General features: G+C 36.2%; 2 protein-coding genes across 9 annotated transcripts; one reads left to right on the forward strand and one right to left on the reverse strand.

Annotated features, from left to right (window-relative positions):
- Nucleotides 1–25,942: 25,942 nt before the first annotated feature.
- On the forward strand, nt 25,943–40,153 carry ENPP4 (ectonucleotide pyrophosphatase/phosphodiesterase 4). 7 transcript variants are annotated; one of them, XM_074237087.1, is made up of 6 exons: nt 25,943–26,157; nt 28,831–29,005; nt 32,082–32,219; nt 32,352–33,213; nt 34,774–34,941; nt 36,827–40,153. In XM_074237087.1, the coding sequence occupies exons 4-6, from the start codon at nt 32,376–32,378 to the stop codon at nt 37,192–37,194; spliced, it is 1,374 nt and encodes a 457-aa protein (XP_074093188.1). In that variant the 5' UTR covers nt 25,943–26,157; nt 28,831–29,005; nt 32,082–32,219; nt 32,352–32,375; the 3' UTR covers nt 37,195–40,153. The 7 variants fall into 7 exon arrangements, with proteins under 7 accessions (XP_074093188.1, XP_074093189.1, XP_074093190.1 ...); XM_074237088.1 differs by having other exon boundaries at nt 28,932–29,005; XM_074237089.1 differs by lacking the exon at nt 32,082–32,219.
- A 4,903-nt stretch (nt 40,154–45,056) lies between these two features.
- On the reverse strand, nt 45,057–58,658 carry ENPP5 (ectonucleotide pyrophosphatase/phosphodiesterase family member 5). 2 transcript variants are annotated; one of them, XM_074237093.1, is made up of 4 exons: nt 58,503–58,658; nt 52,605–53,444; nt 50,425–50,601; nt 45,057–48,436 (listed from the first exon to the last, which is right to left on the reverse strand). In XM_074237093.1, the coding sequence occupies exons 2-4, from the start codon at nt 53,428–53,430 to the stop codon at nt 48,018–48,020; spliced, it is 1,422 nt and encodes a 473-aa protein (XP_074093194.1). In that variant the 5' UTR covers nt 53,431–53,444; nt 58,503–58,658; the 3' UTR covers nt 45,057–48,017. The 2 variants fall into 2 exon arrangements, with proteins under 2 accessions (XP_074093194.1, XP_074093195.1); XM_074237094.1 differs by lacking the exon at nt 58,503–58,658 and adding an exon at nt 58,110–58,286.
- Between the last annotated feature and the right edge of the window lie 4,692 nt (nt 58,659–63,350).

The following is a 63,350-nucleotide window of genomic DNA, read 5'->3' on the forward strand; positions in this document are numbered from 1 at the left end:
TCCTCAAACAGTTTAGCTACAAAAGGAAGAGGAGATATGGGTTGATAGCTAGTGGGGAATAGATGCATCAAGTGAGGGATTTTTCCAGATGACAGAGATATGGGCATGTTTGTAGGCAGTAGGAAATAGCTTTATATAATGCCAAGCTCCAAAAGTACAATGACAAAAAAATTAAGGTTAAAAAGTTCTAGAAACACATCTAAGCCTAGAATCCTGATTCCCCAGGAGCCAGCAAAGAATTTTGAGAAGAAAATTCAAAAAGTAGGAGAATCAGAAGAATGTAGTGTCTCTGAAGCCACAAAAAACAAACAAATAAAAAAACAGCACCAGAAGCTGGGAGGGTATACTGTTCTATGCTAAAGTGAGATCAGAGGATAAAAACTGATAAAAAGGCATTAGATTTAGTGAGTTTTAGAAGAGCAGTTTTTATCAGTATAGCCAGATCAAAAAAGTTTGCACTGAATTCAAAACAAGGAAAATGTCTTACATAACATTTAAAGAGGAGAGTTAATAATAATTCCTCAATCTGCATATTCGTTTCCACTTTTTAACAGCACAGAAAAGACTCTATGAAGAGTATTATGACAGATATTGCATTTTATAGAACAGCAAAATCAGGCAAAGAAATAAAAAATGATTAAGCTCAAACAAGTAAGTAGTGGTAAAACCTAGAACTAAACTAAATGTTGGTCCCAAATTCTTCAGAATCTTCCCAACTTAACTGCAGAAGTAGGGAACTGTGAAATATTGCATATTCTGTTAGAATCAATTGCTGTGTTAATTAGCCATGTTAACTGTCTTTTTCCTTCTTCTTCACAAGAAAGGCTCTGTGAATCGAGGAAGAAGAGATGTATTTGGAAATGAAAGTGATATAAAAACAAAAGAAATCAACATATACAGGAGATGGTTTAAGAGGAAGAAGATTCATGGAATCGTATAGCAAAAAAGAAAAGAAGAAAAGAGAATTATTGAATTATCGTTTATTTCTTAAAATAAAACTGTAGGGAAGAGAACAGAAATAAGACCAAAAAGAGACACAGATAAGCTGAACAGCTTCAAAAGCTACAAGCAGAATTCATACTTAAAAAGAAAAGCAAGTTATATTCAGGAGAAGTTCAGCTTTGTATAAAATTTTCTTTTTTTGTTCTACCATGTATATAGAAATACCCATTTCAATGGAGTGTTTGTTAAATTCTGTTAAAAATAAAATTAAAAAATTTTTTTAAAAGCTATATTTCCTTGTTAGCTAAGATTTTTGTTTTCCTTAAAGTTGGGTCTAAATCAACAGATGATATTTATCGTTTTGCTACCCTATTGATTGATACTCCTTTGGTTCCAAGATTTTTTCTTTTATTCTTTTTTAATTTGGGACTCAACTTGGAAGATATTTCAGTGCCCGATCCACATCAGAAAGGAAAGTCCCATTATATAACAAAATTGAAAAATGAGCTTACAGTTTTAAATGACTCAAGGAGAGGGAACCCATCCTGATGAGACAGCTCATTCCACTTTAGGACGAACTTTATTGTTGGGACTTTTCAACCCTGGGCAAGGGAGGCTAAAGCCCTTTGCCTGAGGGTCCCAGTATCCTGGTTTGGTGTCAAGTCATGAGAGAACATATGTACAAACAAAGGACATCCTAAAGCCACATTTTAATTATTTTCTAGTGTTAAGATCAGGAATGATGTTAGGCAGTCACCACAGGTCAAGTTGAAAGTCTGCTTTAGGGAGAACAAGATGAGCTTTAAGTAGAAGACTTTGACCCTTGTTGTTCTTGCATGGATGGATGCTAGGATCTTCAATCTGCTGCTTTCCCAGGGGCAAAGGTGGGGAGAGGGAATATGTTGTAGGTGAGACCAAAGGAGAGAAGACAATTCTCATCTAGAAGCTAGTCTGGGAATGAGGGAGGAACTTAAAGAAAGGCATCTTCAATTATGCACAGTCAGATGGAAAAGTTGTCTTTCTCAGGCATACTGTATTACAAGGTCAAATGAGTAGGAAGGAATTTTCTCAGGTCTGTGTCTTAGACAAAGAATTTTTCCCAGTTATCTGTTTCTATATCTCAAGGTTTCTCTCAGGCATAAACTCCAATACCCCATCATCTTCATTAGAAAGTGTTTTTCTCACTTCAAGTCCAAACTGGCTTCTTTGCAATCTCCAGCTCATTGTCTTCGATTCTGACCTCTGAGATCAAATAGAACAATCAATGCCCATTGTTCTAGTCTAATCTGATCCTTTTTGGATTTGTTTGGTTTTGTTATCCTGTATGTAAACTCTCAGTTTAAAGTAATCTGAAAGCAAATTTGAGGAGTATGCTGTCTCTGCCTTCATCCAAGTCATTGGCAGAGATGCTAAACAGAACAGGGTCTAGGATGTTGACAGTGAGCCATTAATGATTAGATTTAAGCCATTCCAACCAATTTGGAACCAATCTAATTATACTATCAACTAGTCCACATCTCTCCATCTTTTTGATAATAATAGTAGACACTTTGATAAGTGCTTTACTATATAATATTTCCCTTATTTACCAGTTTAATGACATTATCAGAAAATAAGAATAGTCTAAGATGACTGAACTTAATGAAGCTATGTAATTATAATGGATCTTTTTAGTTTTACTCACCATTTCTTTAATGATTCAATCTAGATTTATTTCAAAAGTCAAACTCATTGACCCGCATTAAGTAGATTTTCTTATCCCGTTAAAAAAAAAATTGTCCTCTAATATTGATGTATACTGCCTTTTCAAACAATTTTACAAATATTACTGATAATGGTTCAGTATTTCCACCTGTCCATTCTTTCAGTATCCATGCAAATAGCTCATCTTGTTGAGGTGACTTAAATTCAGCAAGGGCAACTAGGTAGTCTTACTCTTTTACTATATATTTATTTATCTTGGGAATCCATTCCCAGTTAACCATGTTATTTTCTAATTTTTAGTGAAAAACTAATTCTACTTATCAGAGAAAATAAAAGAAGAACCAGGATTGCCTAGTAGCTCCACCTTCTATTTGTGGTCATTTACCATCCCATTCTCCATGACTTTCTAAAAGTTCAATCCCTTCTTTGATCCTTTTTGCCCCAATATGACTTTTTTTTGTTTTTGTAAGGCAATGGGGTTAAGTGACTTGCCCAAGGTCACACAGCTAAATAAGCATTAAGTGTCTGAGATCAAATCTGAACTCAGGTCCTCTGTCTCCAGGGCTCTATCCATTGTAACTCCCCCTCCCCATATGACTTTTTAAAAAACTACTTTTTCAAATTCTGTCTTATAGAACTGTAACATATCTTTATATTCAATGTCTCTCACCTGGCTTCATTTCTATCTTCTGTTTGTTTCTTTTATAAAATCCTAAATTGGGTGACTTAGTTTCTCATGCATGCATCCATGGTGGTCTCTTTGGACAAATTCTATTTTTTCTCCTTAATAGAATTATTTCCTTTCTTGACTTCAGAGTTTCTTTTTTGTAGCATCTTCCATTCTTTCTGAGCCAATTTCTCCTATAGAAGCTTAATTCATGATATCCTTCTTATTGTTCCTTTGAATACAATGGAATCTGCTCTCCCCAAATATAGGGTACAACTGTGGACTATAGAGAGGTTTTTTTCTATCACAAACTAGGTGATAGTGCAACTATTTTCCAGAGTTACTTCAGTAACCAGTTACTTTCTGATAGTATTTGATCCAGAATTGGATATTTTCATAAGCAATGTTAGTTTTTGTACCCTTAGAAAGCACTAAAATGTTGTTCTAAAGTGGCTCATAATAATATTTAGTCCAGAGTGATTAAAATAGTTTTTATTAATGAACTTCTCTGCAGAAAAGGGCCATTTCTCCTAGTGCAAAAGGCAGAGAATTCCAACAATGTCCAGTCTTATATGCATTTTGAAAGGCTTGTTCCTCTCCTTCATTGGTTAGGGTTACAATCTAATCAATACACTCTGTAATACCATTTTCTAATGATGTTTCCCCCACCCTGGTCTTTATACTAAAGAGCACAGGGGAGTGTAGTAATATGTCATTTGTATAAGGACTCTAGATCAATCTGGGACCAAATGGGGAAGGTCTGATCTAATCTCAGGTCTGATCAGATTGGGGTCAATTCTTTTGTCTTACATTCACATACCTGTGCATATGCACCAACAGCCACAGGCAGGCCTCAGTCTTTGTAATATCTCTATCTCTATCTCTATCTCTATCTCTATCTCTATCTCTATCTCTATCTCTATCTCTATCTATATATATAAACTAACATTCTCCTCTGTGGAAGTAAAACACCCTACATTCCTCACAAATATAACTCTAATGGGGCAGGAGGTTGATCAGGGTACACCTAATTAATTGACTCAGATCACTTAAGATTGCAGAACAAAAGAGGAAGCTAACAGAGAGAATGATGCATTAAGGTTTTTACCCTTTTCAAACTTGAAGGCCATGGCCCTTTCAAACTTGAACCCCTGACAAACTTACAGAATATTTCCTTTTAGATTTAGACAAAGTACCAAGTACAACTTTGTAAATGGTATGAGACCTCTATCAGCTCACACCCTGAGGAATCAATTTGTAAATTATTAAAGGATGTAAAACTGGGACCCATTCACAGCTTGTAAAGTCTTTAAATATAGCATATGTTCTTATCTAAATTTGATAGTTTGTGTGATCTTGCCAAAGATGTGAGCAAATTAGAGGACTTTTTAAAGCCACTACTATTACTGTCTCACCTGGATCTTCCCTCTATTTAAATTTAGATAATAAATGGACAATTAAACACTAATTGTGCTCATTTATGATACCTAGGATTATATTTAAAGATCAGAATTTATTGGAATGTTTAAAGGAATGGAAATCCAAATCTCCAGCATTTTATTTGTAATCTAAGCAAGGGTGATTTTTAATCTGTGAACAGGAATTGTTTTTCCTCAGGCAGGGTGTGGCTTTGCTTTGAAATTTTTTTTTTCTCCTGTCAAAGTCCTCCTACTTCTGACCTCAATAGCAGAATATTGTTTACTATAGATTAGATAATGGTAAGAAAAAGAACAACAAAAAAAATCTTATTGAACATTTTAAAAATTCTTATCCCTGTTCCTCCACATTATGTTCTTTTCTGACAGTAGTATATCATGAGACATGGAACAAAAGAAGTCCTACCTCTGATTGTTTATACCTGTAGAAGTGTAAATAATCATTTATCCTCAGTTTCTTCACCTGGTTCAATATGGATGATAAAGCCTATATTACTAATTTCACAGAGTTGTTAAGAGGATCAAAAGAGATAATGAATGAGTGAATAAATCAATGAATCAATGAAAAAGAATTTATTAATTATTAACTAAAACTGATTTCAAGAGTTCCTGCTGTGTAGGAGCTCACATTCACATTTGAGAAACAAGGAATATAAAACAACAAAGCTGTAAGGTAGATGGAAAGACTTGGAAGTCCTGAGGGTTCAGAGCCAGTTCAAATGGCAAGACCCAAGGGTCCTCAGAGTACACTAATGAGTTAAAAGTTAGAATTGAGTCAGGAGGTCATAGTGGCAAGCAGATGGGCTATGGATATTACATCATACCAGAAATATTGTGGTTGATTTCTTTCTCATCCAATTTATGTGAGCCATCATTAATCTCCAATGAATGGAGATTAATGGGAAAACTGAGCCTAGAGTTCAAGTAAAATGCTCTACTCTCCTACTGGAGAAAGAATCAGAGGAGATTGGGTAACCAAGAGGAGGAAAGGTGAAAGGAAATGACAGGAACATAGAGAAGGGAACCTGTTTCCTTTGCTCCATCAGACCTTCCAGTGCCCTAGGGTAACCTGGGATAGGGAAGGAAAAGAGGAAACTTCCTTTGGTGCTTCATAATCATGTGATGTATGTCAGCTGTTAACATTTTAAATGATTATAATAATTGCTGACAAAGTATTTTAAAGTTTGCAAAATAGACTATTATTTGATTTTTTTCTAAGCTAGGTACATTATTTTCCTCATTTTACAGATTAGGAAATTAAAACTCAGAGACTTTAGATGGTCTGCTCAGTATCATACTGTGGCCAATTTTCCTCTGTGAAGAATCACTCTCTGACCTGGGAATGCACGTGTAAAAAGAAAATAGAGATTTATTATTTTTTTTAGGTTTTTTGCAAGGCAATGGGGTTAAGTGACTTGCCCAAGGCCACACAGCTAGGTAATCATTAAGTGTCTGAGGCGGATTTGAACTCAGGTACTCCTGACTCCAGGGCTGGTGCTCTATCCACTGCACCACTAACTGCCCCCAAAATAGAGATTTATTAAAAGAAATTATAACACAAAAGAGAATGATAAGAGTTTAAGGAAAAGCCACATGGATTGTTACTTAATCTTGGAAGGCTAAGCTGCCAGGCTCAGCAGAAGTCTGGAAAGGAAGAAAGCTGAGCCACTCCAGAAATCTCCTTAAATTCCCCTTCAGTGTCCATGGGAAGAGGTGGTGATCTGGGAATGACCCAAATCCCTCATTGAAGAGTTTGCCTTTTGGGGAGGGGTGGAAGGGTCTCTTATGGGTGGTCTCAGATGTTGTTTCCAGTGCCTGCACAACCTAACTGCCCCAACCAAAAGAGGATGAAGTCTAGATTAAGTTGAAGGTCAGGCCATGGCCTACGTTAGATTGAAGGGATATTTTAACAGAAGGATAAAGGAAGAAGGAAGTTTTCCTTAACACTACAACCAAAAGAGCTATAAAATTTGTCGCCAACTGACCTCCACACTCCCTTATGCCCATGGTTCTCTGCATCAATACAGCTAATGAACATCTGAAACCAGATCTTTATGAACCTGTAGTTCAGCAGGCTATTCACTAGGTAGCCTGTTTTTCACCAATAGAATGCAACCTTGTAGCTCTCACTAGACTGGAAAAGCAGGCACATTGGTCATAACATGATCAGCTGAACTCATTTTGAAAGGACCCATCACCTGAAAGTTGGCAACCAAAGAAAAGATGATGCCTTTCATTTTTTTTAAACCACACCTAATAATAATAATTGTCTCATCAGAAATGGAGGGGGACCTCCAATGTAGAAATCAGGGAATGCTTGAATTGAGCTATCAGTCACAGTCAAGGAGTAATGATTTTAAAGAAAGATCCCTCTCAACTCTTGCCTTGGAGCATGAGATTCCCAAAACTATATTTCTTCCTAAACAAGGGGGGTGGGGTGGGGAATGTCAAGTATGAATGAAAGATAAAAGTATATAGAAGTCCCTACCATTTTCCTAATACTATACTAAGCCTTGGGGATACAAACACAAATATAGAAAGAACAGTTCTTAGCCTCAATGAATTTACATTCTATTGGAGATAGGGGGAAGAAAACACTCTTGGGGTAGTGGTATCAAGGAGTATCAGTCCCTTGTGTCTTTGGGGTAATGAGTAGAGTCTTGGGCAATTGAATGTCTTGCTTTTTCCAAAAGCAACTGTAGTATTGATAAGATCACCATCTCCAGAGATGAAGGGAAGGACTAAAAGGAAGCTGAAAGGTTAAAGTCAAGATACATAGAAGAGACATGGATCGAATCTGTAGCATGCTTTAGGACTAACCATAATGAATGAACTTTCTAAATGAGTGAATTTATATTTTACTCATCAATTAGGAGAGAAACACTGAAAAAACAGAGAGCGTGTACATGAGATCTAGGCAGTAGGCCAGAAGGGAGAAGGGAGGAGAAAAGATTTGAGTAATAATGGATTATGAGGTCATATCGAATTTGAGACCTTCAGAATTTAACTATTGAAGTATAAGTGGTATGTGGCCCACTTTTTAAAAAACTCTTTACATAGAACCAGAGACCGGAGTGGCAATGAGTATTTTTGTTTGAATATTTATTAATAAAAAAAATTCTCTAAATTGAAAGCCAGTATGGAGAGTGCATAGACAGCTGGCCTCATAGCTATGAAGTCTTGGTATTAAGTTACAACTCTAACACATACTGGCTATCTGATCCTGGTCAAATTTCTAACCTCACAGTGCCCTAGATAATTCTCTAAGGCAGCAGCTCTTGATTCAGAGACAGCTTGGTATCTCTGGGATCCTTTCAGGGGGGTGCATAAGGTGAAGACTATTTCCATAACAATACTAAAGCTTTTAAATTTTGAATATGGAAAGAATCAATAGATATAACACACATAAACCCACTGAGAGATTCTCAATTTTTTAAGAATGTAAAGGGTTCAGAAGACCCAGAAATTTGAAAATCACAGATCTAAAAGCAGTGAATAAGTATACAATAGTCATCAATCTGCGTTGCTAGGGGCAGTTTCCACATTATGGAGTTTCTTGCACAAATGTAATCACATTTCTGAACCGAATTAATTATTTAATATCTCTCTTTCTAGTTCATATCCTAACCTTAGTTATCTCATGGTGGTGGTGGGGGGGGACAGGACAGACAGGCAACAGAATCTGGGTGGTTTTAGCTCTCCCCAAATAAGTATTAAATTTATTTACTGCAAATAGCTCAATGATTAGATTTATTTGAACATAGATTACTCAGGAAAATAACAAATAATACATTTACTTCAATATCAGAAAAAGAACAACTTTACAGGCTGTAGAAGGGGCTAGTATTGCTCTCTGTACCTTGTGTCTACAAGAAAGATTAGTTACTGCAGAGAGCACACTCGGATTTCCTATAATAAGTTACCAAACAATTAGATCAGGGGTTATTAACTTTTTTTGTGTAAGCTATGGATTTCTTTGATAGGTTTGATTAAACCTGTGGACTCCTCAGAATAATGCTTTTAAATATTGAAGGAAATAAAAAATTTCAGTTAGAAGTTAGTGAAAATAAAAATGTATTACTCCTCAAAAGTTCATGGACCCATTGAAATTTATCTCAGGTCAAGAATCCATGAAACAGAATTCTCCCAAAGTGCAGTCTCAAGTAGTGAGTTTTCCAATCACTGGAGATAACTAAAGGGAAGCCAAATAACTTATTATTAGACATGTTATAGAGGGTAGGAGATCAAGTGCCTTTCCCACAGAGAGTTTAAATGCCATTTGGGGGAAATAAACTGTATATATCTTTATCTATATATCTTTCTTTTTATATCCTACATCTATATCTTTCTCTTTATATCTACATCTATATCTAGATAGATGTAGATATAGAAATAGATATAAAATATATACAAAGTAGATATGAGGTAATTTTGGTGGGGGAAGAGCTATCAGAAAAAAAAAAAAACGAGCAAGAAAGTTAGAAATGGAGGTCAGAGATCCAGTATGAAAAAAAATTTAAGGACAAACAGCGAAGTTTGTATTTGATCTTCGAGCCATGAGAGAGCCACTGGAGCTTCTTTAGCAAGGGAGTGACAGTCAGACAGCACTTTAGGAATATCAGTACGATAGGGGTCAGAGAAGGTATTAGAGAAAGAAGAGACTGGAAGCAGGCAGACCAGTTAGAAGGCTGTTGCAATAAGGCAAGTGGAAAATGATGGGAGCACAAATGACTGTTATATGAGGGGAGATGGGGAGATGCTGTGGACATAGAATTGATAAAACTTGCTAACTGACTAGAAATATAGAGTGATGGAAAGAAAAGAATGGACAATGACTCCAAGCCTGAATGATTAGGATAGTGATACTTTTGAGAGAAATGTGGGAGTCACACTATCTGGGATTAATTTCAAAGTGAGCTAATGAAAGGAGTTGGATTAGAGCATCTCTAGACTCCCTTATATCTTTAAATAACTATAATTAGACCCATCAATCTACAAATTGCAATAGGCTTAAAAATTATTAGCTAGAAGAGGCAGCAAAGTGGTACGATGGATAGAGAGCTGAGCCTAGAGTCAGGAGGACCAGGACATGAATCTAGTCTCAGAGAATAATTAGTTGTGTGACTCTGTAGAAATCGCTTAATTACTATCTGCCTCAATTACCTTATCTGTACAATGGAGATAATAATAGCAACTATCACTATGGATTGATGTAAGGATCAAATGAGATCATATCCCTAAAGTGCTTAACATAAGGCCAGGCACATAATAAATAACCAATAATTGCTTCCTTCCTTCCTTCTTTTATCTACTGAGAGGGGAAAGTTGAAGCCCTCCACAAGTACAATGCTATTGTCTGTTTCTTTCTGTAACTCATTTAATTTTTCTTTAGAATTCAGATGCCATATCACATGATACATGTATATTCAGTATGGATATGACTTCATTTTCTATGGTATCTTTTAGCATGATGTATTTTCCTTCATCATCTCTTTTAATTAGATCTATTTTGGCTTTTACTTTGTCTGAGATCATATTTCCTCCCTCTGTTTTCTTTCCTTTTTTTTTAACTTCAATCCTGCCTCAAGTGTGTTTCTTGTAAACAAATTCTAGTTTTCAATTCACTTTACTGTCTGCTTCTGTCTTATGGATGTGTTTATCTCATTTGAATTCACAGTTGTGACTCTATTTTTCCTCCCACTTATCTCTCTCCTTTCACCCTTTTCCTTTTCACCAGTTTTTTCAGACCACTGCCTCCTCCAATCTAACCTCTTTTCTCCTTTTCTTAACCTTCTGGCCTCCTACATCCAGTAGCTAGATTTCAATTAACCAATTGATTGTGTATGTGATTTCAGTTTTCATCTAATTCCAAAGAATGTAAAGTTCATGCAATTCCTACTGCTCCCCCCCACCTCATTTTTCTCTTCATTATAATAGATCGTTTGGGCCTCTTCATATAAGATAATTTACTTCATTATACCTTTCCTGTTCTTCTCTCCCAGTATAATACTCTTCCCCTCTCCTCCATCAAAATCACCTTACACCTTTACCCTTTGATTATGAACTTCCAACGGAAAAGTGTCAAGGACCTCCTTTACACAGGAGCTATACAAATATTTTTTTTAGGGTTTTTTTTTTTTTGCAAGGCAATGGGGTTAAGTGGCTTGCCCAAGGCCACACAGCTAGGTCATTATTAAGTGTCTGAGATCAGATTTGAACCCAGGTACTCCTGACTCCAGGGCTGGTGCTTTATCCACTACGCCACCTAGCTGCCCCTTATACAAATATTAATATTGTACTTCACTCATAGTTCCAGGGTAGAAAAAACTGCTTGTGGTCACTGACAAACCAGAGTATAAGCCAGGAGAGGAGTAAACACTTCTCCTTAGAGCATACTACTTTGGGAGAAATGAAAATTTATAGGTTCCTAGAAGTATCTCTGAAAATAGCTAAACAAAATGCCTGAAGTTTGGGATAGTGGAACCTTCTACTTTGGATGCAGAGCCTGACTTTAGCTAGAGTTAAAAGTTATCCTGAAAAAAAGGAGCAAACAACAGAAAAAATTCTGACCATAGGGAGTTACTGTGGTGGCAGGAAAGATCAAAACACATGCATTCAGAAGAAGATAACAAAGTCAAAACTCCTACATCCAAAGCCTCCAAAAAAAATATGAATTGATCTTGGATCATGGAAGAGCTCAAAAAGAATTTTAAAAATCAAGTATGAGAGGTAGAGGAAAAATTGGGAAGAGTAATGAGAGTGATGGAAGAAGATAATAAAAATGAGCCAACAATTTGGAAACACTTGCAAAAATATGTAAGAAAATAATACCTTAAAAAATAAATTAAGCCAAATAGTAAAAGTACAAAAAGCCAATGAGAAGAATGTCTTGAAAAGCAGAATTGGCTAATTTGAAAAAGAGGCACAAAAAATTCACTGAAGAAGCAAACTCCTTAAATATTAGAACTGGCTAAATAGAAAAGGAAGTGCAAAAGATCACTGAAGATAAGAATTTCTTATAAATTAAAATTGAGCAAATGAAAGCTGATGACTTTATGAGAGATCAAGAAACAATGAAGCAAAACCAACAGGATGAATAATTAGAGGACAGGAAACTGTCCTGATATTCTAGAACCAAAGAGTAAAATAAAAATTAAAAGAATCCACTGATCACTTCCTGAAAGAGATCACAAAATATTCCCAGGGATATTATAGTCAAATTCCAGGATTCCTAGGAGGAAAAAATATTGCAAGCAGCCAAAAAAGAAAAAATTCTACTATAATGAAGCCATAGTCAGAATAACACAAAATTTATGATTTTCAAGCACTTTCAAGCATTCTTGATAAAAAAAGATCAGAGTTAAACCAAAAATTAAATCTTCAAATACAAGACTCAAGAGAAGTATAAAAATGTAAATAGGAAAGGGAAATCACAAGGGACATAAAATGGTTAGGCTATTTACATTTCTACATGGGAAGATGATACTAGTAAGTCATAATAACTTTCTCATTACTAGGGCAATTAGGATACAGATATTAGTTAAATATGAAAGGATGATATCTAAAAATGATATTTCAAGTTTTCTTATTTTTTCATTATTTTGATTTTGTTTGATTTATTCTTGATGACTCATGGAATCATTAGCTTCCACTTGTCCAATTTTAATTTTTAAGGAGTTATTTTCTTCACTTAGTTTCTTTGGCCTTCTTTTTCATTTGGCTAATTCTATTTTGCAGGGAGTTGCTTTCTTTAGTAAATTTTTGTGCATCTTTTTACAGTTTTTTGTACTTTATGAAGCTGTTGACTCTTTTTCATGATTCTATTGCATCATTTTCTTCTTTCTTTTTTTTAAATAAAGGAAAGTTTTAATTTATTTTGAATTTTATAATTTTCCCCCTAATCTCGCTTCCCTTCCACCTCCCCCCCCACAGAAGGCAGTCTGTTAGCCTTTACATTGTTTCCATGGTTTACATTGATCTAAGTTGAATGTGATGAGAGAGAAAAATCATATCCTTAAGGAAGAAAAATAAAGTATAAGGGATAGCAAAATTACATAATAAGATAATAATTTTTTTAAATTAATGGTAATAGTCTTTGGTCTTTGTTCAAACTCCATAATTCTTTCTCTGGATAGAGATGGTATTCTCCATTGCAGGTACCCCAAAATTGTGCATGATTGTTGCACTGATGGAATGAGCAAGTCCATTGTTGATCATCATCCCCATTTTGCTGTTAGGGTGTACAGTGTTCTTCTGGTTCTGCTCATCTCACTCAGCATCAGTTCATGCAAATCCTTCCAGACTTCCCTGAATTCCCATCCCTCCTGGCTTCTAATAGAACAAGTGTTCCATAATATACAAATACCACAGTTTGTTAAGCCATTCCCCACTTGAAGAACATTCACTTAATTTCTGTTTCTTTGTTACCACAAACAGGCCTGTTATGAATATTTTTGTACAAGTGATGTTTTTAATAATTTCTTCAGGGTATAGACCCAGTAGTGGTATTGCTGGATCAAAGGGTATACACTTTTTTTTTGCCCTTTGGGCATAATTCCAAATTACTCTCCAGAAAGGTTGGGTGAATTCACAGCTCCACTAACAATGTATCAGTGTCCCAGATTTTCCACATCCCTTCCAACATTGATCATTGACCTTTTTAGTCATATTGACCAATCTGAGAGGTGTGAGGTGGTACCTCAGAGATTCTTGCATCATCTTCTTTTCTTTTTTTTTCAAATTTTTCTTCTCTCTTGAGTTTTAAAATCCTTTTGGAGCTCTTCAAAAAGCTTTATTGGGGTTTGACACCAAATTATATTTTTCTTTAAGGCTTTGCAGGTAGGCATTTTGACAATGTCTTCTTCTGAGTCTGGGTCACCAAAATAACTTTCTATGGTTAGGTTATTTTTTTTGCTTGTTTTCTTATATTTTCCAGTCTATTTCATTACTTTTAAAGTTTAGCTCTGTTCCTGGGGTGAAAGGATCACTGACTCTTACAAGCTTCTTGGGGTCTTCCAGCACTGGCTTTACTTGCTTTTACACCTTAAAAAAAAAAACAGATTAGGTTGTGCTGAGGCCTGTGTGGGGGTCCTGCAGAGAGCGGTGGCAATGTCTGCTTTCCTGCTACTGCTGAATCATGACATGTGACCCCAGTTAATGACATACACTGGAGTTCAAGGTTTCCCCTTGCTTGCCAAGACAGGGCCTGTTACTTACTTGCCAGGATATTGCCTGCCCTGAATTATACTCCCCCATTAACAAGTAAGATAAAACTTTTCAACCAAACGTCCAAGTTGTCTCAGGCTAAAAAATTGTTTCCCTCTGTCTTTTTGTTGGTTCTGCCATTCCAGAATTTGTTTTGAGGTACAATTTTTATAGTTATTTGGAGATGAATGTGGGAGAATTTTGGCAATTTCCTGCTTACCTTGTCATCTTGGCAACTGGAAGTACCAAATATATATGTGTGTGTGTGTGTGTGTGTGTGTGTGTGTGTGTGTGTGTGTGTATTCTTTTTTTCTTTAAGTTTTTGCAAGGCATTGGGGTTAAATTGGGGTTAAGTGGCTTGCCCAAGGCCACATAGCTAGGTAATTATTGTCTGATGCTGGATTTGAACTCAGGGACTCCTGACTCCAGAGCCGGTGCTCTATTCACTGCACCACGTAGCCGCCCCTTACTATGCCACCTAGACGCCCCTACTCTGCCACCTAGCCACCCCTAGTTACTGGCATTTTGTAAGGAGCATATTTGATTGTTGTTATCATCATCATCATTATTTAATTGGAAAAATATATATCAGGTTTTAAATGTGAAATATAGGATAAAATGTGAAAATAATGTAACATACCAAAAGTGATTAAAAAGTATAATTTTCTATTCATGATAATTTGGAAATGCATTTAACTAAATTGATATTGTTTGTCTAACATGATATTTGGAAAACTTTTATATCAGATGCTGTTAAAAAGTTATTTCTCTTTTAATCTAGATGTGACAAAAATAGATATTTGAAAACTTTAATATTTAATGGGGTATATTTTAAATAGATAATAATTTCCTCAATAAATTGGGAAATTTATACATTATAAAAAGTGACTTTTCATCTGTCACATAAAGATTTCAAAACTGTATGATTTAAATATGGAATTTAAATATGTAAATATGAATCAACTATCAAGTATAACTATAAATCTGAAATCCAGAATGTAGTATAAGTGAAAAATAAATTAACTATAACTGCTAGAGAAATATGAAAAAATTAATAATATTTAAACTCTTAAGCTGTAGGAAGTAAAATTTTGCTATTTGATATAGTCTAGGGATTATACTATTGTTTTGAATTTTGATTATAGCAATGGTTGTTTGAATTATCAATCAGCAATAGTAACCCACCAGTCAAGGAGACAATGTCAAGTGCTACAGTTTGTTTTGTTTTGTTTTTTAGGTTTTTGCAAGGCAAATGGGGTTAAGTAGCTTGCCCAAGGCCACACAGCTAGGTCATTATTAAGTGTCTGAGACCGGATTTGAACCCAGGTACTCCTGACTCCAAGGCCGATGCTTTATCCACCTAGCCACCCCTAAGTGCTACAATTTGAAAACTGCTATTGATGACTTTTCCTAGAAAAAGTTAAAGGGATGACCAAGATGGGAGTCTCTTGACTCAGTGTCCCCTTTGTGCTATTTCCTTTCTGAAGAGGAAATTTCCCTACATGGCTAATCCTGAGCCTGGTTTTTGTTTTGTTTTTTTTTTTGTCAAGGTAATGAGGTTAAGTGACTTGCCCCATTAAGTTAGGTGATTATTAAGTGACTGAGGCTAGATTTGAACTCAGATTCTCCTGACTCTAGGGCTGGTGCTTTATCTACTGTACCATCTAGCTTAGTCTGGTTTTTGATACCCCATGACCCCATGATTGGCTGTCAGTTATCATTTTGCTTGGAATCAAACAGAGCTAATGGAGTTTTTTCCTTTTACGGTGTATGTAGGTCAGTCTGTATCCTTGAGGGAACAGTCTTGACATTGTTATAACTATGTCAACTCCTTTTCCTTTCTTAGAAAATTTCAATAATCAGGGTAAGTGAACAGAAGTAAATGAAATCAGTCTGGAATGGGTTGAATTTGAGGAATTTCTGGGACATCCAGTTTGAAATGTCCAACAGGCAATTGTTTATGTGAGATTTGGTCTCAGAATGGTTATTACAAAGTAAAGGATAAAAAAGTAAATAAGAACACCAACCAAGAACAGGCTGAATAGGACAGTTGGGAGAGTATTTAAGTGAACTAATTCTTTGATATTTAGATTCCACAAAAAAAAAAGTAGCAGCTTTTTAGGAGATAGGTAGATTAGGAGTATAGAATAAATTACAAACTTTCAGATGAGGTCAATGAGTGGTTGGTTTTGTTTATTTTTTAATCATTTTAAGAAACCAAGGTTCAATACAAGGGTACAATGCAGGGGTAAGGTGACATTCTTGTGGGGAAATGATTGTGGCATAAAAGCAAAAGAAAAAAACAAAACTGAAAAAACAGTTTAATGGCTTTTTAGAACTGCTTTGACTACTACACATGAACACTACTACAATACTAGATTTAGAGGTTGAGCTTACCCATTTTACAGATGAAGAAACTGAGGCCCCAGAAAGGATGTGTACAAGCTGATATTCAGCAAAGCCAGTATTCACACCCAAGTCCTTTGGCTACAAATTCAGTACTTTTGTAATGTCTTCATTGGAAGATCAAAGGATTGCTTTGTGTCTCAAATTAGCTCTGAGAGGGGAAAACAAAGTCACTGAACTGGAACTTATTTGTAAAGGCAAAAAAAAATGTTTTGGGTCTTAGATATTTTTACAGATTCTTTCATCTGTTCTAGCCTACTTGGCCTATAAAAGCAAATCAGGGAATTTAGAGATTATCTATTATATTTGGAATATTGTCTTCCTGATTTACATCTACCTGCATTTGTATCTTTTACTGAGAGAAGATAAAACTGGTCTTCACCTCAAAGTAAAAGTCCATATACTATATGAATAATGCCCTTGGTATTAGTCTGACTTTTTTTGTGGTCCACACAGGCTGATAATTTTATGGGTGGGGGAGGGGAAGGTGGCATAGGACCTTTCTCTATGTAGAAACTTTCTCTAGTCATGCAAATCAGCAAGTCACCTCTATAAAACATTTAGAAGTTAAATCACTTGCCCATGGTCACATAGTCAGCTTGAGTCAGAGGCAGAACTTGAATACTGAGCTTCTAGACTCTCAGACTAGCTTTCCTACTAATCAATGTAAATCTTCAGGGCACATATTTTTTAAGGTCTTACATTGCTATCAATAGGACAGCAAATGTATTTATAAGACTATAAACTACATATTATATAAATTATATAAGAACTATTATAAATGCCAGTAGAATCGTGAAGTTCATAAAGTTTGCACTCAGTGCTCTGTAATGTTTTTAGTGAAACACTCAGTTTTATCTAAATTCACCCTGCCACCACAGAGTAGTCTTAGGGCCTGTTAGGGTCTGGGGTATGTAATTCTCTGCTTTGCCTTCTCTGTTTTTCAGATGCTCCTGGACTTCCTCACTATAATTCGGCAGCCTTCTGGCCCTGGAACTTCTATAACCCTCTCCTCTTAGTGAGTTCCTTTTCTCCCTGGCTGGATTTTCACTTTAGAGATTCTCCCAAACTCCCTCCTCTATTACTCTGTCCTCTTCTCACACTGGCACAGATGACTTGTTCCAGGGGCCCCGGGTTGTGGACCTAATCCCAACTGACCATGCCTTACTCTGACAAAGATGCCTTTCTTTCCTTCACCCTCCTTTTAAGTCACCATTTATGTGTTGTCTTCTTCCCTTAGAAGCAAGTTCCTTGAGGAGAGGGACATCTTTTCTTATTGTTGACATAATGATGTCCCTAATTCTCAGCACAGTGCTGGCATAAAATAAGCACATTCTCATTTTTATTATTTTATTTATAATCATAGTGCTAGGCACTGTAGTTAAGTGTTTCACACATATTCTTGATTTGATCCTCACAACAATCCTGGAGGAGTAGGTTCTATTATTTTACAAATGAGGAAAGTGAGGCAGAGATTTGTTGTCTTGGCTGTGATCCCACAACTAAGGACCTGTCAGAAACCACATTTCAACTTGAATATGTCTGACTCCAGGACTAGTATTCTGTAGACTGTGTTGTCCCTTAAGGTACTTATTGCCTACCTACCAGAAAAGTATGGCTCAGGGCTATTTGTGGTCCCCCTCCCAAAGCTCTGAAACAATTGACCTTGCTGTATCTCATCTCCTTGGGATGGAAGAGGTCAGCTACAAGGGATAACAAGGAGTCTGCTGGGATTTGCCTTGTGGCACAAATGAAATCTCTTTGGCTTCACTGCCATTGGTAATGTAAATTCAAAGATGGGTAGGAAGAGTTGGAAGAACCTATGGCTTAGTGGATAAAGGTTTGGCCTTAAGAGTCAGAAAGAACTGGGTTTGAGTTCTGCCTCTGATGCATACTGATTTGGTGATGTTAGTCCCTTAACCTCCTTAGAACCTCAGGGAACTCTCAAGGCTATTGCACAACATTTACTGATCTGTATCGGTAGAGAGAATTCCCTCTTCAGGGTATGTTAGAAAAAATATATTAATGACCCTCTTTTCCCTGTCAAACAAAATGGAGACATTCTTCAAAATTAGGTTAACTCAGGAGCTCTAGGGGTCTTGCATCGACTTAACTGGTGGGTCATAATGTTTGCTTACCTGAATCAACTCAAGGCATCCTAAATGCCCTTCCCTTGTTAAATAAATGTGTGTTGTCAACTGTTGAAAGACCTATGAATGTTTTATTATTTTTCAATACTGAATCTAAACTACCAGGACCTGGCTGGGTCTGACCCAGCATAGAAAAGTGTTCCTTGTAGATAAAAATATCATGGTATGGACCAAAAAGGAAGGGCAGAAAAAGATGAAGAGTTAGTCTGGGTAGATAGAACCTCTCTCAGGCTGAATGTTCCAGATCTGATGAATTTCCAAATGTTAGTGTTCTTTCTCACCATCTTTTATAAAAGGCCCCTTCTCACTATCCTAGTTCAAACTCTCATCACTTCTCATTTGGAATTTTGCAATAATCTAGTAATTGGTCTTCCTGCCCATTATCTCTCCACACTGTAATTTACCTTCCACTCAGCTGCCAAAATGATTTTTCTAAACTACAGATCTGTCCTTGCTACCTTCTTGCTCAATGATGTTTGTCCTTTATCCTTGAAGAATCAGGAAAGGTGATATGACAAGCACATGCAATTGGATTTGAGGGGGTACTGTGCTAAGTTACCAGTCCTACTTTCTGCTCCAAAGCCATCTGGGTCTAGTGGCTAGATAAGAATCAAGACGACTGCTCAATAAACTCCGTGGTCCCCCATTATCTGGAAGATAATAGCTGGCATGTGTATAGGGCTTTATGGTTTACCATACGCTATACAAATATGAACTCATTTATTCTTACAATAACTTTTATTCTTCCCATTTTACACATTAAGAAACAAGTTAAGTGACTTGCATGGAGTCACAAAATTAGTGGTGTCTAAGTAATCTGTGCAAAAGTCACTGGAGCAGAGACCCAAGGCTGTGGAATCGTGAATTGTTATGTGTAAAGCATTATATTATTCAGTTTTAAACAGTTGGCAGAAAATATTCTCTGCTGTAATAGGTAGGTATAGTGGCAAGCCAAAGAGGAAACAGGAATTTCCCTAAATATTCACACACATATTTATGCATGCTAAAGATCTTTAATGTTTGGAAGACAATCCAGATACTGGGTATGAAAAATCAAGAGAGGAGAAATGGTGGAAATGAAATCATGGCTTAGGTTTTTGTCTATAATTGTCTGCTATCTGCTGGTTATTGTATAAAGCATCAGGGACACAAAGAAAGGCATTTAGAAAGAAATTTAATGGGGAAACAACATCTAAACAACTTGGCATAAACGAACTAAAAACACGATTTGAACTAAAGTCTATCTTAATTCCAGGTCCAGTGCTGTATGAACTGTATCAACTAGCTGCTTGACCAAATACAAATTTACCTGTATGACATTTAGAGTCCTTCAACAAGCTGGCCCCTTTCTATCTTTCCAGTCTTCTTATTTATGATTTTTCTAATGTACTATAGGGTCCAGCCATATTGGCTTACTTAACATTCATCAGACTTCAAACTCCATCTCATCTCAATTCATCGTACTGGTTGTCTCCTGTGCCTGGAAGGCTTTTTTCCCTCACCTCTACCTCTTGAAGGATTCTTGGTTTCCTTCAAAACTCAGCTCAAGCACCAGTTGCCCCACAGAGACTTCACTACCCACTCTTCCCCATATCCAGTTGTCACTTCCTTTTCCTCAAAGCTATACATATACTCCGTTGTGTGTACTTGTTTATGTATTTAAAGTTATTGCCCATTTAGGTTATGTGTATATGCACCTAGAATAGCAAACATATAGAGGGGGCTCAAGGAAAGACATCTTTCTCGGGATTCTTAATCTCTCTCCAAGTGAGACTGATTCTTGCCTTAAGGGAAGCAGGAGTAGGAAAACAATGCTGACCCAATGGTCAGCTCCTCTAAGAGAGAAGGGTCTTAAATATTGCTGATCTAGGGGTATATTTTTTAGAGTCAAAAGTAAAAATTAAAAGCTACTAGAATCCCTGGTTTTTATCCCTTAAAGGGTAGAAGACTCCAAGTTTACAACCACAGGCTTGACTCCTTTCCCACCAAATCTAGTTATATAAGACTGTTCACAAATGGTGAAAAGTGAATAAAGCCACTTATCAAACAGCAAGTAGAATTAAGAAAAGTTAAACAGAATAAACTATACTAGAAAATATACTACCAATGGGGAAGAAATATAAATACTTCAGCTCAACCAAGGAGACCCCAATTTCAATCAAAAGAAATCTTCTTGAAGTCTCTCTTACTCACCTCATTCTGGTATATTATCTCTGAATTAGTATTCACTTTTTTCCCTGTAAAGAAACCCTAGATCTGGATAAAAGTATGATTAAGAGAATATAGCAGAGCCAAAGGAAGCATAGATGTTAGCTATTCATGTGAACAGCCAATTATGCTGGTGTCAAGGAGCAGAAACTAGATAATAAAAAAATGATGTGTGGGTCATGTAAGTAACAAGATGGAGTAGATATTTTCTCTGATCCCCAGAACCTCTTAAACATTTCCAACATATAAATTTTATAAGAAAAAAAATTAAGTTCAGCTGTCTCCATGATCTAGGAAACAGGTTTCAAGCTAAAATAAAATGGGATCCCTGCAGGGCACATACTGGCTTAGAAAACAGCAAATTAACATTGTTGTATTAATTTTAATTTATTTTGTTAAGTATTTCATAATTACATTTGAATTCATGTTTGGGTCCCACTCAAGAATTTTGTGGTCACAGTCATAAATTTGACATCTGTCATCTACAGTATCCAGAATCCAAAAGAAAGCTAATGAGCAAGGAAAAAAATTATAAGCTGATATTCAGTATCTCTCCCTCACTTTCCACACTACAGATAACAAGGCAAGTCTCACCAAAGAAACAAAATAAAATAATAGATTAGGAATTCAAATATAAAGAGGTAAAGGATAATCCAGAAGAAAAGCAAAAAAACACCACAAAGAAAATATGCTCACTATCCAAACATACTAATCTTAAAGACAGGATTGTGGGAACAAACCCAAGGATTATATGTCTCTCAGAACATGAATAGGACAAAAATTCTTAAGACTATAATGCAAGACTCTTCTACACAAAGACACATGGGTAACTACAGGTTCAACATTCCAACTACTACACCACCTTGCTGCCTTTTATATATACAGACTGACAATAAATTAAGTATTATAAACTCATTGTCCTGTACCTTTTCAAAGTGAGGTGAATTTTCTCAACTTGTGTTTCATTTAGATGTTAAGAAAATAGATATGTCATAGACTCTGTACTATGTCCTCTGATCAGCACTTCTTGCTTTTCTGCTCCAGACTCAAGCATTTTCAACTGGCCATTGCCCTTATCTACAATTTTCTTCCTACTTATCTTTCTCTTCTGGCTTCCTTCAAATCCCAGCTAAAAATCTGTTCTTTACAAGAAGCCTTTCCAAATACCCATTCTAATGCCATTACTCTGGTATTATTTCCAACGCAAACTATTTTTAGCTTTTTTATTTACAGTTTTTTGTTGTGTTTTCCCTTTTAAACTTCGCCAGGTCAAGAACTGTCTTTGCCTTTCCTTGTATTCCTGCTTAGCTGTGCCTAGGACAGCAACTAGCAGAGAGTAGTCACTGTATTTAATGAGTGAAGATACCTAATGTTTAATTTTTTATTAACTTTGTGTTTACTTCATAGTACAAAAGGTAATCAAATACTAAAACCCCAAGCCATGCTTTTATTTCCATTTCTTCTCTCTTGGTTTCCTATACCTAACAATGGATTGTCATCAAGTTGTCTAACAATGGATTGTCATCAAGTTGTCTTTCAATCATTAACAAGTTACAAGCAGAAATATGTGTGAATGTTTAGGGAAATTCCTGTTTCCTCTTTGGCTTGCCACTACATTTACCCATTATAGCAAAGAATGTTTTCAGTCAACTGTTTAAAAACAGAATAATAGTGCTTTGCACATAATGGTGTTTCTAAAGGAAGGGTGGTAATGGAATTTATAAGATTTGACAGGTTAATCAATTCAATATAAGTGCTTTCTGCAAATTAAAGTTTTTCTGTCTTGGTTTTGTGCCAATACATCAGAAAATCATAGGATATTTTTAGAAGTTACTTTCTATTTTTTTCCCCAGGGAAACATGCATTTTACAGTACCTGTAAACATATCAATATGTTTACACTGATTTGTGAACTCAGTACATTGTGGAATGTTGGAATACTCATCAAACCCAATGTAATATGCAACAAGGGCAATAGAGAGGAAAACTTTAGGACATTTCATGTTAAAAATATTCATAGCAGCAACTTTTGAAAGATGATTGTATTAAATCAAATCATTGCACTTGTTCATTTTATTTCTACAGTAAACAAGATTATTTTAATATTGTAACACCTTTCATTTATGTTTTTAACTGTTTTATTTTGCTCATCCATTGAAAGTTTTTATGTGGACAAAATGTTTAAATATAATATGGGGCACATTTCTTTGTAATATGATCACACTGAGAAATATAGAAAATAAATTTCTGACATCAGGCCTACTTTTCTATTTGCATCATCAGAGAATAACACTTCTAAAGAAAAAAATTACAAGCACAACAAATATTTTTAAAATTGGGCGTGTTCTATTTTTGATGCCTTTAAGAAGATAAGTGAATATTAATTCAATGCATTTCATGTCAAAAACTGTGGCATACCTGTACATTGCAGTGTATTATCAGATAATTCAACATTTTAAATGGCCACTCTAGACATCACACAGTTGTCACAAAGCTTTGTGCTAATGTGCATATTAAAAAAAAAACCTTAATCAATGCATGAAAAATGCACCCCTTTCAGAATGTAATTCCACATTTCTACATACAGCATTTCTACATAAAAAAATATGATGAAATAGCTTTCTCATGAACAGGAATTTTACTGGCATTCCGCTAAATACCAAAACTGTACTGGTGAACTGTCATAATGAAGGAACTTTTTTTTCCTTTAAATGGAGACAGATAAGGTGAGACTATTTAATATAACTGCTTTTCTTTTCCTTACCTACTAAAGAAGGAAGTTAGGGGTAGGGGAGCTAATTTATTCCTGGAACTTTTCCATAAATTTTTTTATATATCATATATATATATATATATATATATATATATATATATATAGTTTGTTGTTCTGATGTGTTATTTCTATACCTCCTTCCAAGAATAAAAAGAAAAAAGTTCTATATGTACACTTTCTAATGAAGATGAATCCTAGAAAAAAGAGCTTAATTTTTTTCCCTTTAACACTGTCATTAAAACTGGGGAAGGGGGAAGAGGGATGAACCAGGGAAAGGTATAGATGCAAAAATCTTTATTTGCTTGGTAATTTTAAAGATGAACATGGAACAGTGGCGGCTAATTTTGAGTAATGATGATTTCATTGGGACAGACATCTATGACCTCCATTAATAAGGCAACACATTAACCAAAGCTCAATTACCTCAAAAGCAGTATTTATGTATTATTTCATTATCTATATGAATCAATATTTTGATTATGGCATATTGAAAAAGATTTCAGATGTCCAAAATTAAATTGTAAAGCAAAAAAACTATTGATTTTTAAGTTGAACTAACAGAAAAAGAAATTAAAACATTCTGGTACACTGCCACCCCCTATAACTCTCAACTAATCATAGGATTTTTAAAATGACAGAAAGCCCTAGAGGTCATTAAAATTCAGTATTTCCAACTACTGGTTGAAAGTGAAAAAACAGTACAAAACTAGCAACCTTTTAACAGGTCCACAAAGTGTTTACAAAGGCCCTTCTTAAGAACTATTTAATTTTTAGAAAGAAAAAAACTGTCCACTTCTTTTTCTCCTCTCCTCTTCCCTAGGTCTCATCCCTGTTCTTTTCTCCTTTCCCTCCCAGGTCACCCTTCTCTGTCCTTAAGAAGTTCTCAAAATGTTTATTACTAATGGTTCTTAAAAACCTATCTAATTTTTAAAAAGGAAAAAATTAAGTCTTTCATTTTTCCCCACCTCTTTGTTTTAAAAAGTTCACAAAATGTTGATTATCAAAGGTTTTCCTTAAGACCTAATTTTTAAAAAGAATTAAAAAAAGACTGCTCCTTTTCCTCCTCTTTCCTTCCATCTCTGTCCTGGTTCTCTTAAAAGCCACATCTCTGACGCTAAATGAAGAGAGGAATAATAAGAGTGGTCCATTTGGCCTATATCCCAAAGAGATCATTACAAAGGAGAGAGGGAAGGGGGGAGGGGAAAGACCTACATGTACAAAAATTTTTATAGCAGCTCTTTTTGTAGTGCAAAGTACTGGAAATTGAGGGATGCCCATCAGTTGGGGAATGACTGAATTATGGCATATGAATGTGTTGGAATACTATTGCTCTCAAAGAAATCATGAGCTGTTGGACTTTTAGAAATGCCTGAAAAACTTGCAAGAACTGCTGCGGAGTGAAGTGAGCAGAAGAACCAGGAGAACATTGTGTACACATTGATTGAAACTTTGTGAATGGATTAATTATGATGGACTGAGATCTCAACACTTCTCTGAATGAGGGCTGTTAAGGAAAATGACATTTTCCAACGAAACCCAACACTATGGAGTCTGATTGCAGAGAAAAGCATAAGAGTTTCTTTTATGACTTTTCTTTCTCAACTTTTTTTATTTTCTTGGTTCTAATTCCTTTTTCACAAAAGACTAATAATGGAGACATGTTAAACACAATCGTACTTGTATAACTTTTATCCATTGTTCGCTGCCATGGGAAGGGAAGGGGTGGTAGAAAAATGTGGAAATCACAAAAATACCTTTTCATGTAATTGGAAAAAATAGAAATAAAAAAGTGGTATATCTGGGGGATGAGCAATGATAATCTAATCTCAATCGTCACTTTATAAAAGAAACAGAGACCTAGAAAGGTCAAGCGACTAGTCCATAATGGTAAGGAATTTAAGTGCTTGAACTGACTACCCTCCTCCCCCAGCCCGGTTCTGGTCCCAAACAGAAAGGCGCAGATCTAATGGTCCCTGCTCCATTCGAGGCTCCTTGAAACTCTCCAAGGCGGCTATTAACATCCCCGTAGCTCCCCTTTCCAGGTGAAACATCTCTCATTTTCGTCGGATTCCTGACTGGCCGCAGGTGAGCTCAAGGACAAGCCCCCCCCCCCCCCCCCCCCCCAAGTTCAGGCCTCCATTCAACTCGGCAGAAAAGGAAGGTCGTTTTCCCGGGCCCTCTCCAGCCAACTCCTTCTCCTTTGCCCTTTCCATTTTATTGTGGCCCCAGAAAGCCCACAGGCCACACCCCGCCTAACAGAAAATTCCATCCCTCCACTAACCACAAAAGCTCAACCCCGATCACCTGTGCCCAGGAGGCATCCCGGCAACGACCAATCAGGAGGCGGGTCGCATCCCACCGTGGGCCAGGCAGCCAATTGTGGGGCGTGTCTCAAACAGCCCCGCCACGCCCTTTCCCCTATTATCGCCCAACACAGCTCCCCTCCCCTCCCCCGGCCGGCGCAGCCTCCGGGGCAGCTCCCGCCTCCCCCCGTTTCCGCGCCTGGCGGCGGCTGCTCCGGGCGGTTGGAACCGGGTCCGTCCGGAAGGCCCGCCACCCCGCGCAGGCGCCGTGGGGGGACTGCCCCCGCCCCAAGCGCCTCACACCCTGCCTCGCACGGCGCCTCCGGCGGGGGAGGGGGCCGGCGTCCCGAGGCTCGGCGCTCCCGGTGAGTCCTCCGTGCCCGGGGGGGCCCGCTCCGCGCCCGGGGGGGCCCGCTCCGCGCCCGGGGGGGCCCGCTCCGCGCCCGGGGGGGCCCGCTCCGCGCCCGGGGAGGCCCACGCCGCCCCCTTCACCTCCCTCACGGAGGGGGCTTTGGGGGGCAGAGTCACCGCCGAGGGCGAGGGGACCAGAGAGGGAGAAGGAGCTGGCTCGGGAGGGCGGGAGGACCCCCAAACGGGGAATGAAGGGGGCTGATGGGGGACAAGGTGGGCCAGAAACTGGGGGGGATTGGCAGAGGGGGGCATTGGGGTGTGAACGGGGGAGTAGAGAGTAAGTTCCGGGAGGACTGGTACCAAATGGGCAGAGTAGGCCGAAATGGCACGGCCAGATGGACTTGTTGGCTTGGCCCTTGGGCGCGTGAGGCCGCGCACCTGAGTGGGCCTCGGTTACCTGAGTTAGAGGTAAATGACTCACAAGCCCGGGCCTGGGCGCACACGAGTTGTGCATGAAGGCTTGGGTTGGATTTAACTTGGGGATCGGTTTAACTTACACTGAGCCTAAATTTATTCACCTCATAAAAATGAAATGAGGTTAGAGTAAATGGATTCTGAGTTCCTTACCAGCCTTAAATGTTGCCTTGCGGCCTACAAAGGTGAAGACCTAAAGGGGAAGAAGTAGGAGATGAAATGGTTAAAGGCTGCTGCTTCTTCTGACTTGGCGGCTTATTGTAATTTATTTTAATTTGAAGCACACTTTTCGGCCTCCAAATGAAACAGGCGTTAATTAGCTACTATATCAGTTGTGGGAAAGCAGGCATTGATGAAATGTGCCTTTCCTTCGTGTTCCTTTTATCCTCAGTTGAACATCCTAGTTATACAGTCAAATGCTTTATTTAGTTCTAATCATTTAGGGTATCTGAAACAGTTTAAAATCATGCAGTCATATGTTTTTTTAAATACTCATAGGAAAGATAATTTCCTTTGCTTTCCTTGAACAAAAAAAAATGCTTTTTCTTAACAGGCTGACAAGGGGGCCAGTGGCTAGGTGGCACACTGGCCCTGGACTCATAAGTACCTGAGTTCAAATGCGGCCTCAGACACTTAATAATTACCTAGCCATGTGGCCTTGGGCAAGCCACTTAACCCCATTTGCAAAGGAGGAGTTGGCTTAACCCCAAACAAAAAAGAAAAACCAAGCTGACAAAGTCACAAGAAATTGTCAAAAAGTTGCTTACACATCTGATACGCTTTGAGTAAATGTTTTTAAATGGGGAGAGAAAATCACCTATGTGCTTAAGCAAATAAGACTAAAATTTCTTACTTGAATTAGCTCCATTATAAGAAAGACTTTTAAAAAGTACTGGTAGAGCTAATAAGATACTTTAAATTATATTGCAGGTGATATGAGTCGTAACATCACCTATTTCTAGTTCAAGAATATTCAGATGCCAACTTAAAAAGGGCTAGAAATTTAAGAGGAAAATATCGGCATAATGAGGGTTACCTTTGGTATAGTCTGGGCTCCTAGATACTAATAGGAAAGAATAGTAGTCTGCATGTCTAAAATTTTCTTTTTGTATAGAGGTTTGAAAATTTGTTTACCAGTCCTATAATTTTGTCATAATTCTGGTGAGAAAGTCCCTTTATCAGTGCACATTTACACTTAACACTGAGATTTGTTATTTGAAAGTTGTGGTTCAGTGCCTTCACAGCAGCACTTGAAGTTAGGACTTCTAAACTAGAGGCCAACTCTCATCATCTTCCTTACATCCCACTCCTTAGGAAAACTACTTGGGAATATTTTTAGAGAGAGATAGAATGATACAAAAAGGTAGAAAGGGACCATGTAATAAAGCTAAAATTACATTTATATACAGAGTCCTCTGGTTTGGAATTTCCATTTGCTGATTGCACCAAAATCTCACTATAATTGTCTGTGATGTGGTAGGAAAAACAAATCACTCTTGTAATCTGGAATACTTGATTTGACCATTTGACTCACTCTGAAGGGCCTTGAAATTATGTTGTGCTAGGGATACTGTTGTTAGTGTGTTCCAGCCCTAAATTAATCCTGTCGTGTGACTCCTGAGAATAGTGTTGAAATAAGGTTTCCCTGTACTTGGATAAAATCAACTGGGCTTTATATCTCTAACTATTTACATATATCTATAGCTATATAGAATAGAATAGAAACAGTAATGTTTCTATTTAGAATGTTCATAAGAATCAAAGATGGAGAGCTGGTGGGAGACTCAGTAATATGTTCTTAGGGGAGATCTTAACATCTTTAAATGATCTTCATATAACATGGATTTGAGAAGGTCCTTCACACTGAGTCAGTTGTTAACTGGTGCCCAGGTACTGTGCTTAAGCGTATTTACAAGTATATCATTTGTCTTCACAACAATTCTGGGAAAGGTAGATACTTTTATTATCCTCATTTTACAGTTGAGGAAAACTGAGACAAACAATATGTTAAGTGACTTGCCCAGAGGCTCACAACTAATACTTGTTTGGATTTGAAGTCCAGTCTTCCTGATAGGTCCAGTACCCTATCTGCTTCATTACTGGTTACCTCATAAATCAAGATTGAAATCAAGGTGTCTGACTTTTGGTACTGTTCGGGTTTTTTTTTTTTTTTTAGCAAAGATACTGGAGTGGTTTGCTGTTTTATTCTCTAGTTCATTTTATAGATGAGGAAACTGAGACAGAGTTAAAGATCATCCAACTGGTAGTGTCTGAGCCTTTATTTTGAACTCAGGAAGGCTTTATTTGAACTCAGGAGGACTCATCAGAACTCATCAGACCTGATGTTGTTCCACTTGGCTTCCTCTTTTCTTCCAGTAGACAAAAAAGGTATGGCTTTAGTGTAAACAATGTGATATCTGGATCACTTTCGTTTCCCTTGAACAGCTTCCAACAAGTGAATTTTCAAAAGTTAATACTTTTATTGTGCACTTGAGTTTTATAGCTGTACACTGGTATGAAACTTGGACCCATCTTTGATACATGTTAAAAATATCATGATCAGAATAAGCAACTTTTCTTTCTAGAAAGAAGCTCAAAATTTCAGATTTTTTCCAATAGTGTAAATTTTGTTGTTCAGTCTTTTTTAGTTACCTGACTTTCCATGATCCCATTTGGGATTTTTTTTTTTGACAAAGGTACTAGAGTGGGTTACCATTGCCTTCTCCAGCTTCTTTTACGTAGATGAGGAATTGAGGCAAACAGGGTGAAGTGACCTAAGGACACACAGCTAGAAAGTGTTTGAGGCTGGATTTGAACTTAGATAAGTTTTCCTAGCTAGCACTCTTTTTACTCAGTGCCATCTAGTTACCCCATAGTATAAATACTGTGATCAAATAAAAGAATACTTTCAGATAATTTTTCACCATTTAAAAATGAATATGGGGGAGGCAGCTAGGTGGTGTGGTGGATAGAACACTGGCCCTGGAGTCAGGAGTACCCTGAGTTCAAATCCTGCTTCAGACACTTAATAATTACTTAGCTGTGTGGCCTTGGGCAAGCTACTTAACCCCATTGCCTTGCAAAAAACCCCCCAAAAAACCAAAAAAAAAAACCCTAAAAATGAATATGGAGGATGTGGCAATACTCATTTTACTTTTTTGTGTGATTTCTTTGACTTGAGTAAAATGTACTAATATAACTATTCTAATCATTTGTGCTGCACTATGATATTGTTGAATGCTTGATTTTATTTACGTATTAGATTTGTCTCCAAAATTGTCTCCAGATTGATTTTTATCACCTATATATAATTCAGTATAGTAGATTTGCCAGAAAGTGTACTTCAGGAGAAAGTTAATCCATTAAAATGCAGTCAGATTTACCTTCACTGGCATGATCTGTTAGACTGCTTTCTAATGCTTTTCAGTCATTTTTTGATAACTTTTCTTTCGACAATTTTTAAATATCAATTCCTTATTTTTTAATGAAAACACATAGTTTCTAAAGAAATTTAAAAGATTTGAATCCTTGTCACAAAAAAAGGTTCAGAACCCCCGAACTATGCCTTCTAATTGTTAAAAATAAAAATTTTTTGATCTTTTTTATGTCATAGTCTCCTTTTGGCAGTCTGAAACTTATGACACCTTCAGAATAATTTTTTTAAATATATAAACTACAAATGCATAGGATTATAAAGAAAATTATAATGAAATATAATTACCAAAACATTTTTTAATAAACAAGTTAATTGACTCTAGGTTAAAAACCCTTGTTCTTTTGTTGTTCAGTTGTTTGTCATAGACAACCCTTCATGACCCGTTGGAATATTTTTGGATAAAGATCCTACAGTGGTTTGCCATTTCCTTCTCCAGGCAATCTGATACAAGATGATTTGCCCAGAGTCTCACAGCTAGGAAGTGTCCGAGGTTAGATTTTGAAGTCAGGTCTTTCTTACTCTAGATTATCCCTTGAACCACTGACTGTCTATTTTGTCCTACCACCTCCTTTTACTCAAGATACTGGGAGCCAGATCTTTGCCCATTTACATAGCTTTGAACTCAGGTCATCTGATTCCAGACTCTTTTATTTCCTATACTTTGGGTAGTTCAATTAACTTAAATCGAGGAATCTTTGTGGGATGTATATGTATTTTATTTGGGCCTTATTTACTTTCCCTTCTCTAGTTTTTAGAAATTGTGTGTGATAGGGCCTTATTTGAGGTGTTTGATCCTATTTTTTTCCCCTTTTAGTATGCTGATAATTTAATCACAAAGACTGACTAATTAGAGAGGTGGCAGTGAAATCTTCCAAACCTGAAGGATCTTTCCAGAAAAGAACCTGTGCTTTTCTTCAGAATTTCAAGTTTGGTTCTTGAGAAGGTTGACTCATAGTCATTCAGTAACCTTTATGAGTATTTAACATCATACCAGGTGCTATGAGTGAAATAGAAAACAGAACCTTTTTGCCCTCAAGCAATTTTGTCTCACTTGGGATATAAGCGAAATAGTTTAAACAATTCATTTTTATGTTCTTTAAATATAAATAGATTGTATAGATACCTGAGGGAGGTGCAAAGGCAGTAGGAAGAGAGGCTTAAGAGAGTGGATGGGATGGGCACCTGCTGCCTTAGGGGCAGGGCATTGACTTTGAAAGCAGTAGCATTTTACCTTGAAGAAGTAGCAGAAGGAAAAGGCCAAAAGCGTTCTTACTAATTAGGAAAATGAACTAGGAAAAACATGGATAGGACAGTAGTAACATAAGGTATGATTGATGTGAAGGGACCAAGTAATAGTGGAATGAGTATTGAACTAAGAAGATCCAGGACACCCGTGTTTGACTCAGATACTTGAATTATGTGAACATTGATTGACAAGTCACTCAACTTCTCAGAGCCTCAATTTCTTTTTCATCTATAAAAGGAAGAGTAAGTGTACTACATACCTCAAAGTGTTGTTCTGAAAGTGCCTTGTAAGCAGTAAAATGCTATGAAACTGTGAGGTTGTGATTGTGATGATGAAGATGACTATAATGTACTTATAATGCTAGACTGGGGAATATTAGAATTGATATAAAAACTAATAGGGGCACCACTGAAGGTTTATGAACAAAGGTCCTGTTTCCTTATCTTTAAATGAAAGGATTAAATTAAGTGGTCTCTAAGCCATAATTTCATTAGGAGTAGATTTACGAGAAAATATTTAACGAAGCGAATTCTTTTGCACAATATTTAATCTTATTTCTCCTGAGTGGGAGATCTGCCTTCCATGGATGAAGAAAAAAAAAGCACAGGACAGAGTCATTTAAGCCAGTAATGTATTTACCTTCCCTCTCCTCCTCACCTCTAACCCAACCCCATAGATTATCAGAAGATTAAATTAAGTAGTTAAAGGTATAAAAATAATTCTTAAACATTTTTATTTTCTTGAAATCAGTTCATTTATCATCTATTATTTTTATCTTTCAGAGTAGCTTTCTCCTAACAGCAGTAGATAAGCTGTGACAACCAGGCACAAGAGAATAATTTGGGGAATAGGAAGAGGGCTAGGGATTCCCCCCCTGCTTTTTAAAAGACGAAGGTAGAAAATTGGATGGAAATGTTCAAGTAAGCAACAGTAATCTATTTCCAATTTTATTATTCCCAAATTATTAATTTAATTCAAATATTATCTCTATTAATTATAAAAACTTTAAAATTAGTGTTTAACTGCTGAACTAAATATTTTTATATTTTTAGGAAGATTGACTATTACGTTTTGGAATGATGTCCACAATGAAGTTAATATTGACACTTCTATTTTATGGAATTATAACTAGCTGCAGAGGTAATTCTACATATAATTTGATGCCCAGATTACTCTTGGTGTCCTTTGATGGCTTCAGGGCTGACTATCTAAAGAAATATGAACTTCCTCATCTTCATAATTTCATCGAAGAAGGTGTCTTGGTGGAGCATGTTAAGAATGTTTTCATCACAAAAACTTTTCCAAATCACTACAGCATAGTGACAGGCCTGTATGAAGAAAACCATGGCATTGTGGCTAACTCAATGTATGATGCAGACACAAAGAAAACGTTTTCAGAATCTAAAGACAAAGATCCTTTTTGGTGGAATGAAGCAACCCCCATTTGGGTAACCAATGAGCTTGAGGAAAACAGAACGAGCGCTGCTGCTATGTGGCCTGGAACTGATGTGGCCATTCACAATACAACACCTTCCTATTTTATGAATTACAATCCTTCAGTAACATTTGAAGAGAGATTAGGCAATATCACTAAATGGCTGAACAGTTCAGATCCTTTGGTTACTTTTGCAACACTCTATTGGGAAGAACCAGATGCAAGTGGTCACAAATATGGACCTGAAAATAAAGAAAAAATGAGTGCTGTATTGAAAGAAGTAGATGACCACATTGGCCACCTTGTCCATAAACTCAAGACTTTGGGATTGTGGGAAAGTCTTAATGTGATTATTACAAGTGATCATGGGATGACCCAGTGTTCTAAGGACAAATTGATAAAATTGAATACCTGCATTGATCACTCACACTACACTGTAGTAGACACAACTCCTGTTGCTGCAATACTACCTAAGGAAAGTATGTATATATTTAGACATTTTATTTTGGGGGAGGGGAGGAGTGCAAGAAGGTGCTGCTTTGGTTTTCAGCAAGTCTCTCTAATTTAGGCAGATCTATACTCTTACGGTAAAAGCTGTGTAAAAGTGCTGACTTGTATATATTTAAGATGGCAATTTAACTATATAATTATACCTTATTTTTCTATATTATCCAAGTAGAGACAGTCTATTGATAATTTAAAAACCATTTATTTTAGTTTCTATGTTTACTGCCTAATTAAATTTCCTTTTTAAGTGGATTTAAAGTTATTTTGCCTTCTAAGTTGGCAGAAGTTAGTAGACTGGACAGGCATTATTAAAAATTGCTACAGATAATCCACAAAGTCAGTAAAGAGCAGTGATTGTATAAAGTGTTGTAACAATCACATAATAAAAATATTATTCCTCCGATGTCTTTTAAGCTATATAGTAGATGATTTAGGTGGTGTTTGTAGCTTGGAAACTATTCCAAAAATATTCAGGTATTAGCAGCTCTTCTAGTGAGGGAGAGTAAAAAAATATATACAAATTCTAGGGAGAATGTTTTTCTTCTCAAAGTCAATCTAGGTGCATTCATAATGAACAAAGAGAAAATAAAAAGAATGATCAGAATCTCCCATATGTAATCATCTGTTAGTAAATGAATTTAAGAGAAAAGTATGCTTATGAATATAAATTTATAAAATCTCAAATAACAAGAAATAGTCATCTTAAAATAATTTTGGAATGTGAAATTGACCAAAGCATAAATTAAATACTAGAAGAGAAAAAAAAAAACTGCTCTAAATAGTTGTAAAAATTCCATCAAACATTGAAAAGTCTTTACTCCAAATTTATAATTGAAAGTGATCTGCTGATCTACTTTTATGAAACAAATATTGTGTCCTAATACTTAAACCAAGAGGAATAAAACAGAAAAAAGAGAATTACATCAGTGGATATTGATGTAAATTTTTAAAATAAGATTCTAGCCAAAAGACTATAATAATGTATTTTTAAAATCATTCATTATAACTAAGTGACTTTTATGCCAGTTACTCACCATTTTTAGCATAGGAAAGCTTCTAGCATAGTTCATCATGTTAAAACAGCAGCTTCATGAATATATCAATAGATGTAAACAAATCCCACTTTAGTATTTAATAATGTGAAAAATCGTAGTTATGGAGGTACCCTTTTTATCATAGAAAAATTTCCTTTTCTTTTAATAAAGAACTATCAGAAACTATACTATTTAATGCAGAGGGAATACAAAAATACTACTATTATTTGACATAATTCTAGAAATGGTAGCAGTAACAGAAAGATAGCAATTGGCAGAAAGACAAATTGTTCCTGTTGCAGAAGACATGATGGTTTACTTAGAAAACCTCAAGAAATCAGTAAAGGAGCTAATTGGATAATTAATAGCTTCAGGAAAAAATATTAGATAAATCCACAAATTGACAAGAATCACAAAGGTAATTTCTTTAATCCTTATGATTTTCCTTTGAAATATATTCATTGACTAATTTTTCATCTATTCTTTTTTTTCTCCCAGATCAAACCTATGTTTTCAAAAAGCTAGAACATTGCAATCCTCACATGAAAGCCTATCTTAAAGGCGATATTCCAGGAAGATTTCATTACCAGCACAATGAACGAATTCAGCCAGTTCTTTTGGTTGCTGATGAAGGTTGGACTATTGTGCTTAATGAATCTTTTAAATGTAAGTACTTTTTCTGCTGACTTGGGGTGGGAACAAATCACACATTATCAGATGTAAAAAATGCTTCCTGTTTCTTATTTGAGACAATTTTGACATTCAGATATTTCTTAATTTTGACTTTCATTTCTGAGATCCCTTTTAGCTCTCTAAATCTGTCTCAACATCTACTCAATCTGGTAATGAGATCTTAACTTTGTACACAATCCTAATAAGTTTACTTTTCATTTCAGATTAGAAGCAGCAAATTAGAAATAGAACCCAGAAAATAAGATAGAATAACTGATAACTTTTTTCAGTAATGGAAGAGCTAAACTATCAAAAACAGACATGCAAACTTGAAGAGTATGGCAGTCTGGGGCCGTTTAGTATAGGATCAAATAATCTTATGGACCGGAGTAGGCTTGAATGTGATGCCACTGTATTATATCATAATAGAAAAATTGATTTCTAAGTTATTTATTCTCATTCTGAACATTTAAGTTAATGTAATCCTGTTTAGAAAATGAAAGTGCTTAAAACTTTATTCTTCTGTAGGTCTGCCCTCCTCACTTTATTTAAAAATTTTTATTCCTTTTTTCCTTCTTCCTGTCATTTATGGATATATCATTGTAACAAAACAAACGAATATTAATCATAATCATCTGATAAGTCAGCCATCTTTGGTAATGTATGTAGTTATCCATATTCTTAGATTCCCACCTTTCCAGTCCAAGGAGGGAAATGTTGCTACCTAAAACATTTAAAATTCTATCAGAAATAGTAGTTGGTAACCTGAAAATATCAGAAGAAATGGTATCACTCCAAAAAAAATATTATTACCATGCTAAGAAAATGATTCAATATATCATAAAATTTCAGGAAAGCTTTATATAAAGAAGCAAACTTAAAGTAAAAATATCAACTTACTGAAAACCCACAGTTTGGTAGACATAGAATAATGAAAATTGTGCTAAAACTAAAGTGATTTAAGAAAGTCTGATCTGGGGATATATTGAATCAGCAATCACTTAAGTATTAAAAGTGAATTTGATTTAGTTTTAGATATATTAGACACATCCTATTTGTGTAGATAATGCTACCTAAAGGATTTTTTTTTGTGATATATTATGGGCTAACTCTGTAATACCTGAAGAGACATACTAATTTTCATTAAATTAAGCCAGTATTTTTCTTTTAATCAAACATCTTGGTATATTTACTCTTAATGTTATTGGTTGTTCATAAGCTTAGCTTCATGTCTCTGTTCCCAAAAGGGTTTTTAAAAGGTTTTGATAGTGTATTTTTGAAATTTTTTTTTTAGAAAGTTGCATTATGGGGGGGGGAGGTTTGCTAATTAAATGACTCCTCATCATGCAATCATTATTCCTATGATATTTGACAGCCTGAATTTGCTAGAGCTTTAGTCCCCTGTTTGAAATACTTAGCCTGTTATTGTCATCTCATTGACCTCAATAATCATTTCTGCTTTCTCACACTCTACATTTCCTACTGTACTCTTATTTATATTGTTCTTATTGCTGCTCTTGCCCTCTGCACATGCTTCTGTTGCCATCCCTAGCATTCTTTGGAGCAGGCTTTGAGAAATTTTAAGTGTGAGTGGCAGCAGGTAGAAGGGAGTTTGTCTGGAGAATAAGAGGGAAAATATAGTTGAAACTTGAAGGGGGTTGGAGGGAGTGGGTAAAGTTCAGGGGAATAAATGGGATAGAGGAAGAGAGCTAACTCACTCATAATCCAGAAATCTTGACTTTTGAATCTCTACACAAAATGATTTAGTTAACCTGAGGTTGGTCATGCAGGATTCTACTGGGCTTGTTTTGGAAACTTCTTTTTTTGGTACCAAGAAAGAAAATCTATTTACTAACACAGATTTTTATTTCTTTTTCAGTAGGTGACCATGGTTATGATAATGCTTTGCCAAGCATGCATCCATTCCTGGCTGCCCATGGCCCTGCCTTTCACAAAGGCTACAAGCACAACACAATTAACATTGTAGATATATATCCTATGATGTGTCACATCCTGGGATTAAAACCTCATCCAAACAACGGAACCTTTAGTAACACTAAATGTTTATTAGCTGATCAGTGGTGCATAAATCTCCCTGAAGCTATCGGAATAGTGATTGGTGCCCTTCTGGTGTTAACTACTCTGACCTGCCTCATCATCATCATGAAAAACAAACTGTCTGTTCCACGGCCATTTTCCCGACTTCAACTACAAGAAGAAGAAGATGATGATCCTTTGATTGGATAGCCTGTGCAAAGTTTTGACTTGGTGTTTTGAAGCAGTCATTTGAGTTAGTCATCTAATATAGGAGAATTATGCTGAATGGTATATCAGCAAAAAGTACACTTGGAAAGAATTACAAAGGAATTAGACCAAACATGTTAACAGTTGTTTTTATACATCTTTTGGTGTGTTAGCAAATATAAACTACTCTGACCATAGATAAGTTCACTAGACAGGTGAAAAAGGGATCTCTTGGTAACTAGAGAAGTCTGTGCAGAATCATTTATGCCACTTTTTATTTTTGCAACTATATTGCACATCCAAACACCAAAAACTTAGTAAGTATCTAGATCTCTAGTGAATTTTTATATTTATAAATGAAACAAAATTCTTCATGCTGTTCTTGCACATTCATGTATCAGGGAGAAAAGAGTTTCTATATTTTTGTATTGACCTTTAATAAGACCCTTCCCCTTAAGTAGTATATACATATAGTAAATTGCTGTTTGTGACTTAAATATAGGAAATAGGAAAGCAGAGATCCAATTTAAGAAACAATGATTGTTAGGAAAAGTAACCCGAGTTAAATTTTTGCTACTCACTTTGTTTTTGTTACTATCCTTGAGAAATATTTCTTCTTTTATGACTAATCTGCTAGTATTTTGCACATACTTTTTGAAGAAGTGTACTTGATTTGAAATGCAGGAGGAAGTATGACAGGTATGACAAAGTAATATATATTTTATGAAAGCCTTTTCTGTATGAGTTACAATGTATTTAGTAGCTATATGGCACTTGGGCTTCCCTCCTCCCCTCCCCCCCATTTTTTTTTAAAGGGAGAACCAGGCAAATTAACTTTACAATTAGATCCATGGGCTTTCAATTAACCACAAAGGCATTAATTTTTTAGGAAGATTTTATGATTTTATTTTTGCACTTAGTCCATCCTGTCTTTCTAACTCGTGAATTAAAACTATATATTTTTTAATCACTGGTTTTGATTATTACTCCTTTCTCATGCCATTTATTTGAACATCTAGTATTCCATTACTAGAAAAAATATGAATATCAGATTTAAGAAGTTCTCTTTTCTCCTTTGAACATTCTTGGTGACTCAACTTTCTAGGTAGTTGGAGAATTCATAGAACCAGTGCTGAGATTTAGGACCTTTTTAACCTTATTTGTGTGTCATTTGAAGGATAAAAAATTTATAAACTGATTGATGCCCAGTATCCCAAATAATTTTGTTGACCTTATTTTCAGTTCTTATTTGTATCCCCGAAACATTGCTTCTCATCTTTTGACTGACTTAAAGCCAAAGATTTATGGTGCTACCCTACTGCAGTGCACTCTAATGTTAATTTAAGAATTTAAGATTCTTGTAAGGAAGTTAATATAATACATGCTTAGTAACTAGTTGAAAATTTTATCTCTATAATCAGAAATACCTGAGACAAGTGGTTATTGGAACTTGTGAGCCTTAAACAGTCAGTAGCAGGAAATATTGAATAAGTGAATTTGTAAATGCCAATATTGGAAGATTCTCTGCAAGATATTTTGTTTTCTAAATGTCAACTTATGATTTATTTGTGATGATAGAATGCAGCATTCTGATGGATAATCAAATGAATTGAGCCAACATGTGAGGTAAATTTTGGTACCACTCCTTGTGACTAATCAGATCACTTGACCTCTAGAGAAGACTCCCAAACCAACTCTTCAGAAGCAACTTAAATGTGACTAATGTATATGCAGTTAAGGAAGTATTAACTATTGCGAGTCTTATGAACAAACAGATGGCAAATATTTGTATCTGATAATATAAAGGGGTATTTATTTTTATGAGTCAATGTAGGAATTACTACAAACTAGAATCTTACTTGTAGAACAAAATTAACCCAAAATAATATGATTGCAAAATATTTTCAGAACTTTAAAATCTGGGGCATTGGACTTTTTAGAACAAGTTTCTGAAATGATAGTCAATTATTTTGTAGTAATTGGAGTAGAAGGTGACCCTTAATGATGGGATGAGTCAGTAGGTTTATTAATCCTCAAAGTTTTGACTTTTCTGAAACTCAACTTTCTAAAATGTAGCATGTATTTTGTTAATGAATTATTAAAACAGGAGTTATTTTTCTGATAAATCCCAATGTTTGGATCCTTTTTTATATTAGTTAATATGTCTTCTTGGAGAAAGAACAACAGTGCATAATGAAAAGTTTATTATTAAATTTTGACTTAATTTACCATATTAAATGTATGTTGCCATTCTAGAAAGTAAACCATCAGCTACTATAAAGTACACAAAATAAATAGCAAAATTAACCTTCTTATAAAATTGCAGTAACATTTTGGGTAAACTTTTCAAATATTTGGTTAATAAGACTGATATTAACATTTTATTATACCACTTAAAAATAATATTAATGGAGATATAATAGTTTCCAACAATGTCAGTAATTTTTGACTATTTTGCAGTTAAGAATGAAACTTGGTAGAGGGTATCTTTAGTAAGAAGACAGTTCTGCTACTACTATGAACAGCTAAAAATATGAACCCATTCACATGATATTTTTGCAGTGATCTGTTATGCTTATTATCATAACTTAAATATCAAGTTACTTAGGACATTGGAGAATTGAAAGTATTTTCTTGTATGATTTTTGATCTCTGCCAGTATCTGGTAAGTTCTCAGATCCTGTAGGGTAAGTGAAGGAGGAAAGGGGTGGCTGGAGAACATGCTGCCCTTTATGATAAAGATGATTGTTGAAGGGTGAAGGATGATTAGAAATGTTTATTCATTTTCCCTTCATAAAATACTGTGTGTGAATAAATGTGACAAAATGTGCTTTAAAGATATAGTACCTTTATGTTTTAAGTAAAATATTTATATTTTGACTTTATTGTTTGGATTTCTATGGAAAGATTTTTCATATGCCTTTGAAAAAACTCACCAATAAAATTATGCTCATATTCTCTATTCTGTTTATTCTGAGAGTAAGCTTTTATTGAGAGGTAGCAGTGGTATATGGTGAAAGATCACTGGGCTTCACTTGATTAGATCTGACTTCAAGCCCTTGTTCTGTCACTAGTGGTTTGTGCTGTGTCCATGTGTCTATGATTTAAACTTAATAAACTTATATATTAAATTAAATCAAAATTTAATTTTGATTACTTTGCTCATTTGCAAAATGGTCATGCATTGTGTGAGTAAAGTACTTAATAAACTTCTAAATCCTTGTAAGAATGATAGGAAAAAGTATTAAGTACTTTCTCTGAGCTTACCCACTTGAGATATAAACAGAACAAGAAAGTCCCTACTCTTAAGCTCTCACATACTAATAGGAGATAATACTTAGAGGAAATTTCTGTCACAAATCAGAGGAAAAGATCCTATGATCTTCAGATGCAGCAACAAAGCAGATATTAATGCATCTTTAATGCAATCCCCATCAACATAATCCTATGTGTTTGTTATTAAATGATTCTGTCAGTGCCAGGACTTTGGTCAGTATAATGATCTTTTCTGGGTCTTCAATAGCATTGACTATTAGAAGCTATTGCAAAGTTGCTTCTCCACAAAGTGTGTGAATTAAACATTAAAAGAAATTTAATGTCACTTAAGAGAAAAAAACTGAAGCAAGAGAATACTCAGTCTTAACCCATTTTGTGTTGTGCTCACATTTAATAGATGGGAACTGAGATAACCATAAGCAGCACTGGTAGGTCTGAGAGATACTGCTTCCCCAGGGGCTCTTGCCTTTGATGGTAGTTTAGTGGCCTATAGGATATAATAGTGGCTCTCCAGGGATTGCTTGTAGAGTCTGGGCTGGAAGCAGGGTCAGGGCTCTGAGGGGTGGTTGCTTTTGTAAGGGGGCTTAAGTTCTAGGCTGTCTCCATTAGTATTAGAGAGGTGATCAAGGGAAGGAATGGTGACTTTGACTAGCATGTGCCTCCCTGTCTCTTTCAAGGACACTTTTTATCCAGCAACACTGGCTTACTGGCCTCCACAAACAGCAGGTGTGGATGGCTTGCCCCCTTTTTTTCATTTTAAAGGTTTTATTTGAGCTTTACAATTTTTCCCCTAATCTTACTTCCCTACCCCCACTCCCCGCAGAAGGTAATTTGCCAGTCTTTACATTGTTTCCATGGTATACATTGATCCAAATTGAATGTGATGAGAGAGCAATATCCTTAAGGAAGAAAACTAAAGGTATGAAATAGCAAGATTACATAATAAGATAAGTTTTTTTTTTCTAAATTAAAGGTTAATAGTCCTTGGTCTTCAAATTCCATGGTTCTTTCTCTGGATACAGATGGTATTCTCAGTCGCAGGTTGACTTGCCCTTTCTTCATAGTAGTTGCTTCCCTGGATGATAACTTTGAAGTCCCTGACTGCAAGAACCAGTAGTCTGGAGTCACAATCCAGAGGATTGGCAATTTAGTAAGGAGTCACTTTAGTAAGAATGACCCCACTCTCTTGGCTAGCTCTCAGTTCCCATCTATTAAATGTGAGCACAACACAAAATGGGTTAAGACTGAGTATTCTCTTGCTTCAGTTTTTTTCTCTTTCTCTTAAGTGACATTAAATTTCTTTTAATGTTTAATTCACCTAGCATCTAGAGGTTCCTGCTATATATTGATGATGTTACTCAATTTCAGTAATTTAACTCAACTCAAGAGCTTTAGGATTATTGTTGACAAAATACCTTGAGTGTATACTATATGGTTACACTTAACCAACTTGTTTTAATTCTATTGTTGCCTAGTACTGGTAACAACCTTTTACTGTAGCTTTCTCATAGCACTTTGCAACATTCTCATTTACTTGTCTGTGTGTGTGTGTGTGTGTGTATACATATACATGTGCATGTATGTATATACATACCACATACAATATCATATTCCCCCATTAGAGTAATTTAATGTAAAAATAAGTTTTAGTACATTTTTTTAAAAGACACGAAGTTCCAAGACTCGAGATTTAATTGTATATACTGATTGTGGGTACAAGATATGTCAGACCAGATGCCTTGTGATTGACAATTATAACTATCATTTGAAGATACAATATTTGTTTGAAACAATTGAAAAATATTTTTGGATAAATTCTTAAACCTTACCCATTAAAATCTCAAATATACCTTCTGGTAGAAATATTGTGAAATAAATATACATTCAATATGAAGAGACTGCCAGAGTTAAATTTCTTCTATTCCTCTATTCCTTCTCCATGGCAGCTAGGTGATACAGTGGATATTTTTGGACCATGGTGGTCTTTGAATATGAAGGTTAAAAAAACATCAATTGGACCTGGATTCAGTAAGGCCTGAGTTCAAATTCCACCTCAGACACTGGCTATGTGACCATGGCCAGGTCTCTTTAACCTCTGTTTGCCTCACTTTCCTCATCTGTAAGGTGGGAATAATACATATCCCCCAGGGTTTGGTGTGAGGATCAAATGAGATAATTGTACCACAGTGCTTGGCACATAATATTCAGATAGCAATATTATTTACTCAAGAATTGACAATATATTTCTTTCTATGAAAGGTTATAGTAGAGAAAAAAAAAAACTGACCAGGATCTAGAAACATGGAATTTGATTTTTACTTTCTCCTCTTTCACTTTCAAAAGGGGTTCAAATCCAAACTCGGTCACCTACTGTCTGAGTGATTCGGAGTCAAGTCATTTTTATGTTTCTAGATGTATTATTTGTAAAATCAGGGGTTTAGATGAGAAGGTTCCTCTGGTTCTAGTTTAATAGGATTCTAGATTGCTGTCAATTTCAGCTTTTTTTCCCTCTTTCCTACCATAGGGCTAATGAGTCTATGAACTTTTTTTTTAGGTTTTTGCAAGGCAAAAACTAGCCAATTATTAAGTGTAATTATTAAGATTTGGACTCAGAGCCTCCTGATTCTAGGACCAGTGCTCTATTCAGTTTGCCACCTAACTGCCTCCCATGAACTATTTTTTTGTTTCCTTTTTTTCCCCATGAACTTTAATCAAAAAAAATTAATGCCTTTCAGTATAGTTAATTTTCTACATAGTTTTATATATATATATATATACATATATATATATATATTTGATTGTATTCATTTAAAAAACATTCTAAGTTTATGATACCAAAACAAGTTAAGAAAAAAGTTTGAAAAAGTTTCACACCAAAGTTGTCAAAAAGTACCAAAACTAACTGCTTTTAATTTCCTTAGGAAAAATCACAAAACTGAAAGGTAGTCTGACCATACATACAGTTGTCTACCAACCCATCATCCAGGGAAGCAACTTCTGTAAAGAAAGGGTAAATCATGCCTACCAAATACTAAGTGCCCACACACAGGTCTGGCAAGCCAATTTAACTGAAGCACCAACAGAGGAAGAGACAGGAGGCAACATGTGGCAGTCAAATCAACAGACTGGCACCATCTTGACCACTATTTCTTGAACCAGTTCTTGAGATACAGCTGTTAAATTTTCAATGGGAACATTTGTATCTTGGAAATTGGCAAATGTCACAGTCAGACTTGGTTTATTTTTTTTTGTAGATTGTTTAGACTCTTAAAGGGGACAACCTAGGACCCTGGACCTATAAAGCCTGTGAAGTGACATTAAATAATGACAGGAAAAAAGACATCTGAATTGTCATTGCATCTTAAGGATCATGGGACTTTTCCATCTCGCTTGCAGTTGAAACCTTCCATTTACTGTCTATTCCATTAGAATGTGAGAAACAGGTATTGCTTTATTTTTATCTTTTATGTATAATACCAAGCATAATGCCTAACCTAATTTTTTGTTTTGTTTTGTTTTGCAGAGTAATGGGATTAAGTGACTTGCCAAGGTGACATAGCTAGGTACTTACTAAGTCTCTGAGACCGGATTTGAACTCAGGTACTCCTGACTCCAGGGCCGGTGCTCTGGATAGATACTGTGTAGTAGATACTGTGTCACTTAGCCACCCCCACCCCCCCAACACAATACATTTAATAAATTCTTGTTGATTGATTCACATGAGAAAATCTTGAGCAGAGTTCTGAAGAAAGCAACAGAAAAATGTAAAATGTTTAAGATTTTTTCCATTCTTGATCCATTCTTATTTTTTTTTAAGCATTGGGTCCTCCTATTTTGTCCAGATTAGAAGTATAATGGGTTACTCATGGTCTGATTCCACTACTGATTGAAATGGAAGCTTTGACCTCCATCTGGGATCTGGGACAGTTTACCCTTCCTGTAGATACACCATATTGTGTTAGTTTTACTGGGATACTTGAAATGGAAGCTTTGACTTCCATCTGGGATCTGGGACAGTTTACGCTTCCTGTAGATACACCATATTGTGTTAGTTTTACTGGGATGCTTGATAGACTTACCAAGTTTCAGCTCAGAACACTTAAGCTCAAAAGATCCTACAACCCCAATCTCCCCAGTAGCTGAGATTAGCTCATACCCACCTTGATTCATTTTCCAACATTTTTTCCTGATATTTTAAGAGTAGAAAGATATTTAGGAATAAAAGAAACCACTAGAGATGTATATTAGGATCTTAATTTTAATGGAATTATTACAAGGTTGATTTTTCTTATTAAATTTTTTTCTTGTGTCTTATTAAGCAACTTCTAGAATGGAGGAAAACTGTCTTCGTGGTGCTTGAATATATAGGGGAAATAGAAATCTTGAGCATTTGAATCCTTAAACCATCACATTCCAATTGTATCATTCACATAGCAACATCCCAGTTTTACAGGCAAGTTGGAAAATGAAAAGTCAACACTGACGCATACATTTTCTTAGATGGCAGACCTAGATTTTAAATGTCTTGAGGTTAAATATCAGTATTATCATATTTCACAGTTTAAAGACACTTCTAAACATGTAGTCAATCTAGGTACCATTCATTTATTATGTAAAACAACTCTAACAAATGATCTGTTCACATTATTTTAGAATGCAATTAAGTGCAATTATAGTCATAACTATGTAACTTTTAAAAATTTCACATTTCTTATCATTCTTGAATACTTATCACAGCATGTTTTTGTTAGTCAAATATGTAAAAATTTATTATATGTAAGGATTTTCTGAGTTACATTTCTGACATATTTTAGAAAGCTTATTTAATAGCAAAATGAAGTAATTTCCTGTTACTTAAGATTAAAAAAAAACTTTCCCAATATTCATTCTTCTTCTGAGCAGCTCTGAGCATTTGAAGAAATACTTTAAAGTACATTTTTGTGCTAAGATACAGTTGGAAATGAGAGGGACTGGGAATATGGATGAACAAAGAACTTAATAACTTAGATTAAATCCCCTAAAATTCTCTTCCTCCCCAGCCCCTTAAACAAAGCACTTTACATACTGAAAAAGTTCACTTAATATGTTGATTAAATGAAATACCCAGTCCTATTCTCCATATTTTAGATTCTTATAATTTATAATGATCTTTAAAAATTTTATTTATCTCATTTATATCAACAGTTATTTTTTGAGCCTATAACCCTAAACAAATAATGATTCTTGCCAGTTACTGACTCCTCTGCTTGATGATGTTTATTCATCATTCTCAAAGGAGACCATGACATCAAGGAGGTGATGCCATGGCAAGCAAATGAATTGGATTTGAGTGAGGGGGTGCTGTGTTAAGTCACCAGCCTCACTTTCTCCTTCAGATCCATCTGGGTCCAGTGGTCAGATAAGAATCAGGACTGGATAGGACCCTGGATGTGAGGCAATCAGGGTTAAGTGACTTGCCCAAGATCAACACAGCTAGTAAGTGGCAAGTGTCTGAGGCTAGATTTGAACTCCCTTCCTCCTGACTTGCAAGGCCAGTGCTCTATCCACTGTACCACCAGCTGCTCCTGTGCCAAGCACTTAGCATGTATTCTGAAATCGTCTTTAAGACAATTCTCTCAGCTTTATAAGGTTATTTTATTTTTAGGATATTTTAAAGAAAAGTATTTGATCACTATTGATTGTAATGTTAGGGAATAGGAACTAGACTGATTTCACTGATGAAAGGCACTATGAAATAAAGGAACTCTCTCAAGCAATGCAGATAGGCAAATTTCTCCACAATTTGCATTCTTGGAGACCAAATAGTTCTAAGAACTTTTCTAAATTATTGAAGCAAATGAGCAAAACCAAGACAATCATTTTCTACCATGACAATTATACTCTTAAAACAAGCAAGTTTGCAAGCTTGTTCAATGACTGATTCGAGAGGACAAATAATGTCAACCATTAAAAAGAGCTGAGATTGTGGGGTACAGAATGAGCCATATATATATATATATATATATATATATATATATATATATATATATATATATATATGTTAGTTTTCTTTGCAAGACAATGGGGTTAAGTGGCTTGCCCAAGGCCAAACAGCTAGGTAATTGACTCCAGGGCTGGTGCTCTATCCACTGTGCCACCTAGCCGCCCCCATAAATATATTTTTTATATATAGCTAATGAAAGGATTTGTTTGACTATTAATATTAAAGAAATTTGATTTTCTAGAAAATGGTTTAGGGATAGAGAGAAAAAATTTCTGTTGATTTTTTTTTAAATGGGTAGTTCAGTTGTATAATGTTGCATGTATTTTTAGATGATGTCATTTTTGTTTAAGCTTTTTTTTAGTTAATATCTAAGTTGACAAAAAAAAGGTGTCTAAGAGGTTTGGTGAGTTGCCTTGGTTCACACAGCCAATACACATCAAGATCAGATCTTGAACCCAGGCCTTTTGTGCTCCAAGGCCAGCTCCCCATCCACTACCCCACCCTGCCTCTAAGCACAGAAGTGGTGCTTCATTATTTTGATGATTACATTGTATCATTTGTGTACTGGTTGTGTAAATGCCTAGATGAAAGTTGCCTGAATAAACTGTATCCTATTTTAGTAAAGGAAAGGTTATACTTTTGCCCCCTCAGATTTTAATATAGCTAAGTATATTTTTATATTTTATATTAAGAAACAAATAATCTCTAAGAACAAGGTAAAAAAAAAATCTTGAACTCCAGAATACTTAGTTTCCTTTAGCTTATCTATATATTTTAGTAAAAGAGACTATAAAGAACTTAATGGAATGACAAAGGTAATCAGAGTGAAACTATTAATGTGAAATGGTGAAAAGAGGCTTTTAAAGTAACCTTGCCCTCTATTCTTTCATATGGAGCATTCTCTAAAAGTATAATGAGAATCATGTGCTTCAGAAAGCCAGTGATAAGATGCATCCATAAGGTAATTGCTTCTGGTTTTTTTGGTTATAAAGATAGGCCTAGTTAGCCAAGGACAATTTTCACATAATCTAGGTTCCTTAACTTTTAAGGAGATGTATTACATAATTATGAAGCAATCGCTGCCTCTATCTTGTAGGTAAAGAATCACATCCCCTTCTTATAAAAGGGAAAATTCAGTGTCTGCTAGTGATGGGCATAATGAGCTCCCTTTTTCATCAATTGACTAAATGTTAGAACTCAGTAGTCTATAAAGTGCATTGAAATAAGAATAATCAAAAGTGAGGTATCTATAACAATTAAAAGTCACTACATGTATGTCTCCAGTTCATCTAACATTGGATATTAGTCTCCTTCAAGACTGAAGAGTAAAGACAAGGCATGCTCTTAGTTATATTTTTAATCTCATGCAGGTAAACGGCACTCTGAACTTTTGTCCAAATTTGTATGGTACATGTGGGCATATGTGTATGTATGTATATGTGATATGTGTGTATGTGTGATGTATGTTATAAAAACACTGTTCTTTCTATACAAATTATGAAGATGTTTTTCTGGAATCCATTTTTTTAAAGCAATTAGCTACAAAAATTTCCATTCTAAAGCAATCTTAGGACCATAGCAAGGGCTGAGCTATTTCAGCATTGCGCTCTTGTATGGTGGGCATTTGGCTATGAGTTAAATGTTTAATGAAAACTAGAAGAAACACAATCACTATCAAGCTACCAAGAAAGACTCCCACAAAATATGCATATGACTGTAGCTTATACATCCTCAGGTCCCCATTGCTCTGTGGAGTCATCATAGTAGCTGGAATCACTTCAGGGGCTGTTTCAGAAAGCAGTTCCTCTACATTTGCTAGTGATCCATTGTGTGGCATTGGAGGAATGCCAAGAATATGGCACAACATCGGGTACAAGTCTGTTGAGTTTATGGAGTCTTTTGAAACATTCTTCTTGAAAGCAGGACCATAGGCCAAGAGCAGTGGATGCATATCAGAAAATTCATTATCGTAACCATGATTACCTACTGTGAAAAACAAAATGGATGAGTTGGTCAACTGCTTGACTTTGGGTTTTTCATATTTTTCATATCTTTTTTACACAGAAGTCATGTAAATGCAATGCAGTTTGCTTTAATAAATGGAAAGTCAAATGTGTATATATATATATATATATATATATATATATATAGACTACATGTTATGTATTAAAAAGGCAATCTTTGGAATTTACTACTCAGTCATTTATACTCACATGCTTGGCATAGGATATTTTTAAAGCACCTCCTCTAAGCCAGACTGTGTTATGTGGTTTACAAACATTAATCTCATCTGATTCTCACAACAATCCTGGAAGGGTAGGTGCTAAAGCTATCACCATTTTATAGAAAGGAGTTAAATGACTTGCATGGGGTCAAGTAGCCTGTAAGTGTCTGAGACTGGATTTGAACTCAGATCTTCCTGACACCAGACCCAGCGCTTTATAGCTGCCCCACAGCACAAGATATATGAACATGAATTTGTCAATTTACTCCAGGATGTGTTCTTCATATTCTGATTCGGACTGGTCTATGCTCAAGCTACTACATCTGGGGTATGTTGAATTGCAACCAACAATTGGTTTTTATTTGAAAGAGCTAAACTGAGCAGAGCCAAGACAATGGGAAAGTTAAGGTAGGCAAATGGTTAAATATCTTAACTAGAAGAGTGATTTTCTTGTGAAGCTAGAAAAACTACATTTGAAGACAACTTAAAAAAGGAATTCCAAAAAACTTTTAAGAACTGCTAGAATCACTTGAATGAATGTACAGTCCTCCAAGGAAATTATTTTGAAAATGTTTTTCCTTCATTCTTGAAGACCATGACATCAGGGAGATGATGCCAAAACAAGTACATAAATTGAATTTGAGTGAGGGGATGCTGTGCAATGTTACTAGCCTCACTTTCTCCTCCATCTGGGTTCAGTGACCAGGTATGAATCAAGATGATTGGAGATGGTCCTGGGTAGGAGGCAATCAGGGTTAAGTGACTTGCCCAAGGTCACACAGCTAGTAAGTCTCCGAGGTCAGATTCAAACTGCTATCCTCATTCCAAGGCCAGTGCTCTATCCACTGCACCACCTAGCTACCCATTTTTGAAATGACTCTCATTTAGATGTGTAAATACTGCTAAGTTTAAGTCTCCCTACTTTCTAGTCATCACATTCAATCCTTCAACGTGGTCAACCAAAGGAATAAAATCCACTAGTACGTGATAAAATTGAGGACTTGTGGCTGAAATAGAGTGACTTGATCTTGTGAACCCATGTTCAAACTGAACACATATGCTTTTGAGGTATTCAAGATAGTTTTGAGAATTTTTGATATTGTGAAATGTGTGAAGAATCAAGGGATAGGGAGTTTAGTGCAAATAAATTGATTCATGCATTCTAAAGGCAGGAAGGTCTATTTGGCATAACACCAACATGCAAACAAGAAGAAAATGATACATAAAGAATGCAGAAAGACTTTCTGTTTCAAATCTGGACTAATAAAGACCTAGATCGCCATTGCAAGTTAATTCTTGCTACAGGAAAATGTGTGATGAGATCCAGAAAGCAAAACAGATATCCTGTCTGTCAAAAAAGTAATGAAATGACTTTAAATTTCCATCTAAGACTCTTTAAAACATCTGTCACAATAACCTAAAATAACTAACCTTAATATAGCCTTTTAAGGTTTACAAAACACATTTATATTTGACTGTATTTGGGGTTTTTCTTGGCAGAGTGGAGTACAGATGCTGGAGTGCTTCTCTAACTCATTTTATAGATGAAGAAATTGAGGCAAGCAGGCTGAAGTGACATGCTCAGGGTCACATAACTAGGAAGGCAAGATCTTGAGGCAAGGTCTGAACTCAGGAAGATGAATCTTCTTGACTTCAGGCTAATTGATTAGTTATCCAACCAATACTTCTCAATGATGGCAGATATTAATAAAAACTGTCCTGAAGTAACAATATACCACAAAATACTTACACATGAATGTATTGGATCTATTCTGTATTATGGTCCATCCTTTGTCAGCCATTATTAAAATGGGTTGAATTCTGTGATGGTGCTTGTAATGAAATCTTTCTGGAATGTCCTCCTTTTTGTAAACAGTCAGATTAGGGTGAGCATTATTCAGTGCTGCGAAAATCTTATCAAATTTACCTGAAAGAGAGTGGAAATATAAGGAACTGAAACCAGATGATATGTTATAAGCAACAGCTCTCTTAAAAAAAAGCTTTTGGTCACTAAATCCTAATTCTTAAAATAATCATTTGATATAAAAATCATAATTTCAAGATAAAACATTTTTAATTTTTTTAAAAAACCCTTATTTTTAAAAAATAAGTTGTCAGGGCTCTTAGAAGTCATCCAATCTACTTATTTTTCAAATGAAGAAACTGAGGTCCAGGCAGGAAAAGAAACTTTTACTGAGGGTCAGACAAAGAGTAAGCAGAAGGAAACTAAGCAACAAGTCCAAAATACAGATGAATTACCATGGTGAAAAGCAATTGACCGAATTCAACATTTATTTAGTCATCTTATGTGGAGAAATTTTCCCCCAGCCTTTCCCAACCCTACCCCTCCCTGCCATGTGTCACCAAAGAGTTTATTCATTGTTTTTAAGTAGACTCACTTTAAAAATTAATAAAATGGTGTGGACATTTATTCATTTAACAGGACTTGAAGCCTCAATTTAAGGAATTTTCAGCTTGGAATACAATTTTCATTATTAGGCAGTGACATGTATAAGGAAAATAAAAAAAATACATTATAATTGTAAGCCTGTAGGTCTTGGCTAATATTAAGCCAAAGCAGGAGAGAAAGTAATTTTTGGCAGAAAAAAATGGAATTAGGGGATCTCTTGAAAAATATAGTACATCTAAGAGTGCAGGGAAGAGAGCTGGCAAAGTCATTCAAAATTCTGATTATGATATTAAAGATGCCTTTTGACCATTTGGAATGACACAGACTAAGATACTACTTTCCCCATTTCTGCACAATGTTTTCTTTGGGGTATTTTGTTTTTATTTTCCCCTCGAGGGAGGCATAGGAACTTTTGTAATGGAAGCCAATGGTAAAATGAAATTTTTTTTCTCAATCCTATTTCCTAGAAAGTAACTCTTCAGAAAAATAATTGGTGCCTATATGCAGTTCAGTTTTTAAAAATGCAGATAAAAGAATTTTTCTATTTAGTGTTCCAATCAATCAACAAGCATTCATCAAGCTTTTACTATTTACCTATATTCTTCAGTAACTCTTGAGTAGCTAAGTGATACAGTGTATAGAGTGGCAAGCCTATAATCAGGAAGACCTGAGTTCAAATCAGACCTCAGACGCTTCTTAGCTGTGATTCTGGACAAGCCACTTCACCCTGTTTGCTTCAGTTTCCTCTTCTGTAAAATAAGCTAGAAAAGAATATGGCAAACTACTGTGGTACTTTGCCAAGAAAACCCCAAATGGGGTCATGAAGAGTTGGACATGATTGAAAAGACTGTACAACAACATCAAAAGAGAGCAGTAGGCTTTGAGAACTGTAAGGAAGGGGCGGTTAGGTGGCACAGTGGATAAAGCACCGGCCCTGGAGTCAGGTGTACCTGAGTTCAAATCCGGTCTCAGACACTTAATAATTACCTATCTGTGTGGCCTTGGGCAAGCCACTTAACTCCATTGCATTGCCAAAAAGAAAAAGAGAGAAAAAGAACTGTAAGGAAGTTAGCATTTTGGATTGTATTGTGGGTAGAAAGGTGTAAAACAAAGTTGGAAAGGTAGGTGGGGTGAAGAGAAAGAAGAAAATACAAGAATCTAATCAGACTCAGTAAGGTCTCAGTAAGACTCAGTCACTTAACCTCTATTTGGTTCAATTTCCTCAACTTTCAAATGAGGAATAATAATGGCACTTACCTTCCAAGGTTGTGAGGATCAAAAGAGATTTTATATACATGCAGAATTATATATATTTGTATATATATATAGATATATCATATATGTATATATATAGTGCTTGATATACCCCTTATGAAACAACAAAGTATTATTGAAATGAGATCAAAGCAATTATCTAAGCTCCCTAGCTTGATTATAGAAATCAAGCAATGTTAAGACAAAAGGTAAACCAAAAAAATCTCTTAAAATCACCAATTAGGTCTATCAGTACTGGTCTTTACCTTTTTTGGGCAAAATGGCTCTAACTGGTGAATGGTCTATCAGGAAATAGTCATTTGGATTGACATATTGGTCAAGTTCTATGATCTTTTCTCCAGAACACTGTGTCATCCCATGATCACTTGTGACAATTAGGTTCACTGTATTCCACAGCTTTTCTTTCTTCAGCTCTTTGATGAGGTACCCTAACTTACTGTCGATATCAGAAATGACAGAGTCCATGAGTGGATTGTCAGGACCTAAATTATGACCCATCTCATCAGGATCCTCCCAATAAAGAAGAGCAAGATTTATGGGTTTCTCTAACTTAAACCATTCAATAAGTCTTGTGACTCTGTCTTCAAATGAAACAGACTCATTGTAAGGCATATAATAAGTGGGAAATTCTTCATGTATTTTCACATCTGTCCCAGGCCACATTGCAGCACCAGTATCATGGCCTGCTATTTGATTTGTAATCCATATTGGAACTGCATCTTCCCAAAATTCTGAATCATAGATTTTCATGTCCTCCAAGGAGAAGGTTTTGTTCCAGGTAGTATCAAACATGTCATTGGCAATTATGCCATGACTCTCCGGATAGAGACCAGTCACCAAAGTATAGTGATTTGGATAAGTTGTTGTAACAAAAACATTGGTAACTTGCTTGACATGGGCACCATACTCCATGATATAATCAAAATGGGGTGTGGGGACTCTGTAGATGTAATCCCAGCGGAATCCATCGAAAGAAACTAGAAGTACTTTCTGCACATCTTGTTGGTGGGAAAATGTGATTGAAAACATTAATGCAGAGAATGTGAAGAACACATAGAATTTTGAATCCATTTTCAGAAAACAATCTGTAGAGTAAAAACAAGCATGTTAGCATCAATAATTCTTAAAACTTTATAATAACTATCAATGATAATATATCTCCCTCACGAATGATTAGGAAGAATTCACTTTTTCAGTCATGGGCTGTGATGAAGCATGGACTTCTGTATTTAGTATGACAAACTATATTTCTGCTTAGGAAGCCTTTAACTGCACTAAAATTATTTCTTTTTAATAAAAGGTCTCCTTTAAATAGTTAATACCTTTAGATCATATAAGATGAGATTTGCTTTACCCAAAAAAACTCTTTTAGCTTAAGCAAGGTATATTCTATATCTGCATACATACACATATTTTATGAATAGACTAAAACAATATGCAAATTCACTAATTGTATTTTTATGTGCATTTCTATTCCTGAAGTTAACTGTGTTCGTTTCTAATATATTTTTTATTCTACCTTTATGTTTGTTGTTTTTGTTTAGTCATGTCTGACTCTACCTATTTGGGATAGAGATACTGGAGTGATCTATTATTTCTTTCTCCATCTTATTTTACTGATGAGGAACTGAGGTAAAGAGAGTTGAGTGACTTGCCCACGATCACACAGTTGGAGGGCAGTTAAATGGTACAGTGGATAGAGCACTGGCCCTGAAGTCAGGATGATCTGTGTTCAAATTTGGCCCCAGACACTTATTACCTGTATGACCTTGGGCAAATCACCTAACCCTGATAGCCTCCCATCCAGGGCTATCTCCAGTCATCCTGATTCATATCTGTCCAATGAACCCATGTAGCTTCAGAGGAGAAAGTGAGGCTGGTGACAATATAGAACCCCCACACTCTAATCCAATTCATATGAATGTCATGGCATCATCTCCCTGATGCCATGGTCTCCTTTGAGGATGAAGGTTAAATACCATCATAATAATCATCATGATGTATCTGAGACCAGATATGAACTCAGGAAGATTAGTTTTCCTGACTCCAGGTCTAGCACTCTTATCCATTATATTACCTAGACCCAGGAAAATAAAAACTGAGACTCTGAAATTCAAACAAATTTAGAAAATAGTCTGCTCCTCATTTATTTATTAGGTGAAATAGAATTAAGGTCCTAATTCTCACTTAAAACACCTATATCTTTTGAATGAGAAATAAACAATAGAAAAACAAGCCTAGAGTTGTTTGTACCTGCTGTGGACATTAGTCAGTACCTAGCCAATAGCAGACAGGAGTAGCTAAAAGCATGCCTCTGAATAGGTCCCACATCCAGTTTAAAAGTGATTCAATCAATGTAATGATCTCTTCTCTAAAAGTGTTTTATTATTTTTCCCAACGCTTTTTTTTGCAAGACAATGGGGTTAAGTGGCTTGCCCAAGGCCAGACAGCTAGGTAATTAAATGTCTGAGACCAGATTTGAACCCAGGTACTCCTGACTCCAGGGCTGGTGCTTTATCCATGTTTTATTATTTTTAAGAAAGTAAATAGCTTTGTCTCAATTATCTGTGCTGCTAAGCAAAATGGATATATATACCCAAGTAAATTTCATTTTAATAAAACAGATTTGCCCACTAAGGAAGGATTATTTGTTTTTGTTTCTCTTATGTCTTTCTTAACAAATACTTCACTGGATATAGTTTTAAACAGCACAAAAATTGGATCAGTCCTAGCTTTCTGCTTACTGGTGTTGGAATTTGATTTGTAAAATGTTTCTAAAGCAAGCAAATGGTATTTTTAAAAAATGAGAAATTGTTCCCTTCTGACTCTGGAACTTTAAGGACACTTGTCCCTGGATGAAGGATAAGGAAAGACATCTTTTATAGACGGATCTCCCCCCTACTAATGAATATTGATAACTTCTCTGAAACTTATAGTTTTGGAGAGATTACTAGAGCATTGTTAGGTCAAAGTCACACATACTTAAATAGTTATTCAATCAGCATCAGAAGGGGCTTCATAATTTATCAAGTAAAATCTATACTCAAATGGGATAGCTAGATGGCACTGTGGAGAGAGTGTTGGGTCTGTAGGCAGCTTCCTGAGTTCAGATACAGCCTTGGACACTAGCTATATGACCCTAGGTAAGTCATTTAACCTTATTTGACTGTTTCCTCATCTGTAAAATGAGCCAGAGAAGGAAATGGCAGACCATTCTAGTATCTTTGCCAAGAAACCCAAATGGGCTCATAAAGAGTAAGATACAATTGAAACAACTGAATAATCACAAAACTATATTAAATAAAGGGGGCAAAGTGGTCAGGGGAACCAGAACAAGTTACAGTTTTAACACATTCCTTTCTGTAAAGAGTTTGTTTCTTTGTCAAAGGGCAAATCACAAAGTCAAAAAATACCACTTGCATCAGAAACCCTCAAATAATGAGAAAGTTAGATCATTCAAGTGGGGAAAAACACACTTTCACAGTCACTATGACTGTCCTGTGAACATTTCTCTAAATCATTCTGATGGCTAAGGATGACACTGCAGCTTCTCTTTCCAAAACAACAAAAACCCAATTCCCCATGGATCTGATATCTATTTTAAAAAAAATCACTAGCTTCTTTTGCCTTAACTCAGCAATCAATAGGTAGATCTATTCCCAGCAATTAAGAAGCTGCTCCCAAGAATAATTTTTCTGGGCCACATGGATCACACATAACCAGATCATAATAAATTAATCAATAAACATTTATTAGGCGCTTACTGTTACACATTGTGTTAGGCACTGGATATGTCATAGAAAACAAAATAGTCATTGTTCTCAAAGAACATTCTCTATGCTCTTTGAAAACAACAGGTACAGTACAAAATAAATATAACAATTTTAGGAAGAAAGCACTAACAGCTGGTGTTATGGGGTTGTGGAGATCAGGAAAAGTTTCATGCAGATTAGAAGGTAGCACAAGAATTTTGAAGGAAACTAGGGAGTTTAGGAATGAAGGTGAAGTGGTGAAGAGGAATTGCATTCTAGGTATGAGGACAAACAGTGCAAGGTTGGGTGGAGGGATGAAGAGGAATGAAGTGTCCTGTAGTTAGACAGAAAGGCAATTGGCAGGTGGAGTGGCAAAAATGTTTCACTTAGGGGTGGCTAGGTGGTGCAGTGCATAGAGCACCGGCCCTGGAGTCAGGAGTACCTGAGTTCAGATCCAGCCTCAGACACTTACACTTAATAATTACCTAGCTGTGTGGCCTTGGGCAAGCCACTTTAACCCCATTTGCCTTGCAAAAAAAAAAAGAAAGAAAAATGTTTCATTTTGATTTAGTGTCAAGTTCAAATTCAACTTTAGACACTTTATGGAGTCAGAAGGGCCTAAGTTCAAGTCCAGCTTAAAATACTACTAGCTGTGTGACCTTAGGCAAGTCACCTAACCCTGATTGCCTCAAATCCAGGGCCATCTCCAATCATCCTGATTCATATTTGGTCACTGGATGCTGATGGCTCTGGGGGAGAAAGTGCAATTGGTCAAACCCACCCCCCCAATCCAATTCATTTACTTGGTATGGCATTACCCCCCCCCCCCCCCCACACACACACCTACCTCCTCTGAAAAAGGTTAAATATCTTGTCTGGGGTCACACTGTTAGGTGTGTGAAGATAGATTTGAACTTGAGTCTTCCTGACTCCTAGTCTATCACTATGCACAGCACCACCTACCTGTATCTCTGGACTACTTCAAAAGCTCAGTCTTCCCTACTCAAGGAGTAAGGAATCTCATCTGGTTAATAAGTTCTCAATTGTTTAATATCACCTACCTCTAGGACCCTTTCCAGCTCTAAACCTATGGAAAGGACAAGGTTCACCAAGGTCCAACAAGCATTTACTAGTGGTAAATTAGATTATGAAAAACTCCCAAATAAATTTCTGCTCAACCACCTTTATTGAAGTATTTTTGCCACAGAATTTTTCAGAGTTGTTGCTTCCCTTTGCTTTGACTGTTACTGAATATACCCATCAAATTATGCATAGCATAAAAAATCCTGCTCTCCTGAACTTAACTTTTTGAAGTGCATGTAAATTTAGAACTGGGAACTCCATAAACACAAACTGACTCATCCTCAAATGCTGCACATTTTTTGCATTGTTGGCATTGTTTTCCAGGTCCAACTTTCCTGAACGTGCCAGTTAGGCCAGGATCATCAAACTTCATTATTTTTAAAGCACATGACTGAAATGGGTTATGAACCAGCTCTGATTTTCCTCTAACTTGTTGTACAAGTCAGAAATGGTGGACAAAGGGGAGGGGCATTTCTTTTCTCTGGCCCACAAAACAAGTTAGGGAAAGGTTGTATATTTCTTTTTTTAGAACTTTCTACTGTTTTGTAACAGGAACTGCCACATCAATGACATCAACCTAGACTGTTCCACTAAAGCGAGAAGCAGGGGGTGGGAGGGAGACAAAGCAGAGCTACCTTCTGCTCCACTAGCTATGGTGCAGCAAGAAATGCAGTTTTGCTGGGTCCTAGATTCCTATTCTCTTACCCCACGGAGGACCATTGCAAGTGAAGAGCTGGATTTGGGAGATGGGAGGAATGCAGAACTCAAGGGTGGGCAGAAGAGAGGAGGAGAAATTTGGGTTTGGTTTTCAGGGGAAATGAAAAGGGACGACTTGGGGTAAAGGGTAAATTGAAGATTGGGGGTGGCGCAAGTAGCCTGAATTATTTAATCTGAATTTGTTTAGGAGCAAATTACCTGCATTGGGTGACGAATTCTCATTTCCCCAGCATCGCCCGCAGGTATTATGTAAGGTGTGTGTTTACCAGGGGGGCTCTGTGCGCTCGCGCTCGTGTGTGTATGCTGAACATACTCTGCCGGCTGCGCGTGCAAACGCGCTTAAGGTCGAGGATGCATTCCAGAGATGTGTGAATATGCATGAGCATGCATGCGGGAGTTTATGAGCATGCAGATCCGTGTGAGTCCCCCCCCAGGAAGGTTGGAGGATCTCCTCCCGCTCCTGCAAGGCATTCTCCCTCCCGGGGGTCTAAATCTCCGACCTCAACCTGGGGGGGGGAAACCCAGCCTGTGGGGGTGGGGTGGGGAAGGAAGGTTTTCCAGGGTCAGCACAGACCCACACAGCCGGCTCACCTGAGAGTTTCCCGACGCTCTGCACAGCCCTAGACCCGTCCCGACCCACCTTCCCCGAAGGCTTTAAAGGAAGGAGCTGTCCGAAGCTGTCAATCAGCCGAGAGAGGGAAAGGTGGGGGTGGGAGCTGATGCTGTGGAGAATGAACTTGGGCAGGACTTGGGAGGTGGAGCTGGGTAGGGTCAGGGGTGGGAGCACCCAAGTATTGGCCAATGTGGAAGGAGCACGGCTCCGCCTTAGCCTCAACCCCCCCTCCCCCCCTTGGCCTCTCGTGTCAACCAGCTTGGGGAACTTGTCCTGGCCTGGACAATTGTAAACAATCGCGCAGTTATCGGCCGCGTTAATTCTTGACACTTGAGCGTGCCTGCAGGAAATCGAATCTTGACATAAACTCTTTTTGGTGAGTTTAAGGGGGTGGAAGCCGCAGACAAGTTTGATTCCGTCCTCCCCCGCCCTCCCCGCACCCCTTTCTCCTTGGGTTCCAACTCTACATTTGAAAACAATGACTAATAAAGTGACTTTATAATGAGCTCTTCCAGCCACGGGGTATTGAGACTCTAACCCAAAATGACTACTGAGTCCTCTCAAAGTGGCAGAAAAGAGTTAAAATTTATTTCGATTCTTGCAAGAAGAGGGCCAATTCCTGAGAGAGAGAGAGAGAGAGAGAGAGACAGACAGACAGACAGACAGACAGACAGACAGACACACACAGAGACAGAGAGAGACACAGACAGACACACACACAGAGACAGAGAGAGAGAGACACAGACAGAGACACACACACACACACACACACACACACACACAGAGAGAGAGAGAGAGAGAGAGAGAGAGAGAGAGAGAGAGAGTCACCTAATTCTTGATAAAAAGAAACTGAGGCCTATGGCTTATACTAATTTAGCATTATGTTTCTGAAAAGTCAACATTTTTACCCCTCACACAGGGGAGAAACTATTCAATATTATCATTGAATCTCCAGAGTGATAGTGTGAGTTCTGTGGATTCCCTGCCTCCTGCTTGAGTAGATTAAAGCTTACCCTGTACATGGCACCTTCATTATTAAAGTGAATACTGTAAAAAATTTGTGGAACCATTCTTGCTGAATTCTGTTAATAATCTAAATCTGTTTCTTAGAGAAAACTCTGGATGGAGGAATAATGAACCAAAGAAAGAAAAGCCAAAGCTATTTTAGGACCACCGCCAAGATTAGAGCTGATCCCTGTACACTTAGAATTTGGTGGTTCTGAGCCATGGTTATATGTCCATTATTTATTGGAGTAACCAATACATTTTTAAGTTTCTGGAGGATTGGGAATCAGGACAGGGGAGTGGGGAGCATCATAGTAGTTGATTGATGCTTTACATTTCAACTATGGTGATATTATGCAAAATGTTACAGATTCTCAAACTCTTATCCTTTGAAATTCTATCCAGTTATCATCATGAAACATTATCCAGACAGTAATTTCTACTTGGTCTTGCCTAAAGATACTAGAAAATTAACACAGGTTGATCCAGCAAAACACTAAAGAGATTTGAACTCATGCAGATGAATTTTCTGATTCCAAGTCTGGCACTCTTACAATATCTAGCTACTCAATGGTTGATTCGAGTTAGATAAATAAGACTATTGAATATGAATGGAAATTATAAGGAGAATAAATACCTTTATTTTTTAATTTTTTAATTTTATTTTTTAGATTTTTCAAGGCAATGGGGTTAAGTGGCTTGCCCAAGGCCACACGGCTAGGTAATTATTAAGTGTCTGAGACAGGTACTCCTGACTCCAAGGCCGGTGCTCTATTCACTGCACCACCTAGCCACCCCCTAGAATAAATACCTTTATAAGGAAGAATACTCCAATAATTAAAACTGTATAGAAATGGAATGAATTACCTCATGAAGTAATGAGTGTTTCATCAATAGATGAAAAAGAGGCCACATAAACACCTTTCCAAGATGAGGTAATGGCCTCAAATCATGATACAGATTCCTGAGAAATCTTTTTTTAATCTATTGTGGATCACTGTGAGACCCTACCCAGGTCACTTAATCTGTCTTTTTTTTTTTTTTAGCAAATTGCTTACTTACCTTCAGATAAGGTCACCAAATAAAAACTAATAAGTAGATGACAAAAAGAAACCCCCCCAACCCCTGCATATATCATGATACATCTTCTTTTAAAATTTTTAAAAATTTATTTTTTAACTTATGGAAGAAAAAACACACAATTCCACAAGGTAGTACAATAAAAAATGATTTTACTTGAAACTGCAAATCAGTTATGTACAACTTGCTAACCCTTTTAAATATACAATAAAGTTATCATGTAATTTTTTTTCTTTTTTCTTTTCTCTCCCTGTCCTAGAGACAGCTGCCATTGGACACAAATAACAAATTATTCTGTAAATGCTTCTATTTATCAGTTCTGTGTCTTTTGTAGTTAACTGGGTATTTATAATAGTCAAAATGACTTATTTGCTCAGTCATTCTTAAAATAATATTACTATTAAAACAATTATGAAGCACCATTTCACAACCATTAGTTAAATTAGTATGACAGAGGGGCGGCTAGGTGGTGCAGTGAATAGAGCACCGGCCTTGGAGTCAGGAGTACCTGGGTTCAAATCCGGTCTCAGACACTTAATAATTACCTAGCCGTGTGGCCTTGGGCAAGCCACTTAATCCCATTGCCTTGAAAAATCTAAATTAGTATGACAGAAAATGAAAATCATAAATGTTGGAGATGTGGAAAAATTGGAATATTAATACATTCTGAAGAGCAATTTGGAACTATATCCAAAGAGATATAAAACTATACATATCCTTTGATTCAGTAAGAACTCTATTAGGTATGTATCTCAAAGAGATCATAAAAAGGGTAAAGAGCATAACTGTACAAAAATATTTATAGTAGCTCTTTTTGTGGTGGCAAAGAATTAAAAACTGAGGGGATACCCATAAGGTGGGGAATGGCTGAACAAGTTTGGTATATGAATATAATGGTATACTATTGTATAATAAGAAATGATGAGTAGGCAGATTTCATAAAAACCTGGAAAGATTTATATGAACTAGTGCTGAATAAAGCAGAACCAGCAACATTGTATGATGATCAACTATGATTGTCTTAGCTCTTCTCAGCATTACACCTACCAAAGACAATTCCAAAAGACTCATGATGGAAAATGTTATACACAGTCAGAGAAAGAAATACTGGATCTAAGTGCAGATTAAACCAAACATTTTTGTAGTTTTTTCCTTTTCTCTGTTTTTCTTTCACAGCATGACTAAAGTAGAAATACGTTTACATGATTGCACATGTATAACATATATGAGATGACTTGCTGTCTTAAGAAGAGATGGGAGGGAAAATTTTTTTTGAAACTAAAAAGCTGGTTAAAATGAATGTTGAAGATATCTTTACATGTTAATTGGTAAAAATAATTTTTTTTATTGATATAACATGACATCTCTTTAAGAAGATACTGAGCTGGTTATATTGGTATAGTTTTGGATAATCAAGTTATACCTACAATCAAGTTATAACTGTGAAGTAGTTTGAGACAGGTTAATTACCCACAATATATAGAATATTGAAAATTATGTTCAGGGAAGCTTGGGAATCCCTTAAGTTTGGGACAATGACATGAACAGAAACCATATTTTATTATTCCAAAACATAGGGTTCAGTTGAGCATGCCACCCATGGATGACTTCTACTATACATTAAAAGTCTGGTTCAAATAACATATTTAGTATGCAGTATCATCAAGGAGCAAAAAGGACAAGACATATAATACCTGTTTGCTCATCATTCATTACCTTTTACCTTCCTTATTTCCTAATTCTGATTTCTGATCCTACTGCGCCAATTACACTTCATAATGTGACAGCTAAAGCTATATGGGAAGGTATAAGGCAAGGATCTGTGGTTTCTTTAGTATGGAGACTGCTTCCCCTACCCTGACCCCTACTGCTAGCTGACTCAGGGAGATAAATGTCACAGGGAGATAAGTGATCTAGCCAGAGCAATACAATTAGAAAGGGTCAGGGGTAAAATTTAAACCAGACCTGTGAAACTAAGACTCTGTCTATCATTCAGCTGCCTTAAGCAAACTTCTGAAAAGAATTGCAATTGTTAATTAATATTTAATGATATAATTTAAATTCATATAAGCATTATCAAAATAACAATTATTTTCCCCCTGGATAGTTGAATTTATACAATACCCTGTCCTGATCCTGGCCCTCAACCCCTCTTTTCTTCATTTTTTTGGGGGGAATGGGTCAGTCATCTTGCCTTCCTATAATCTCTGAACTTGTTAGTAGCCACCAAGGCATTCTGTTTCTTCTGAAGGGGCTGGAAAAAACTTCTGAATTGGGAATAGGAGCCTCTTGGTTATGGAGTAGCTAGGGGTGTCTTCATCACAGGGTTCTCATATCCAGGACTATAGGGCTATAGCCTAGAGCGTAGAACAGTAAAAACAGTCTGAAATCCTTAACATGCATAAGACCCATCACCTTTGCCATGTAATTTCCCCCCCACCTTAACCCCCACCCCCAAATTATCCCCTGTAAACCAATATATAAATCCAAGATTCTGCAATCTTCTACAAACCCCATGTGAAAATTAGGTCTCATGTCCCCAATAATTCTCTTAGATAAGATAGATAGTATACAACCTAGAAGAAAATGCAAATTTAACTTTGGTTTTAGAGAAAATAAGAGGGATTTACTAGGTCTGAATGAAGTAGTTAAGGTTTATTTCGGTGATCAGAATAGATCATAGGTTTAGAATTACAAGGGTCTTAATGGTTGTCTTATTTACAGTGAGGAAACAGGATGAG

The sequence above is a fragment of the Macrotis lagotis genome, chromosome 5 (genome assembly GCF_037893015.1).
Source record: "Macrotis lagotis isolate mMagLag1 chromosome 5, bilby.v1.9.chrom.fasta, whole genome shotgun sequence".
Lineage (NCBI taxonomy): Eukaryota > Metazoa > Chordata > Mammalia > Peramelemorphia > Peramelidae > Macrotis > Macrotis lagotis.

What these genes read in the sequence shown, in the direction of transcription:
- ENPP5 (XM_074237093.1), bottom strand. Translation starts at nt 53,430, where the DNA reads ATGGATTCAAAATTCTATGTGTTCTTCACATTCTCTGCATTAATGTTT. An exon ending in AGCCATTTTGCCCAAAAAAG is followed by an intron (nt 50,602 to 52,604) that starts GTAAAGACCAGT and finishes ACTCTCTTTCAG; the next exon opens with GTAAATTTGATAAGATTTTC. An exon ending in TAGATCCAATACATTCATGT is followed by an intron (nt 48,437 to 50,424) that starts GTAAGTATTTTG and finishes TGTTTTTCACAG; the next exon opens with TAGGTAATCATGGTTACGAT.
- ENPP4 (XM_074237087.1), top strand. Translation starts at nt 32,376, where the DNA reads ATGATGTCCACAATGAAGTTAATATTGACACTTCTATTTTATGGAATT. An exon ending in TGCAATACTACCTAAGGAAA is followed by an intron (nt 33,214 to 34,773) that starts GTATGTATATAT and finishes TTTTTCTCCCAG; the next exon opens with ATCAAACCTATGTTTTCAAA. An exon ending in GCTTAATGAATCTTTTAAAT is followed by an intron (nt 34,942 to 36,826) that starts GTAAGTACTTTT and finishes TTTCTTTTTCAG; the next exon opens with TAGGTGACCATGGTTATGAT.